This window comes from Pinus tabuliformis, chromosome 4_1 (assembly GCF_031772625.1).
Source record: "Pinus tabuliformis cultivar Carrire ecotype Pingquan chromosome 4_1, CPIR1, whole genome shotgun sequence".
In the NCBI taxonomy this organism is placed as follows: Eukaryota; Viridiplantae; Streptophyta; class Pinopsida; order Pinales; family Pinaceae; genus Pinus; species Pinus tabuliformis.
In genome coordinates, this window is record NC_142303.1 from 901,549,971 (window position 1) to 901,622,059 (window position 72,089).

Sequence of the window (72,089 nt, forward strand, 5' to 3'; positions counted from 1 at the left end):
TGCATTGAATATACAACTCTTAGCTGTTGAGGAAATATTGGCACCCAACCACTGGATGCAATTCCAACTTGACCTAAATTCTATTGTAAACTCTCATATGGTTGTTCTCCTGGAGGGAACAATGAAAAGGCATACTACCCCCCATATGGTGACAATCCAATGTTCAAAGGGAAAATTAGTCTTTGTAGACTGGACTGCCCAAATTGATACTATTGTGAAGGATCGATTTGCTGAGACTCAACATAAGAAATTCTAGATATTAATCTGGATGAACAAACGAGAACAACCCATACTGTCAAAACAATACCTGGGTGGACTTTATCTAGTGGTTGAGAGCTACTTGGGACAGATGGTATACCAGCAAACATTGTTGAAGTAGTGGCAGGAGGTTTTGTTGTTGTTGTATCGGATGACATAGTCCTAGATGTCGATGGTTGTTCAAAAATATTGAGTCTATCCAAAAGAATTCCTAGTGATTCTACAGGAACTTGTGATGAAGGGTGACTAACTTCTGAGGATATAGGTGGATACCAGTTCTAAAATGCTATGGGGTACTGGATGGAAGATCCTCCACAATCTCTTCTATCACAATCAGTCCAGGTGGAAGAGGCATACCGTTAGGTCTATAAAATATTTTTGGTACCAAAGAAGGTACACACTTTGCAGTGACATGTTGGAGGGTCGACACCTGCCAAATCAGTCCTAGATGGAGCTGGTTCAAGAATAGATGTGTTTATCGTTACACTAGGATCAGTTCTAGTGTCCGCTTGTAACTGTGGAACTTCTTCTGTGGACGCAGGGATACCATAAATAGTTTGAGTAATTGGGGTCTCTGAGGATGTTGAAACACAAGTTTCAAATAAACCAGGAGACTTTGACCCAGTTAAACGAGATCGCTTGGCTCGGAATGGCTTTGTTTCCAAAGTCAAAGACGGTTGACTCATTAGTCTCCGTGAACGATGGGGTTTTGACTGACTTTCTTCCACGATTGTGGATTACTTGATCAACTCAAAATAAAAATGGGAAAATGTTATTCCGAATTAAATGAATTTTATGACGCTTTGACACAACTTTCTTTTTCAATTTTTAAGAGTCAAGAAAAAGCTAAATATGACTCTAATCGCCTTCGATTTTTAGTGAGCCTCAAGTGACAAGTGCTCAGATGGACCTTTTCTTTTAAGCAATTTGAAAAGGAATGAACATGACTACTCTGGAAATCTAGACAAAGGGATTACCAAACCAATCACAAAACTGAAGAATACTTTTTACAGTACGGGAGTCAATCTTCCTGAATGGTGTGTTGAGTGCATTGCGATCGATAGGGCGGCAGACACAGCTTCCTAAGGATAAAGGATGTAGCCTATTATGGTCTCCCAATATATACTCAACGGTATGTGGGAGCACAAGTCCATACTGGCACTTTTCGTCTCAAAGAGGAGGAATCGCCCAACCTACAATGAAAGAAATAGTCACCAGGCTTTACGACGCCAGAATATGTCTCTAGCCTAGACTTCTAAATGTTGTGCATTAGGTTCCAAAACGTTTTTATGTTCATTGAGGTTTATTTTATAGTTGATCTTTCTTAAGAAGTTTTCCTTTAAGGTTCACTGCATGATGTAGATATACATTTCCTAAATATGCAATATAAGATGATAAACAATCGTTTACTTTCTTTTTGCAATGAAAATCCTAGCTACTAAGGAAAGAGAAATGAAATTCTTTCAACATAGAGCAGAGAGCACACACTAGATGCACTTTTCCTAAATCAATTTCAGCATGCAGTCTCAATGAAAATGCACATGCATGTATTGTTTTTTCAGTTTCCTTAATGTGAGAATGAAAAAAAGAAAACTAAGTACATATCTGAATTATCTTCTTTCAAAGCAACAGTACTAACAATTTTCTCTTCAAAAAACGGAAGGAAGGCTAAGATGACACTTTGCGATTTCGAATTCAAAAACTACTTTCGACACTTGAAATACTATTAATTCAAATCAAATACAATGGAAAAAGTGTAATTGCCTATCTAAAAGAGGAAGACTCTACGACACTCTTTTTCTTGACTGAAAACAACACTTGCGACACTTTCAAATCAAAAGACGATAGTTCGATTAAGCTACTATTTGCAAAGGAGAATTGTAAATGATGAAAAATACATAAAAAAACATTCACAATTCCTTATTAGTGGAGTCTGAAATAATGCAAAGGAAGATGGTTTCAACAGTGATGTACTAATCATAGATAGCAAAACTACTGAATAAAGCTGAAAACAACGAAGAAAAACCAAAATCTGGAAGCAGAAACAATCTTAGTCAATCATCGCACCTCTAACACAGGGAAACAGGGATGCATCTCACCTGTAACACACGGGAGGTGCAATGCATCCAAATTTCCAATCAGAGATAGTGCGATGGTCTATGGATGAGACTGAGCTTGGTTTTCACTCACAATTTGCAGCTAAGTTCAGGGATTTAGACTGAGCAAATGATTGTCAGTAAACACAAAGTATAGGGGTTGATCTAATGAGGTTATTTGTGATACCACCAGGGCACTTAGGATGTTTGCAAGTGTTCAGTTCATAAACCAACCTGGAGATTGACTGAAGTAGCGTTGATCTACTTTGCAATTTCATAGAAAAAGTAGTTGAAAGGCTAGATGGCTTACCTTCAGGCTCTGTCTGTGGTTTATAAAGCAAACGACAGTAACAAAAGAAACAAACTATTCGATCCCCAGTGGAGTCGCCATTTTGTTATCAGGAAAACTAGTGTCCATTCAGAGCTGCTAGTCCCACTAAGACGGGTATCTATCTTAGAAACAAAGAAACTAAAGTTACTTGTGTTTTCCTTTGTGAGAGATAGATGAGAGAGAAGCAGAGAGTACCAACCTCAGTCTTTCACTAGTATCCTTACTTGTTTCCTCTCTCCTTTGAAAGAGCTTTTGCCACTCCTTTCTCACTTGTCTCGCTTCAAAGAACACCTGTAAAGTCAAAGCAGCAAAATACCATCAAAGCATAGAGATGTATAACCATAAACAATTTAGGATTAGATGCACATTAACCATATAAATGCATACACAAATACAAGATTCAGAGATATACAAGCATATGGAGGAAAACTCAAATAGCTTTATTGATAGAAGTAGTAGAAGAGAGGATTACAACCAAGCTGTCTGATCTAGCATCATCTTCCCAGCATGAAAGCCCTCTTCACCTCATACAAAGCAAGATCACCCAACAATGTCTTCAAAGAGAAACCAACAGCACTTCCTTGCAAATTGCAAAATTCCAGCCTCTGGATCTCTAGGATGAGGGATCCATATATAGATTTTTGCAGGCTAGTGAGTTAGCTTATGGGATTTTGATTAGTGTCATTTCACTAATATTTCTTAGTTCCACTTGGAGATTTCATGATCTCTTACTCATCCCTGGGTGAATTCAAAGAGGCAGGTGTCATATGAGCAGTTTCTAGAAGATTCTTTGAGTTTCCACCTAGCAAACTGCTTCTGCCATTTGTCTGCTCTCACTCATCACACCCTACAGAAGGGATTTTCAGTATGCATCGCACCCCCCGTGTGTAATAGGTGAGATGCATCACACCCTTAGCATGGAGGAGTTTGTATGGTCCAATTTTGACCAATTCTAAGCCGTTTTTCAGGGAGAACTTCTGGGAAATGATGTAATCAGCTGACCTTGTTCCTTTAGGGCATGAAACAACACTTTTAGGGGTTTAGAAGCCCTTGGTTTATGGACATATGCGATTGGGGTTGTAGTGCCCAAATATATCTATAACAAGATGCCACTTATAATACCATGGGCGGATGAATACAAGGGGTGGGTTCTACTTACAATATGATGGGTAGATTCCATGGGTGTATGTCACTTACAATACCATGGGTAGATGCCACTTTCCATTGGGATCATATATGCTTGATATCTATGTTCGTTATATGTTGGTTATAAGTGCCATGTTTTATGACAGTGATGATGTATGGCTCTGTTGTGCCCTACAACAACCCCCCATTTCATATCATCTGTATTTACAAATAATCAACGTATGAAATGGGTCCCTTTTAGAAATTAATTGGTATTAATGAATTTGTTCGAAAAAGCCATGATAATCAAATAAGTATGTAAAATGAAGCCTTTTTCGAATAACAATGTTTCCAAAATAAAACAATCTTTTGTTATTGCGATAAAGCAATCGCAAGATCGCATATCGCAATGACAAGAGAGGCGCACTTAAACGGCACTTTGGCCTTTGCCGATGCGATATCGCTATCGGCAGTCGGCGTTTTATTTGCATACACAAAAAGAGCACATATCTCACACCCCGATGCGACGCTATATCGGCGATCGGCTATCGGCACTGCCTCTTATGAGAAAACGCGTCAAGTTATAAACCCCGACCCGATGCGATATCGCTATCGGCCGTCGGCGGTATCCCATGCATTTTTATAAGGCGCCCACCTCTCTCCCCGATGCGATGCGAATTCGCTATCGGAGTTCGGCAAATCACTTAAATTGCATCTGGCAATGGGTTCATATGCTAGTCCAATGCGATATCGCAATCGGCGTTCGCCAGGGCTACTTTCAAACGATAATGTAACACTCTCCCCCCATGCGATGCGACATTGTTCATCGGTAATCGGCATTTTCAAAAGGTGATTGTTTAAATCCGGTTGATAAGGCGCAGATTTCAAAATGCCGTTAAATGCAGGGATAAGGTAATGCATGCGTATTTAATAACCTTGCCCCTTCGATTAACGAATACTTGCGTCTAAGGCATATCATATCTGTTGCACGCGTTGGGTGGTCATTCAACTGAATAACAGCGTAAATGGTCATTTAATGGGTAGCAAGCCTTAAAATCACCATTAATGCATATGCAATCTCTTACCAGTGATTGGATCCGCAGCCACTTTTTGAAGATTAATAGCGCCACGCTTCAAGTGATATATACCTTTCCAATTATGCTTTGTCTTCATTATTCCTCGTGTTACGATTTCTCTCGCACTTGTGTAGAGTTCGTTTGTTGAAGAAAGCCTGAACATGATGGGGAAGAAAAATAAGAGGAGTTCTGGTTCTACTACAACATCTGTTGCAGGTCAAGCTGCTCCAATTTCAAAGAAACGCTTAATCTCGGACACTACGTGCGCTGGTCTTCATAGAACCACATGGCAAAGTACATATAATCTGTTGGAGGTCGAGCAACCAAAAGTAACAGTGAGAACGGCTAGTGTAGATGTATTAAGGAAGTCTGATGCATGCTCAAAGACTTGGCTGACTCCTTTTTACACAGAATAGCGGCCAGAGAGCAGGTTCTCCCTTACACAGACGTGGTGCACTGGGCAATCGAAGAAATCCCCATCACTGATAGAACTTTCCATACAAGGGACGGAAGGATTTTCGGGTCATTCAAGCCTGATGACCTGAGGCGAATGTATCATCTGCCTGAACCGGAGCTAGTCTACAACAGAACCTTCGTGGAGAAATTCGCAAAAGAAAATGAATCACCATCCGAACCCCTCCGAGATTGGAGGCAGAACCCAGCCAAGCACAAGCATGAAAGTTCGGGTAAGTACTCCAACGTTTCTTTGGCTTCTCCCTATTGCTATGCGGGGATTATGATGTGTAGATTGTGGGGATTACATGACTCTGTTAATATCAATATTGACATGGTTCCCCTAATGGAAGCGGCTCTCAATTCTATAATCATGGACTGGGCCACTATTCTTTCCGATAAATTGGTCGTAGCTGTTCGTGAATTCAGAAACAAAACTATAGTCTTCGAAAGGAAAATCCCTCCATTCTATTATTCTGCTTACATTATGGATACCCTGTGTCTTAATTCTGAGTTTCCTGTCCTCGGTTGGAGATGGACCACCCAGGATCCAACACCCATTCATTTATACCATCAGAAATTGTGGAAGTCCTCTTACAAGGACCACTTGTACCAAATTTGTAATGGTTTCATGGTGCCCATTTACTATTCTATTTTTGACAGACCCATTTCCAGAATTTCTTATGAAGCCTCCTTTGACTTACCTGCCGTAGCAAGTTGGTTTGGGGAAGAGTATTTCTCCTATATCAGAGTTTTTGGGAGTAAGGCTAGGCCACATGTCCTCCCTTTGTATATCCCAGACAAGCTGTTAGCCTGGGAAATCTGCTACCAGATTATGGCCGACAGTGTCACACAAACTCTCAAAGAAGAGAAGAAGAAAGGTTGGCCCTCTTTTCCTTTAAGAATTGGGGTTTTTACTCTGCTTAATTACAAGCACGCAGAAAAAGAAGCAACAAAAATCCAAGCTTTATCCCTGGCCACTCTCCCAAGCAGACTCTATGATCCAAAGAAAACTGCCTACATTGCCCTAGAACAAGAAAAATTAACAAAAGTTGATCATCAAGAAGATACATTTGATGACTTGTTCGTAGGTGCCGAGACAATAAGCCAAGTCAAACAGCTTGCCATAATGAAATACAACGATGAGGCGTTGACTGAGTTTAATAAACTTAGGGAGCAGAGGTTGCAAACTCTGCCCCTAGAGTTATTATCCACAACCCCAGCGTCTTCCTCAAGTGAGCCTGGTCGGCAACAGATACATTCACCTCCGGTTACAACTAAAGAACAGGATAAACAACAGGAGGAAAGACAGAAAAAGCTGCAGGCTGAGAAGCAGAAAAAAGAGCAAGCAGAGAGGCAGAAAAAGGAGCAGATAGAAAGGCAGCAAAAGACACAGAGGGAAGAAGAGCAGAGGAAGAAGAAGGAAGAAGAAAGATTAAAGAAAGAACTAGCAGATAGGCAGAAAAAGGAATTGGAGGAGCAGCAGCGGAAAACGCGAGAGGAGCAGCAGCGAAAATCACTTGAAGAACAGCAGAAGTTAGAACAAGAGAAAGAACGGAGCAAAGCCCATAAGCAATCTTCCATTGATCCTGAATTGATTAAACAATGGAATCAATTCGATTCCATTATCAGTGGTAAGGAAGGCTCAAAAGACACAGGCTCCTCTAAAACAAGCGATGCGCCCGATATCACTTCTTCTCAGGTTCTAGGAGGAACCAGCGGCCCACCTATTTCACAGGATGTCGAGGTAATCAATAAGGACCCTTCCGATCAAATTGTTCTCCAGGTGGAAGAAATTCCTCCCCTGGATATTTTCTATAGCCCAAAGCATAAAGCCGTTATCAAGCGCTCTAAGAAAAGACGAAGGCTTGATCAACCTTCTATCTTTCCTGAGCAAACAGTCACGGGCAATATGGTCTGGAAGGAGGATTTGGATCCCTCCGATGATCTAACAAAGCTGTCGCAATTCGCGAGAGCTTATTCTGCAGCAACCATCGACAAAGCATCGGAGGTAACTCTTCTGTTGAAGACTAAGGACCATGAAATATATGCATTACAGGCGGAGGTAATTGAGGCGAAAAACAAAGCAGCACAGGTGGAAGAGCAGTTGCTGGCTCAACAGCAAGAGAACAATTTGTTAACCCAGCAACTGCAAATTGAAAGACAAAGGATAGACCAAAGTGAAACTCAGAAGGCAAAAGAATTGTTGGAGGCATTGTCACAGTTGGAAGCATCAAATGAGCTGATGATGAAATCAAAAGATGAGCGAATAGCTCAACTATCAACACAGCTCGAAGGTATCAAGAGCACACAGAATGTGAAAGTCTTCAGAGCAGAGGCAACTCAAATAAATGGCGCATTACTGTCTCAGATCAGACTTTTATGTCAAAAACTTGCTAAGGCTGAGCAATTATGCGAAATATCTACAACAGTGTGTGAGCAAATAGAGAAGGCCAGGAATGAGCTAGATCAGGCCGAAGAAGCCATATCCGAATACGTTGAGTGGCAAGACACTCCAGAAGGGAAAGCGACGAATTTGTCCCGAATCTATGAAACGTATAAGGACATACTCTTCACTGAATGGAATACTCAGGTAATGAAGGCAGAAAGGGCGACTTCCAGGTGTAAAATAATTGCCAGCAATATGATCAACCTAGTCAATGATACACTTTATTTGGCGAACATGATCTCCAAGTGCACACCTGGAAGCATAACAACAGCAGGTATGCTTGAAGAAGCAAGTTATCCTGACTTGGAGGAACAGAGGAAATTAATTACCGGAGTAAATACTTTAACCTCTGATGCATATTGGCTCTTTCTAATCAAGCCACATACTCAAAGGTCTGCTCTCAAGTGTTTAACAGATGCCCTCGGATACCTGATCCTCAACATTCAAGATGCTACATATGATGCTCAGCTAACTTCGTGTCTCAACACTCCACCAGAAGTAGAGCCAATGCTGGCGATATGTCAGCTAAGGAGTAAAGGCAAAGAACCCGTCGAATGAAGCATTGCCGCCAACTGCCAGATTGCCAAAAAAGATGGAACAAATATTTATTGATGCCAATTTAATAGCTTTTCAGTTGTTTAGATATTTAGATTAGTATAGTATTTATAGACCCTTTCATTGTTTTGGAAAGGGTCGTAAAATTTTGTAATAAGACTTAAAGGCTGAAGTTTGCACTATTGTGCTTCAGTCTATATTCTTTTTGTGAAACTCGACCAATGGTTCTGAATTTTCATTAGAAGGCTGTTTTATACAATTGCGCACGACTGTCTGTTGTTTGGAAGGCTTTCCGATTGGAAGGAAGGACTGCGACATAGTGATTGATGTACTGGATTGATCGATCAGCTTACATGGTACTATTATCTGTATCTGTGTTCTTTCTGATTATATGATTTGTTGTGTTATTATCTTTGCTATTGTTGAATGCATGTATGCGATATAACAATGAATCGTCACTGAATGTTTGTGTTGATTTGTTATCTCTTTCACTCATGCATGTATCAATGATATGAATGATTAAGCGTAGTAATTCGCTCTAATCGCTCTGCATAACTAATTATGCAGAGCAATGTTTAAATGGTTCAAACATCTATGCTTAAAGTGTTAGAGTCATTTATATGCCTGCCTTAAAGCACAGATCATCAAACGCTACGCTTTGTCTAGTAATAAGTCCCGGGATCCGATTATAGTTATTACATTTTGTTTATAGTTTAGCTGTCCGCTCATTACCATCTTATCTCATAAGTCATTCATCCATCCCATTCACTTATACTTCTTGGGAAACTGGTCCCATTATCCCCAGTCGGAACCACTATTCCAAACGGAAAAGGAGCTGCATTAAGGTCCGGACCGGGTGGTATCCCCTTTGTTGTGGCAGCGATTTTCAAGGCCTCAACAAAATTGGCGCTAGAAGGAGGGCAACTGTGAATGGCAAGCCGACCCAAATCGGCAAGTCATTCTAAGAGTAATTCTCCCTCCAAACCTCCTCGTTCTTCTCAATTGCATGCTGGTTCTCCAGCCCATAACCAAGAAGAAGAGGAATCTATCACCACTGCTCAATCCCATCATATCCTAGAACAACTAAGTCTTGAATCTCCTGAAGTTCAGTCTCTAATCCATAAACTTCAGAGCTTCTCGATCTCACCACAGAAATCTGAGATATCAGAAAGCAGTGCGACTTCGCAGTTCAACCTCACTCATCCTCTTACCAGACTTCAGAGCGAAAAACTTGGTATTGAACCTACTTAGTTTCCTTTACCCAAAAGGAAAAAGCCAAAGAAAAACACTGAAGGATCCGACAGTGGGGATTTTTCTTCCATATCATCCATTTCATCTCCTCATCTGCAAAGTCAACCACCCACCCCTCCATTACAAGTTGTTGTTCATCAGGGAACAGGAGCCTCAATATCCCAACCTATTCACTCTTTAATACCTCACCAAACATCTGGAACCCCGACAGTAGTGACAACCACTGTCGCTAGCATAATGGCAGATCCATGGACTAGACCGGGTGCTGTCAACATGCCTGGACCATTACATGATCTACTAGATGCTCCCGAAAAATGGCTGCCTAAATTTAATCCAGATAATGGAACCCAAGCCGAAGAACGCATCAACAACTTCATGTTAGCGGTTAATCTAAAAGGAGTGACAGAGCAAGATGTCGTAGTAAGACTGTTCCCTTATACTTTACAAGGATCAACAGGATCCTGGTATTTTTCCTTACCCTTTGGTTCGATTACCAGTTGGGTTACATGCCAAGAGCAGTTTCTCACCAAGTATGGAGACGACCGGTCCCTAGCAACTTTAATAAATGACCTCTCCAATTTGAGAATAGAGCACAGGGAACCAATAAAAGAATTTAATGCCAGATTTAATAAACTACTGAATAAAATCCCTACCGCTTCTAAACCAAGTGAGCAAATCTGAAGCGAATGGTACATCACTTCCCTACCCGCCAACATAGCTATCTTTGTGGACAGGGCTGGCAAACCTACCCTAGCTGAAAATATGAAAGAAGCACTTGCAGTTGAAAAGCGCATCAATGCTCTTGAAAAGAAAGCTGCTCTAGAAGATAGAAAAGCTAAAAAAGTCTCGTTTAAAGAAGATTCCAAGAAGAAAACCCCCAAGGACCCATATGACATGGAAGGTTTACAGAAGGTCCTTAAAACATTGTCTAATGAAATGGTTGAGATTAAAAAGCAAGTGGCCGAAACTTCAAGCAAAAGACCATTTAGGACTTTTAAGAAATCCGAATCAAAGCCACCTAATGTTATATCTAACGCTGATTCAGACCAAGAAGAAGAGGAAGAGGAAACACCTCCACAGACCGATGATGATGAAGAAGTGGCTGAATGTCACGGAATGTGGGATTTTATACTCCCAAACTCTGATACTGAGAATGAAGAAGAAGCCTTCCCGGTTACTACTAGAAGTAAAATTGCTTCTGAACTCCCCCAGGCAACTTCAAAGAAGAGGAGCGCAGGCGCTACTACAGCAAAAGAAAAAGTTCCCCTAAAGAAGTCACCTGTGGTAGTTCCTTTAAATCAGCCTTCAACTTCTAGTTCTCCTTCAACATCCAAGACTCTAGTAGTATCTGATTCCATGGAATATAACATTGTCGATGATATGAAGAAAACCAAGGCAAATATAACCATGTTTGAACTCAGTAAACTAAAGCATCAGCAAAAGCTACTTCTTAAAGAGTTAAATGTTGTTCCCTCTATTCCCCTTCCCAGTGCAAGAGCTGCCAACGATTCAGGCCAGCCTGCTGCAGGCATGGTTGAAATTACTGATTCAGTCTTGATCGGAGATAAATCAAATTCTCACACTCCACCCTTCATGCTTACTTATGAGATTTATAATAGAAACCTACACAACTGTTTAATAGATTTAGGGGCCTCATCTAATATAATGCCAGCTTCAGTTTGTTCTAAGCTGAACATTGAACCCCAGAAATCTGCAATTCATATTGTACAGTTCGATAGAACTAAAGTGCAGGTGGTGGGAGAAATTAATTCTGTGACCATCAGGTTGTCAGCCGACCCCAGAATTGTCCAGAGAATTGACATTTTAATCGCAGACATACCTGAATTTTATGGTTTGATTTTAAGCAGAGATTGGTCCGAAAAACTACATGGGTATATCTCTACAGATTGGTCACACATGTGGCTTCCCTACAAGGGAAAGCCAAATCAGAGAAGGATCGATCGTGAGAAACATATGACCCACACAGTTACTGAATTCGAGCAAGAAAACCAACCTGTCGCATTCAATAATAACATTTTGGGGAATTATTCAGCAGAATCATTCTTTGGCAACTTTGTTGCCCAACCATCTCCTTTTTCAGTCAATCATTTTACATCTCAAATAGAAAATTTTTCAAGAACTGATAGGTCCAGATGTTATAATGATGCTGAGAAAAATGTAGATACTTTTGTTAATATTCCTTTATTTTGGTCTCTGTATTTTGATGGCTCTAAGTCCCCTGAAGGTTCAGGAGCTGGATGTATATTGGTTAGTCCGCAAGGAGAAAAGACAATGTTGTCTTGTAGGTTAGAGTTTGAGTGCACTAATAATACAGCCGAATATGAGGCTTTAATCCAAGGATTATATAAAGCAATCGGCTTGAAGGTACAATATCTAAAGGTATTCGGCAATTCGGAGATCATTGTCAAACAGGTTAGAAATGCAATTCATTGCCTTTCGACTCACCTTAAACATTACCAATCGCTCGTTCAGGAGCTTACCTCACACTTTCTTGCATTCAACATTTCTTCTATACCTCGATCTCAAAATGCAGCCGCAGATTTGAGAGCCAATGTAGCTTCAAAGCTTCTACCTTCTGAAGACTACAGCCTTGATAGATTTTCCGTAGAATTACTTTTCAGACCTTCAATTCCCGACAATGTCACTAATTGGAGAGTATTTCATCATGACGATGATATTTTGCAGTTTTTAACTTCTGAGAATTCTTATGATAAGCAAGTTATTGAGGAAGATGATCATGATTCCCAGATGAAAGGAGTGCCCAAAGAAAATTCGATCCCCAAACCAGTGGTAAAATTAGAAGATCTTTACGATATCAAAGACAGGTTTAAACACAAAGCTTCAAAGTTCTACCCTTAGGTTTGAATTAATAAATCTAGGAACCAACGAATCTCCTCAAAACATCAATTTAGGAACAGGACTATCTCAGAATGAAAAGGGAGCATTTATTAAATTGTTGAGAAAGAACAAACAGGTTTTTGCTTGGAAATATGATGACTTAAAGACATATGATACATCTATTATCCAGCATACCATTCCTATGCTTCCTGATAAAAAACCAATTCAGCAAAAATTAAGAAAAATACACCCAAATTTGGAGAGCCAGATTAAGTCGGAGCTTAATAAGCTTTTAAAAGCCAAAATTATTTTTCCAGTCCGACATTCAAACTGGGTCTCTAACATGGTGCCAGTCAGGAAGAAAAATGGCGACATTCGAATTTGTATTGATTTCAGGAATTTAAACAAAGCGAGCTTAAAAGACAACTTCCCATTGCCCACTATGGAGCAAATTCTCCAATCAGTGGCAGGTTCTGAATTGATGTCTTTTCTAGATGGTTTTTCAGGGTACAATCAAGTTCTGGTACACCCCGATGACCAGCTCAAAACTACATTCAGGACAAAATGGGGAACCTATGCATATCAGAAAATGCCTTTTGGTCTTATAAACGCCGGAGCGACATTTCAGAGAGCTATGGACATAGCCTTCAGAGGGTTAATTAATCGATCAGTAGTCGTCTACCTAGACGATATTACTGTGTATTCTAAAAAGAGAGATAATCATTTGCATGACTTAAATCAGATCTTTCAGAGATGCAAAAGATATGGTATTTCTCTAAACCCAAAAAAGTCCTTCTTTGCTCTAGATCAAGGAAAACTCTTAGGGTTTATAGTATCCAAAGATGGTATTTATATTGATCCTGATCGGATTAATGAAATTTCTGAAATCCCTTTCCCACATAACAAGAAATCAATGCAGTCATTTTTAGGTCAGATTAATTTTGTCAAACGATTTGTTCCAGATTTTTCACAGATTGTATTACCACTTCAGACAATGATCAAGAAGAATTCAGTCTTCAAATGGGGATCTGAAGAAAAGCAAGCTTTTGATGTTATCAAACAGTCAATAATCAATGCCCCGGCTTTGAATACCCCGAATTTTTCTAATCATTTTACACTATATACTATTGCATCCAACACTTCATATGCTGCAGTACTTACACAACTGAATGATAACAACCTAGAAGCACCCATATCATTTTTCAGTTCAAATCTTCAAGGTGCCGAATTAAATTATTCAGATGTGGAGAAACAAGCCTTTGCTGTGTTCAAAGCAGTCAAACATTATAGACCCTTCCTTTTGAAAACCCATACGAAAGTTATAGTTCCTTTCCCAGCGGTAAGACAACTATTAATTCAGAAAGAATTGGGTGAAAAGAGAGCCAATTGGGTTACAGCGCTTCAAGAATATGATTTAGAAATAAAGCCAGCAAAGATTGTTAGGGGCCAAGGTTTTTGCAGGATGTTGGCAGGAGCATCAAACATTCACGAATCAAGCGATGAAGATCAGATTGAATCCATCAATCAGATAAGTCTCACTGATTCTGAATCTCAGTATGCTGATTTGATATTTTATTTGAAGAACGGTTACGCTCCTCCAAATTTATCTTACAAAAATAAAAGGGCCATTAGGTTGAAAGCTAAGAACTTCACTCTCATTGATGATGTGTTGTTTAAACAAAATTATGATTCTATCCTGCTAAGATGTCTTGAGAAAACTGAAGCACTAAAGGTTCTGCAGGAGCTACATGATGGACCAGCTGGAGGACATTTTGGAGCCGACACAACAGCTCATAAGATTATTCATGCTGGATATTATTGGCCTACTCTATTTAGAGATTGCCATGAGCACGTAAGAAAATGCCTTAATTGCCAAACATCTGGTGGAAGACAACGAAAGCCCGCTTTCCCTCTGCAACCTGTCAACATTGAACAGCCATTCGAACAATGGGGATTAGATATCATCGGGGAAATTACTCCACCATCTTCCAAACAACATAGGTATATCCTTACCGCTACTGATTATTTTACTAAATGGGTAGAGGCTATTCCTTTGAAGGCAGCAAATGCAGAGGCAATCATCGAGTTCATCGACCAATTCATCATTACCAGGTTCGGTGTTCCAAATGCTCTTGTTTTCGATAATGCTTCTTATTTCTCAGGAAACGCTATATATGATTTTGCTATTAAAAGGGGGTTTAAACTGAAATATTCTTCCAATTACTATCCCCAGGGAAACGGTTTAGCCGAATCTACTAATAAAAACCTCATCAAAATCATTAAGCGAACTGTTGAACAGAATCATAGAAACTGGCATAAATCTTTGGTCTTTGCATTATGGGCTGATAGAATAACACAAAAGGCTTCAATAGGGACCTCTCCTTTCAATCTGGTATATGGAAAAGAAGCCGTGTTGCCTACAAATCTTGTTCTTCCATCTTTAGCCCTAGTGCAGTTTATTCAAGAGACTCCGTCTTCTTCTATCCAACTTAGACATGACCAAATTCTCAAATTAGAAGAAGAAAGGGAAAAGGCCAGAATCACTCATGCCAAGCATCAACAAATCATCAAAGCATCTTTTGACTCAGCATCATCCTCTTCCAAACAACTTCAAGTTGGTGACTTAGTTCTCAAATGGGACAAGGCCCATGAGGATAAAGGCAAGCATACCAAATTTTAGAAAATGTGGCTTGGACCATTTCAGATCTGTGAAAAGATAGGCCATTCAACTTTTATATTGCAAAGCTTATCAGGGTTGAGAGATTCTCTCCCCGTCAATGGCCTGGTCCTGAAGAAATTCTTTAACTGAGAAGGTAACCCCTTCTCCTTTTTAGATTTGCGTAGTTTGTAGGATTAGTAGGAAATAAAACTGTAGAGTACCTACATTGACCTTTTGTTGTGTTTAAGAAAGCTGTCTCACAGAAATAATATAAATACTTGTTTCTAGATAATAGAATCCTCACTCAAAAGAAATAGTTTCTAGGAAATTAGATATCCTTGTGTTCTGAAATTTTAATCTAAATTTTGAAGACTCCTCTCAGGAGGTAAAAGTTCTGAATCATTTTCTGTTTCCAAAATAGTCTCCAAAGGTTATCTGTTAAAAGAAATAGAGGCTAAACCATTTTTCAGTATCTTCAACTCTTCACTTGTCATCCATCGGCTCTTAAGGAGAAAATTGTTCACCCCATTCACTAAAGGATGTGATTATTCAGAGTGTAATTCTAAATATAAAAGATTAAAGATAAGAGGTCTTATCATAAGCCTGCTTACCATGTTCATAGGGAAATAGCTTAACTGACATTACCAATACTGCCTACCAAAACAGGGTAATGGCTTGAAATTTCAAGACAAGGGGTCTCATCACGAGCCGGCTTGATCAGTTAACTTATTACCAGTGAATGGCATTGTCATAAGCTGGCTACCAAACCAGGACAATGGCTTTTTATCTTATTTATTACAAAGAAAAACAGATGAAGAAGTGAAATATGAAAACATTTTATGGATTCGTTATTTTAATCACACTCTTATGTGAATGAATAAGTAGACAATATTATGGTTAAAAGGTATCCCTGTCGAGACTATAAATGTCTGCTGGCAACAGAGGCTCTACCTATGACAAAGGAGTTAATTATAAAAGCTGATATGGGAAAGTTTTCTATTTTTATCATTATGAACCAATAAAGACTTATTTTAGAAACTTTTTATGTATTTGGTTTCTTTAAACTTAATGGGACGAAGTTAACAAAATAGAATTCATTTTTGTCAGAACACATGAATATCTAGTTATATTAGAAATTTCTCCTTCTGATTGAGTTTCTATTTATAAAAGACTTGAATGTTTATGTTAATTTCAGAGATAACTGGTTCTACCAACGAATCGCCAATTGTTGTGCCCTACAACAACCCCCCATTTCATATCATCTGTATTTACAAATAATCAACGTATGAAATGGGTCCCTTTTAGAAATTAATTGGTATTAATGAATTTGTTCGAAAAAGCCATGATAATCAAATAAGTATGAAAAATGAAGCCTTTTTCGAATAACAATGTTTCCAAAATAAAACAATCTTTTGTTATTGCGATAAAGCAATCGCAAGATCGCATATCGTAATGACAAGAGAGGCGCACTTAAACGGCACTTTGGCCATTGCCGATGCGATATCGCTATCATCAGTCGGCGTTTTATTTGCATACACAAAAAGAGCACATATCTCACACCCCGATGCGACGCTATATTGGCGATCGGCTATCGGCACTGCCTCTTATGAGAAAACGTGTCAAGTTATAAACCCCGACCCGATGCGATATCGCTATCGGCCGTCGGCGGTATCCCATGCATTTTTATAAGGCGCCCACCTCTCTCCCCGATGCGATGCGAATTCGCTATCGGAGTTCGGCAAATCACTTAAATTGCATCTGGCAATGGGTTCATATGCTAGTCCAATGCGATATCGCAATCGGCGTTCGCCAGGGCTACTTTCAAACGATAATGTAACACTCTCCCCCCATGCGATGCGACATTGTTCATCGGTAATCAGCATTTTCAAAAGCTGATTGTTTAAATCCGGTTGATAAGGCACAGATTTCAAAATGTCGTTAAATGCAGGGATAAGGTAATGCATGCGTATTTAATAACCTTGCCCCTTCGATTAACGAATACTTGCGTCTAAGGCATATCATATCTGTTGCACGCGTTGGGTGGTCATTCAACTGAATAACAGCGTAAATGGTCATTTAATGGGTAGCAAGCCTTAAAATCACCATTAATGCATATGCAATCTCTTACCAGTGATTGGATCCGCAGCCACTTTTTGAAGATTAATAGCGCCACGCTTCAAGTGATATATACCTTTCCAATTATGCTTTGTCTTCATTATTCCTCGTGTTACGATTTCTCTCGCACTTGTGTAGAGTTCGTTTGTTGAAGAAAGCCTGAACATGATGGGGAAGAAAAATAAGAGGAGTTCTGGTTCTACTACAACATCTGTTGCAGGTCAAGCTGCTCCAATTTCAAAGAAAGGCTTAATCTCGGACACTACGTGCGCTGGTCTTCATAGAACCACATGGCAAAGTACATATAATCTGTTGGAGGCCGAGCAACCAAAAGTAACAGTGAGAACGGCTAGTGTAGATGTATTAAGGAAGTCTGATGCAACGCTCAAAGACTTGGCTGACTCCTTTTTACACAGAATAGCGGCCAGAGAGCAGGTTCTCCCTTACACAGACGTGGTGCGCTGGGCAATCGAAGAAATCCCCATCACTGATAGAACTTTCCATACAAGGGACGGAAGGATTTTCGGGTCATTCAAGCCTGATGACCTGAGGCGAATGTATCATCTGCCTGAACCGGAGCTAGTCTACAACAGAACCTTCGTGGAGAAATTCGCAAAAGAAAATGAATCACCATCCGAACCCCTCCGAGATTGGAGGCAGAACCCAGCCAAGCACAAGCATGAAAGTTCGGGTAAGTACTCCAACGTTTCTTTGGCTTCTCCCTATTGCTATGCGGGGATTATGATGTGTAGATTGTGGGGATTACATGACTCTGTTAATATCAATATTGACATGGTTCCCCTAATGGAAGCGGCTATCAATTCTATAATCATGGACTGGGCCACTATTCTTTCCGATAAATTGGTCGTAGCTGTTCGTGAATTCAGAAACAAAACTATAGTCTCCGAAAGGAAAATCCCTCCATTCTATTATTCTGCTTACATTATGGATACCCTGTGTCTTAATTCTGAGTTTCCTGTCCTCGGTTGGAGATGGACCACCCAGGATCCAACACCCATTCATTTATACCATCAGAAATTGTGGAAGTCCTCTTACAAGGACCACTTGTACCAAATTTGTAATGGTTTCATGGTGCCCATTTACTATTCTATTTTTGACAGACCCATTTCCAGAATTTCTTATGAAGCCTCCTTTGACTTACCTGCCGTAGCGAGTTGGTTTGGGGAAGAGTATTTCTCCTATATCAGAGTTTTTGGGAGTAAGGCTAGGCCACATGTCCTCCCTTTGTATATCCCAGACAAGCTGTTAGCCCGGGAAATCTGCTACCAGATTATGGCCGACAGTGTCACACAAACTCTCAAAGAAGAGAAGAAGAAAGGTTGGCCCTCTTTTCCTTTAAGAATTGGGATTTTTACTCTGCTTAATTACAAGCACGCAGAAAAAGAAGCAGCAAAAATCAAAGCTTTATCCCTGGCCACTCTCCCAAGCAGACTCTATGATCCAAAGAAAACTGCCTACATTGCCCTAGAACAAGCAAAATTAACAAAAGTTGATCATCAAGAGGATACATTTGATGACTTGTTCGTAGGTGCCGAGACAATAAGCCTAGTCAAACAGCTTGCCATAATGAAATACAATGATGAGGCGTTGACTGAGTTTAATAAACTTAGGGAGCAGAGGTTGCAAACTCTGCCCCTAGAGTTATTATCCACAACCCCAGCGTCTTCCTCAAGTGAGCCTGGTCGGCAACAGATACATTCACCTCTGGTTACAACTAAAGAACAGGATAAACAACAGGAGGAAAGACAGAAAAAGCTGCAGGCTGAGAAGCAGAAAAAAGAGCAAGCAGAGAGGCAGAAAAAGGAGCAGATAGAAAGGCAGCAAAAGACACAGAGGGAAGAAGAGCAGAGGAAGAAGAAGGAAGAAGAAAGATTAAAGAAAGAACTAGAAGATAGGCAGAAAAAGGAATTGGAGGAGCAGCAGCGGAAAACGCGAGAGGAGCAGCAGCGAAAATCACTTGAAGAACAGCATAAGTTAGAACAAGAGAAAGAATGGAGCAAAGCCCATAAGCAATCTTCCATTGATCCTGAATTGATTAAACAATGTAATCAATTCGATTCCATTATCAGTGGTAAGGAAGGCTCAAAAGACACAGGCTCCTCTAAAACAAGCGATGCGCCCGATATCACTTCTTCTCAGGTTCTAGGAGGAACCAGCGGCCCACCTATTTCACAGGATGTCGAGGTAATCAATAAGGACCCTTCCGATCAAATTGTTCTCCAGGTGGAAGAAATTCCTCCCCTGGATATTTTCTATAGCCCAAAGCATAAAGCCGTTATCAAGCGCTCTAAGAAAAGACGAAGGCTTGATCAACCTTCTATCTTTCCTGAGCAAACAGTCACGGGCAATATGGTCTGGAAGGAGGATTTGGATCCCTCCGATGATCTAACAAAGCTGTCGCAATTCACGGGAGCTTATTCTGCAGCAACCATCGACAAAGCATCGGAGGTAAGTCTTCTGCTGAAGACTAAGGACCATGAAATATATGCATTACAGGCAGAGGTAATTGAGGCGAAAAACAAAGCAGCACAGGTGGAAGAGCAGTTGTTGGCTCAACAGCAAGAGAACAATTTGTTAACCCAGCAACTGCAAATTGAAAGACAAAGGATAGACCAAAGTGAAACTCAGAAGGCAAAAGAATTGTTGGAGGCATTGTCACAGTTGGAAGCATCAAATGAGCTGATGATGAAATCAAAAGATGAGCGAATAGCTCAACTATCAACACAGCTCGAAGGTATCAAGAGCACACAGAATGTGAAAGTCTTCAGAGCAGAGGCAACTCAAATAAATGGCGCATTACTGTCTCAGATCAGTCTTTTATGTCGAAAACTTGCTAAGGCTGAGCAATTATGCGAAATATCTACAACAGTGTGTGAGCAAATAGAGAAGGCCAGGAATGAGCTAGATCAGGCCGAAGAAGCCATATCCGAATACGTTGAGTGGCAAGACACTCCAGAAGGGAAAGCGGCGAATTTGTCCCGAATCTATGAAACGTATAAGGACATACTCTTCACTGAATGGAATACTCAGGTAATGAAGGCAGAAAGGGCGGCTTCCAGGTGTAAAATAATTGCCAGCAATATGATCAACCTAGTCAATGATACACTTTATTTGGCGAACATGATCTCCAAGTGCACACCTGGAAGCATAACAACAGCAGGTATGCTTGAAGAAGCAAGTTATCCTGACTTGGAGGAACAGAGGAAATTAATTACCGGAGTAAATACTTTAACCTCTGATGCATATTGGCTCTTTCTAATCAAGCCACATACTCAAAGGTCTGCTCTCAAGTGTTTAACAGATGCCCTCGGATACCTGATCCTCAACATTCAAGATGCTACATATGATGCTCAGCTAACTTCGCGTCTCAACACTCCACCAGAAGTAGAGCCAATGCTGGCGATATGTCAGCTAAGGAGTAAAGGCAAAGAACCCGTCGAATGAAGCATTGCCGCCAACTGCCAGATTTCCAAAAAAGATGGAACAAATATTTATTGATGCCAATTTAATAGCTTTTCAGTTGTTTAGATATTTAGATTAGTATAGTATTTATAGACCCTTTCATTGTTTTGGAAAGGGTCGTAAAATTTTGTAATAAGACTTAAAGGCTGAAGTTTGCACTATTGTGCTTCAGTCTATATTCTTTTTGTGAAACTCGACCAATGGTTCTGAATTTTGATTAGAAGGCTGTTTTATACAATTGCGCACGACTGTCTGTTGTTTGGAAGGCTTTCCGATTGGAAGGAAGGACTGCGACATAGTGATTGATGTACTGGATTGATCGATCAGCTTACATGGTACTATTATCTGTATCTGTGTTCTTTCTGATTATATGAATTGCTGTGTTATTATCTTTGCTATTGTTGAATGCATGTATGCGATGTAACAGCGAATCGTCATTGAATGTTTGTGTTGATTTGTTATCTCTTTCACTCATGCATGTATCAATGATATGAATGATTAAGCGTAGTAATTCGCTCTAATCGCTCTGCATAACTAATTATGCAGAGCAATGTTTAAATGGTTCAAACGTCTATGCTTAAAGTGTTAGAGTCATTTATATGCCTGCCTTAAAGCACAGATCATCAAACGCTACGCTTTGTCTAGTAATAAGTCCCGGGATCCGATTATAGTTATTACATTTTGTTTATAGTTTAGCTGTCTGCTCATTACCATCTTATCTCATAAGTCATTCATCCATCCCATTCACTTATACTTCTTGGGAAACTGGTCCCATTATCCCCAGTCGGAACCACTATTCCAAACGGAAAAGGAGCTGCATTAAGGTCCGGACCGGGTGGTATCCCCTTTGTTGTGGCAGCGATTTTCGAGGCCTCAACAGGCTCTCATCATGTTTTTATTTTTAAAATGAATAAAAAATGACTATATGAACTAATTAATTATAATGCAGCTAATGTGATAAGGCATCAATGATTCTCAACAATTCTCAGATAAGTATGATATCCCTATGCTTAGATCTATTGTTATGACCTTTAGAATTTATATTTATCATATGTTTGACGAAATGCCTATCAGGGCTAGTAGGGGTACATTCAAGTATTTGCATTAGTATCATTGTTTCAATGTTAGGTTTCATTTATATAAGTTTCATAAAGTTCTAGGCAGTGGCCTGAGTCATGGCCCTAAAAAAGTGGCACAAAATCCAAGGCCATTGGCTCTGAACTAGCTAAAAAAGTCCCCAATCACTTGCATGCCTGTTATAGAAATTTTTGGGCACTACAACCCCAGGAATGAAATGCCCATAAACCAAGGGCTCCTAAGTCCCTAAAAGTGTTGTTCTAACCCCTAAAGGAACAAGGTCAACTGATTACAGCTTCTCCCAAAAGTTCTCCATGAAAAACTGCTCAGAACTGGTCAAAACAAGATCATTTCAGCTGCTCCATAGACAAAGTGCATTGCATCTCACCTAAATACACTGTGTGGGTGCGTTTCATTTCAAAAAGCCCTTCTATGGGGTGCGATGGGCAAGAAGTGACAAATGGAAGTGTCATTCCGCGAGGTGGAGAGGCATGGAATCTTCCAGAAACTTCTCCTGTGGCACTTGCCTCTCTGAATTCGACCAAGGATGAGTAAGATATCATCAATCTCCAAGTGGAAGCAAGAACTATCAGAGGGAAGACACTAATCAAATCACAAGCTGACTCATCTCCCTTACAGATATCTATATATGGATCCCTCATCCCAGAGATCTGGAGGCTGGAATTTTGCATATTGTAAGGAATTGTTGTTGGTTTCTTGAGACGACATCATAAGTGTTGGGTGATCTAAGCTTTGTATGAGGTGAAGAAGGGCTTACCTGCTGAGGGGATGATGCTGGGTTAGAACAACTGGTTGTAACTCCCTTGGCTCTTTCTTGTTTATCAATAAAATCTATTCAAGTTTTCCTCCATACTCTTGTGTAATTTATGTTTTATGCATTTGTATGGTCAATTTACATCTGATCCTAGATTGTTTATGATTATAGATCCATGTTCTTGTATAGTTCTATGCTATTGTGATCTTACAGGTACTCTGTGAAGTCGGGCGTACAAGGGAGCAAGTAGTGAAAGACTATCAAGAGAGAGAGGAATCGAACTAGGAGATTAGCGCAAGACAGAGGTTGGTCTTCTTTGTTCTTCTCTCATCTATATTTCATAAAGGAAAAACGAAAGTAGCTTTACTTTGTTTGTTTCTAAGGTAGCTACCACACCTTAGTGGGATAAGCAGTTCTGTGTAGACACTTTTCCCTGTAACAAAATGGCGACTCCGCTGGGGATGAATTAGTTAGTTTGTTTATCTTCCTTGTTGTTTATTTTATAAACTTATAGACGGAGCCTGAAGTCGAGCCAGGTAGCTTTCGAACTGCATTTGCTATGCAAATGCAAAGTAGATAAATGCCGCTTCATTCAATCTCCAATATTTTTTTATGACTTAAAGAACTGATTTAGAAACTCTCTGATTGCCCTCGTGGTAGCTCTTAGAACCTCCTTAGATCTACCCCTGATTGTTGCATTACTAATTACCATTTTCTTGGCCAAAACCCATGAACTGAACTGCAAACTGTGACCCGGAACCTAAGCAAAGTCTTGTCTCTAGCCCAGCGCAGGTACTATTCTGTGAATCTGAAATTCAGCGCACTTCCCGTGTGTAGTAGGTGCACTACATTTCAAATTCCCTGTGTTACAGGTGTGCTAATCCGACTAGGCATTGTTCAGTTTTGGTTTCTGTGATTCATTCTTTTCAGTTCTATTCATGAATTTTGCTGCCTGTAATCAGTATATCTCTGTTTGAAACCCCTTTTCCTTGCTGTTATTCCGCCTCCTTTGTGCAAAAGAACTGTAAATGTTTTTGTGTATTTGTTGAGTCATTTTTAGTTCTCCTTTGCAAAAAGTAACGTAATTTTACTGTCGTCCTTTGATTTGAAAGTGTCGCAAGTGTCGTTTTTAGTCATAGGAAAGAGTTTGGTTGCTATTAATAGTCGATTATCCTGTTACCATTGTATTTGGTATGAATTTGTAGTTTTTCTACTGTCAAAAACAAGTATTCATTTCCAAATCGTAAAATGTTGTGATTGTCTCCATTTTTTATTTTGAAAAGAAACTTGTTAATAATTGTCGCTTGAAAAGTAATTCAGTTTTGTACATTAGCTTTCTTTTTACCATTCACATACTAAGAAAGCCGAAAACAAATACATGCATGTCATTTTCATTTAGACTGTTTGATTGGTTTGATTTAGGACAATGCATCTAGTGTGTGCTCTTTGCTCTCTGTGAAAGAATACTGTCTCCCTTTACTTAGTAGCTAGGATTTTCATTGCACAAAGAAGATAAAAGATTGTTTATCATCTTAGATTGCATTTTAGGAATTATACATCTACATCTCGCGGTGAACCTGAAAGGCAAATTTCTTAAACAAGATCAACTATAAAATAAATTCAATGAATCTAACAACGCTTTGGAACCTAACGCAAAACATCTAGAAGTCTAGGCTAGAGACGTATTCCGGCGTCGTAAAGCCTGGTAACTGTTGTTCTCACTGATGGTTGGGTGATTCCTCCACTTTGAGACGATAAGTGCCAGTACGGACTTGTGCTCCCACGTACCGTCGAGTATATTTTGGGAGACCACAATAGGCCTAATCCTTTATCCATAGGAAGCCGTGTCTGCCACCCTTTCGATCGCAATGCACTGAACACAGCATTCGGGAAGATTGACTACCGTACCGTAAAAAGTATTCTGCAGTTTTGCGATTGGTTTGGTAATCCCTCGACCTAGATTTCCAGAGCAGTCCCTTTCGTTCCTTTTCAGACTCCTTAACGGAAAAGGTCCATCTGAGAACTTGTCACTTCAGGCTCATTAAAAATCGAAGGCGACTAGAGTCATCTTTTGTTTTTTCTTGACTCTTTAAAATTGAAAAAACAAGTTGTGTCAAAGCATCTAAAATTTATTTTAAACGGAATAATCATCACCCTTTCCTACGTTGATCTTAGGTTGAGAAAATGGAACCCACCAACCAAGGAATTCCCCTTGGGGGAAATCCTAGTCCCTTCTCCTCTTGGGGAGATGTTGGTGCACCCCATATGACCACATTGTCACTTCCAAGATTGACAATCGGCTTGCCTGTATGGCTCTTCTCAACCTCTGTCGTTCAGAACACCGCAATTCCTGAACAATCGAGTCAGCAACTAGACGAATCCAGAGTTACCCACCAACCTTCTACTTCATCCAATTCTTCCTCTCCTCCTTCTTCTTCACTTGATAAGGTTGGTAAAGCCAAAAATCAAGTACCTTAGAAGAATAAGGAAAAGAAGAAGAAAGAGAAGAAGAAGAAAGAGCCAAAAGCGAAAGGGGGCAACCAAGCATCGTCTAGCGAAAAGCCACACACTGCACCAACCAGGCCTAAATCTCCATGTGTCATTTGCAAAGGAGACCACTATCATAGAGATTTTCCTTGCATCCCTCGGATCTTAAGGGACTGGTCTCCTCGTTTGCACAACCCGGTGTCGTCAATCTCTGATGATCATGTTGAAAACAAACTGTCGACTAGTGAAAGTGAAGCCCCAGGACAAAAAGGAAGGTATAGATTTCCTTGTAAACTGTGCGAAGGCGATCATGCCGTCCACCGTTGTCCCTTATTAGACGAGGCTAAAAGAGTTTTGGACGATCGTCCGGTTTCACCGTTATGACTTCCTCCTGGATATAAAAAACTCTTGCCGAGTCCGTCACTAGTTGAAAATCCGATTGACCCGCCCAGGTGGTCGACTGAAGCATCTATCATTGAAGACAAACCATCTGAACCCATACCAGACGAAATTCAAAAGGTCGAGGTAGCAGTTGACCCGGTCTTGCCTTCAGAGGTTCCATCTTCACATGATACAGCCATAGAAGAGAATAAGGATGACACCGTCCAAATTCTTTTCGTAAGCACGGACTCCGATGAACATGGGGGCAATTTACCCATTCCTTTACCACAGGAAGGAAGTTCGTCAGATTCATACCCGGCCGTCTATTCAGTCCCACCTCCAAGCAACCTAGTTGTTTCCTTCGACTGGAATCAACTAGGCAGACCCCGCTTACCGGCTAGTGTACCATTTAGAATCATTGCTCAAGTATATAGAATGGTTATGGCTGGTATCATCATACATGAAGGGGCTTCTGTGAGTATCCTTTCCTCGACTGCTTGGAAAGCACTTGGTTCACCATCGCTTTTTCCTGAGATGAGAAATCTAATAGGCTTTGACAAAGGAACCAGTCGACCATTAGGGATCCTTCCCAATGTGCCCATAACATTGAGAGGGAAAACCATTCACATGAACGTAATGGTAGTTCAAGAACCCCTGCATTATAATCTACTCCTTGGATGAGACTATATTTATTACATGGGAGCCATTGTCTCATCACTCTTTAGAGTGATGTGTTTTCCACACGAAGGAAGAGTGGTCAAGCTCATAGACCAGCTTTCATTACCCAGACCACACAAAGCAAATAGTCATATGCCATCCCTGAATGGTCTTTTCACACAAAGAATGTCTCATCAATCTCTAGTCCATCCACCTGATGAGCGAAAGTGATTCGGGGCACATGACTGAAACCCAGGGGGCATGCACCCTGGTCTACTTCGGCAGGAAAACTTTGGGTATAGGGTAGGTTTCTGCGAGAGATATATGACTGGACTGTACTCCCGTCCGTGATTGGAAGAGGGGGTTAGATTGGAAGAAGATTCTCTTGTCAAAGTTATGTGAGTAGATTGTCTCACCTTGTCTATTTTGGTAGACATCGTCGAAGAAGTGTTTTGTTTGCGCTGTGAATAGAACAATCTTTGGTAACGTGAAAGAGGTAGACCTTTCCTAATAAAACAAATGTTTTGTTGGAGATTTGAAAGGTGACCTTGAAACTCTTTTTTATACCTGGGGGCATGCAAACCTTTTGGCATGCAAGCGAAGAGCGACTATTTATTTTTTAAATTTGTAGGTCCTCTAACCCTTTAAACTCGTAGGATTGGTCGTTTCCTAACTTGCATAAACAAAGGATGCGAGGCAAAACTCTAAAAATTTCCGTTTTAAAATGGGACATTCTTATTATACGACTAGATTAATCAAGCAGTTTTAGCGCATAGTTCAAGCTCGTTAAAAAATAAACATAAGCCATGAGAAAATGTTTCCCCCCGCGTTTAAGCTCATTAAAAAATGAACTATTTCCCTGTAAATAACCAGCGTGAATGTAGTACTTCAGCCTTTAAAGCCTTGGTCGTGTTCTCATCATCACCTCCACTCTGTATTGGCTGATCATTCACCTCCATTTGATTGTTTACCTCTTTTGAGGAACAGCTACGAAGAGTGATCCCACTAGCCATCCCTGTAAGACTGCGGTGATTGGAAAATTCCAAACCTTACCTGGAATCAGCTGCTACCCAAGTTTATCACTCGTTCCTCAAAATATGAGTCTCCTTTAAGCTCTTTTCAACTGACTCGTAAAATATGAAAAGATTGCCGAGCCATTGGCCTCTCCAACTCATTAAAGGGACCGGAAGTGATATCCCTCCTTTAGATTTTAATATTTTTGGACCTGAGGGATTATTACACAAAAAGATCGAGCGCTTGTTTTGTTCGGCTCGTTAAAAGTATCGAAAATTCATCCCTTCTGTATTGTTTTATACTTTTTCAGACTTAAGGGATTAGATGACGAAAAAGGAATTTTGGAGTTTCCTTTACGTTCTTTTTCAGACTCTCTAAAATTGAAAAGGACCGAGTTATCTTTGTCGTTAAACTCGTTAAAACGTAATAGCGACAAACTTGTCCATAGCAGATAAGAACGAGTTTCACTATCGCTAGGCTCGTTAAAACATAGCGATGGGTTTTCCCGAAGGGAAAATTATAGAACAAGCATATGTTATCCTCCTCAAGCTTGACAAAAATAAAGAGGTACTGGTCAGCAATGACTGGGGAAAAATTGGGAAGAAAACTTGAAGAAACTTTGTTGGTAGCAAGTCGCTCTTGAACATGACACTTTCACTCCGCATCCAAGTCGGGTTGGGTTGTTTCATTCACCGGTCACATCACCATGGTCCCATAACACCATCCACATTTGGGGTTAATGTTACCGATCCATCACGTCAGTGTCGCCGATATGTTCAAGAGAAGTCATTCAGAGAATTCACTTGTGTCTCACCCGCTACAATACATTTACACTCCATTCTTTCATGACCGCCACCCTAAACCTTATGTTTTCACCTCCATTAAAATCATTTACTCCGTTCCGTGTCATTGATGTGGGATTCATTAAGGCCCTCCTATGATGGATCGCTTCTTGTCGAAATCAGCTCACTATCCAAGAAGTCGATCTAGGAACACCCCATTCAGTACTTTGAAGCTTGCATGCCTCAATGGCAAGTTTCTCACTTCCGGCGACAGGTTTACATCAATGGCCTTCGACTGAAAGATTTTGCGTGGTGTTCGACGCCAAGTCCTTTATTCACACCACGTGAATTGTACTGCAGTACCATGATGGTCATTATCATTATCGGTGATTCCTCTCGCGCCTGTTAACAGCTTACATCATTGGCTGGTAATCAGGCGATGTCTTTCCATGTTCGACTCCAGAACATCTCTCACATGGATAGAATTGTACTTCGAGTGAATATTGAATGAGATTGAAGACCCTGGATCTAGTTTCATCCATCCGGGATGCGATATATATTCATGGAAATAAAGACATCAAATGTACATTATTGCTGCATAGATAATCATCCAATCAAAGGGATGATCACTCGACCAGAATCATCAGTCTACACTCGGATGATTGTCTGTCCTATGTACATGAAAATGAATTTATAAAGCTGAGCATGGGAATGCCCACCTCAGCTAGATCATGAAAATATTATGAAGATAATGTATTGTATTGTATCTTATTACAGGTCTCCTCCCAGCTTGAAAGAACTTCGGATCCTCATAATAAAGCATTTCACCCGACATCAAAAGATTAACGACCTCGCGCTTTAGGGGGCAACTGTTATAGACATTTTTGGGCACTACAACCCCAAGCATGAAATGTCCATAAACCAAGGGCTCCTAAGTCCCTAAAAGTGTTGTTCTAACCCCTAAAGGAACAAGGTCAACAGATTACAGCTTCTCCCAGAATTTCTCCATGAAAAACTGCTCAGAACTGGTCAAAACAGGAGCATTTCAGATGCTCCATAGACAAAGTGTGTTGCATCTCACCTAAATACACTGTTTGGGTGCGTTGCATTTCAAAAAGCCCTTCTATGGAGTGCGATGGGCGAGAAGTGACAAATGGCGGTGTCATTCCGCGAGGTGGAGAGGAATGGAATCTTCCAGAAACTTCTCCTATGACACTTGCCTCTCTGAATTTGACCAAGGATGAGTAAGAGATCATCAATCTCCAAGTGGAAGCAAGAACTATCAGAGTGAAGACACTAATCAAATCACAAGCTGACTCATCTCCCTTACAGATATCTATATATGGATCCCTCATCCTAGAGATCCGAAGGTTGGAATTTTGCATATTGTAAGGAATTGTTGTTGGTTTCTTGAGACAACATCATAAGTGTTGGGTGATCTAAGCTTTGTATGAGGTGAATAAGGGCTTACTTGCTGAGAGGATGATGCTGGGTCAGAACAACTGGTTGTAACTCCCTTGGCTCTTTCTTGTTTATCAATAAAATCTATTCAAGTTTTCCTCCATACTCTTGTGTCATTTATGTTTTATGCATTTGTATGGTAAATTTACATATGATCCTAGATTGTTTATGATTATAGATCCATGTTCTTTTATAGTGCTATGCTATTGTGATCTTACAGGTACTCTGTGAAGCTCGGCGTACAAGGGAGCAAGTAGCGAAAGACTATCAAGAGAGAGAGGAATCGAACTAGGAGATTAGCGCAAGACAGAGGTTGGTCTTCTTTGTTCTTCTCTCATCTATATTTCATAAAGGAAAAACGAAAGTAGCTTTACTTTGTTTGTTTCTAAGGTAGCTACCACACCTTAGTGGGATAAGCAGTTCTATGTAGACACTTTTCCCTGTAACAATGCCCTTGTTGTGAAATCGACTCAAGGGTCCCAGTCACATGCATGCCCATGTCATGGGAGCCACTTAGGCTCTAGGGCAGTGAAATGTCACGTTGTTGTAAGGGTTGATCACTTGGGAAGGTTGGTTGTCTCCCAGAGGTTCTATGACATGTGCAGAAGGTCAGATTGGTTGTGTTGTACCAGTTCCACTTCCTTAAATGTACATGGGGAGTTGAATCGGATCATAGCGGCCTCTCGTCACATGTTTACCATAGTGGAATGGTTAACTTGGGTAAATGTGGGAGGAGGGTGTTAGAGAGTGGTATCAGAGCACGGTCTATTTTCGTTTGGTGGTGTATGGTTTTCTTCTCTTTAGGTGTCATCTAATACCACAGATTGGTATCAGAGCATGGTTCACTCCTTCGACTGGATGGATTGTGTGGTTGTCATGCATGCATGTTTGTTGTATATGTGCTTGTTATGTATGCATGGTCGTAGTCACTGTCGAATTTGTGTTGACATGTAGAAGTTGACGATGTTGTTGTTGGGATGCTTTAGTCATGAATGCATGTCAGTTGTATATGCATTTGTTAAGCATGTTAATATCTATATGTGCTGGAAATAATACTGAGAGGGGGGGTGAATTAGTATCAAGAATTTTTTTTTTCATAATCAGATTTATATACGCTACTTCAGAGAGGGGAACTAGCATGTACATGCAGCTATCTTTAAGGCAACCCGTGTTTATTCAATAAACGTATGATTCAATTAATTCATCATACGCTGATCTTTAATCAGTGCATCAATACTTCATCAATCATTAACCAGTAACCATGTGCAATATAAACATAATAAACTATTACACATAAGAAACACACATGAACACCAATATTTATGGTGGAAACCCAATGTGGGTGAAAATCACCTGCTGCTGTCGTCTCTGCCTTATTTTAATAAAAAGAAATTTGTTTACAATCTTCTACTAGTGTAGACTCATACCGGTATGCAGGCTTCTACCTGTAAAAGGTTACAACCTTCTCTCATTCTCCAGCTTCTACTGGAGGGGAGCTACACCCCCTAGCTCTTGTACTAGTCAATATGCTTACTAGTATGTAGGTGCCAGCCTACAGAAAACACCACAATATGAAGGCCTCGTTTCATTAAATTTTCATATTGGAACCATTAGCAACACTGAAGCTCAAAATCAATCACCACTACAATACAACCAATCATTGAAAACCCATCATCACTGAAGCAAATCACAAACAATCAGTCTGAAGATTCATAACACTGTCACCAAAACACAGAGCAGAACCCAGAATTCTGCATCAACAACCATAACCAACTGCAACTTCAAATATCATATTTCATGATGTATACGCTAATTTTATGTGCGGAACCAGTGTGTATACATGCTTTTACGAAAGTGAATCAGTGTACAGATCTGCAAATGCTAACTTAAAACATCACAACTATTCTAGACTTCAGTCATACCCAAATCAAAACATTTACATTGTAAATCACACGTTAGCATTCAGATCTAGACTATCCATGATCAAAGCATATAATAATAATTCATTTTAGGTCTCTTGGTCCTGATCGATCATTAGATCTCATCCCCCATCAACCGCTAAGGTTCATCTTCAGTTTAGATCAAGAAAAGCATCTAAAACCCATAACATGCATATCTGCTTTTGACCTCACTCTTCATAAGATATTCATTACTTGCACACCTGACCTTATGATCCTCTCTTCTTTATATAGTTTTTGGCCTTTCTCAATAACATGGACCGAATCCACTTAGGACCAATACCTTGGATAAAATACCACGGATCGAACACCTCAGACTAAATACCTAGGGTCAATATCATGGTCCAAATATACCTTGGACCAAATACCTCAAGAGAAAATCATGGTTTTCAATATGTACGCGCTTTTGCTTCTGTGGGAGTGCATGTGTACGTTATACGTTATTTCTGTTCTAAGTACTTATGTCTATACGCTGCTTGGACTAAGTGAACCTACATGTATCTCTTAAACTTTTCTTATATCATCTTCTTCCTTCAACTTCTTTATTATGATCAAAAGACCTTAGTTCCATCTTCCTAATCCTATGTACCACTGCGCTATTGCCTCTAAATATTCATGTTAGCCTCTTATCAAAACTGAGTTGACCTGTAGAGTTACCATCAAGGACAATACTTGTATCATAATTCCAACAATCTCCCCCTTTGGACTTGATGGCAACCATGATGGTGTTGACTACTGCAAGTTGTAAAGACTGTTAGAGATACCATACGACACAAAAATTCCAAAATACTCTCCTCGTTTGACATCAAGGGCAAAGGGCGGACCACTCTACTCTCCTCCTTTACATGATGCTATCCATACTCCCCCTGAGTACATGATGAGTCTGCAATGAGATGATTCAATATAATAACATGACACTATAACTCAACAAAGTGAGTATGACTTCCCTATGACCACGAACTCATACATACATCAATCACCCAACCAAGTGGGGATACACCATATTTGACTCATCTACCCAACCAAGTGGGGATATAACAAATTTTATACATGATAGAAATACAACAATTATTATATCATCCATCCTAAGGATATTGGGGAAATAAATTACATCATATGACCAATAGAACTCATTGAAATATAGACCATGACAGAAGAAGTTATATCACACTAATGACTGATGCAACTAAGAAAAAGATGAGTTCAACAAACATAATGCCAACAATGTGGAATGTGAACGCTCGCCCTGAACCTGTGCTACCACTGTTTTTTTTGTTAGAAAAACATATACGTGCTTTCAGCCAAGGCAACCCATATGTACCCACACATATACTTCATGAAACTAGCGTGTAGTAATCTTCCTCTGAAAAACTGGATTTAACAGCAAGATGATGTAGCAACAACTCCCTGCTTTTGTCTGAGATATTCAAATGTTTCTTTAGGCAGTGGTTTAGTGAATATATCAACAACCTGTTCTTTGGTGGGGACATACTCCAATTTGACCTTTTTTTCAAGCACTTGTTCTTGTAGAAAATGGTACTTGATGGGTATGAGCTTGGTCTTGGAGTGCATGACTAGATTCTTTGAAATATTGATGGCACTTGTATTATCACATAGAATGGAGATGGGTGGAGGAGATGTGATTTGAATGTCTTGCAAAGTTTGCATCATCCAAATTAGTTGTGTGCAGTAAGATGAAGCAGCCACATATTCTGCTTCAGCTGTAGATAAAGCAATTGAACTTTGTTTCTTTCTGAACCAAGACACTAACCTGGAACCCTTATAGAATGCACCACCACTAGTGCTTTTTCTATCATCAACACTTCCTGCCCAATCTGCATCTGTATATGCATCAAGAATAAGATCTGCATCTCTAGGATACCATAGTCCAAAGTCATGAGTTCCTTGAAGATATTTGAAAATTCTTTTGACTGCCTGAAGGTTTGATTCCTTTGGATTTCCTTGGAATCTTCCAACTATTCCTAATGCATGCATGATGTTAGGTCGGCTACCTATTAGATAAAGTAGACTCCCAATCATGGATCTGTAAGTTGGTTGATGTATTACTACTGATTCATCATTTGAGCTGAGACTACATCCATCTTTAGTTTGCTGAACTTGTAGACCATGGAAATAGCTAAGTTCACCAAGCAAGGACATTTCAAATTCTTGCTGCATTACTGAATCAAAATTCTGACTCATGGATTCTTCACGCTACCAAAAATGATATCATCAACATAAACAATAATAATTAACAATTTATCATTTTCAATCTTTATATATAAGTTGTTATCTGTAGAACCTTTTTTAAAACCTTGTTGGTGTAGATATTTGTCAAGGTGGTAATACCAAGCCCTTGGAGCCTATTTCAGACCATAGAGAGCCTTTTGAGTCTGCATACAAATTTTGCATCATTTCCAAGAATGAATCCTTCTGGTTGTTCAATATAAACTTCTTCTTCTAAATCTCCATTAAGGAAGGTTGATTTTACATCCATTTGGTATACTTTGAATTTCCAAAAACTGGAAAGAGCAAGAAACATTCTTATGGATTCAAGTATGGCAACAGGTGCAAAAGTTTCTTCAAACTCTATACCTTCTTATTGAGCATACCCTTTACAAACAATTCTGGCCTTGTTTCTAATGACTTCTCCATTTTCATTCAGCTTGTTCTTAAATATCCATTTAGTTCCTTTAATATTTTTATCATGAGGTCTAGGAACTAATTCCCAAGTGTCATTCTTTTCAATTTACTCAAGTTCTTCATCCATGGCCTTGATCCACCATTCATCTTTGCATGCTTCATTTACATTTTGAGGTTCGGTGGAGGATAGTAATGTTAGATAGCTTGAGGTCCCTGTAATAGTTCTTCTTGTCTCTACACCAGCCTCCCTTTCTCCTCAAATTTGAGTTTCTGGATGATTTGTCTGAACATACCTGGACGAAGTCTTTTCTTCTACCATTATATCTTCTTTTGGTGCTTCATTGGTTTCTTCTTCAATATAATATTGATTTGATGTGGGAAAGTAATCCCCATCTTCCTCATTTTCATAATCTTCTATTGATTTTATCTGTTTTGGATTTCTGCATACTTCATCAACTACAACATCAATGTTTTCAACAATTTTCCCAAGTCTTTTATTATAAGATTTATATCCTTTACTTCTGCAAGAATAACCAAGAAGAATCCCTTCATCTACTCTGGGTTCACACTTGCCAAGTTTTTCATAAGTCCTTTTGATAAAACATTTGCTTCCAAAAACATTAATGTATTTTATAGTAGGAGTCTTACCATACCAAATTTCATGTGGAGTTTGAGTGCTATTTACCCGAACATTTTCTTTGTTGAGAATAGTCATGACAGTGAATGCAGCTTCACCCCAGAAGGTTGCAGCAGTTCCATATTTATCTAGCATGGCTCGAGCCATTGTTGAACTGTTCTGTTCATCCTTTATACTACACCCTTTTGCTGAAGTGTTCTTGCAGTGGAGAATTCCCTTTTTATTACATGTTGTTCACAAAAGTCAAAGAATTCATCCGATATAAAGTCCCCTCCTCGATCATATTTGAGGCATTTGATTTTTCGATCTGATTGATTTTCAATCAAAGCTTTTAAGGCTTGGAACTTCTCAAATGCTTCATCTTTATGCTTTAGAATACCTATCCAACACATTCTGGAAAAATCAACAATGAACAAAATAAAGTATTCTTCTCCACGAGGTGACGTTTTCCTTGTTGGTCCACATAAATCAATATGGATAAGTTCAAGAGGCTTACCAGCTAACCCTTATTTTTCCATGAAGTGAACTCCATTTTTCCTCCCGATTTGACATGGTTTGCATATTGTATTTTCTGGGATGTTGATATCTGGAAGATCACAAATAGCGTTGAGTCTGCTTGCTTTTCTTATCTTAGAAAAGCTTAGATGTCCCAATCTTCTATGCCACGGCTAGTTTTCATCATTTTTGCTTAGATAGCATTGTTATTGTCCTCCTTTGAGTATGTATAAGTTGTTTAGAGCTCTTGTACCTTTGATCATGGTCTCTCTTGTATCAAGCTCACAAACAATGCATATGTTTGATTGAAACACCACTTCATTTCCTTGATCACACATGTGATTGACACTCAACAGGTTATGCTTTAAACCATCTACATACATAACATTTCCATATTTAACCTTTTCTTTCAAGAAAATGAAATCTTTACCTTTTATGACAACTGGAGTGTCATTTCCAAATGAGACATTATTTTCCTTTCTAAGTCATTATATGAGTGAAGCTTCTCTTTTTCACCTGTCATATGTTTGGAGCATCCACTGTCGATGTACCACCAATTTTCTTATCCTTCTGCATACAGAGCTATACCACATCTTTCTATTTGAGATTCTTTCCTTCTCCATATCTTGGGATTTAATGTCATTTTCTCCTTTGGAGGTGTTTGCCGAAATTTGCTCCTGCATTTAGATTCTTCATGACCAAAGTTGTTACAAATTGAGCATTCTTTTTCATTTTGAAGAGGAGAAAAGTTATTATGGGAGCTTCTTTTGATCCCTGTTACATTCCTTTGATTTCATGCTTCTCTAGTCATGATGGTTTTTTAAGCAACGCATTGAATAGCTTTGTGCCCAAAATTATGACATCAAAAACATTTCCCATTAAAAAAGTTTTTGCGACTATCGAATCTATTTATCTGTTGATTGTAGTTTCTATTGAAATTCATCTTTGGAGCAAATTGGGTATGATTTTCCTAAGGTTGGTTGTGGCTTCTATTGATATTCATCCTTGGAGAAAATTGAGTATGATTTACCTGGTCATCAGCTTTATGCCTTTGCTGACGATTGTCATACTGTTCATTGGTCTTTGCTACATTAAGATAGCTTTTGGTGGAGGTTGACGGCTTCTGTGATTGAGATGCTTCTTCAGTATATCCAAGACCTGTCTTTATCATAGGAGAATGCTGAACTGTGATAATTTCATTTAAAGTTTATGATCCTTTAGCAAATCTAAGATTGAGATCTTTTGTTTTCTCAATATCCTTTCTTAGACCCACAATTTCACATTCTAGTTTTTCATTGTGCTTTTCTTTTTCAGCAAGTTGGTATGTCAAGGCATCTATGATCATATTCTTTTCTTCTAAACAAATTTTGAGTTTAAAGATTTCTTCATGAAATTTTTCCTCTTCTAAAGCATCCCAAAAATCATCATTGTCATAAGCGATGAGAAGTCTATAATCATCACTATTAGATAAACCATCACTATCCTCTTCTGAATTATCCTTAAAAAATCACTATAATAAGCCATGAGAAGTCTGTAATCTTGACCAGTTTCATCTTCATCACTATTATATAAACCATCGCTATCTTCATGACTATAGTAACTCCTTCTATTCACAACTTGTTTCCTATTCCCTTTTGCATATTCATTTCCTTTTTCATATTTATCTTTATGAGGACATCTGGCAGCATAATGACCGACTCTACCAAAAGAAAAGAATTTGAAAGGTAGCTTATCTCTAAACCTTCCAGAACCCCGTTGAAGCTTCTTGAAAAATTTTGCCTCATCTTCTTCTTCTTAAATGTGTCATGATTCATTGTGTTCTTCCTTTTCTTTTCCTTTCGCTAAATCTTTAAATGCAGCTTCTCTCATATCTAATGGATCTCCTTTTCTCATCTCAAAAGCAATTAGGATTCTGTGAAGCTATGTCATAGTGATATTTTACAGATCCTGTTTTTCTTCTATTGCAAACACTTTTTATTCAAATTTAGTAGAGAAGGATCTCACAATTTTCTCAACTAAGGTAACTTCCTTTATTTCTTCACCCAGATTCTTCATACAATTAAAAACCTCATCTATACTTAAGAAGTAACTAGCTATATTCTCATCACTATGCATCTTTAGAGTTTCATACTAAATTCTGAGAGTTTGAAGCTTAACATGTTTTACCTGAGAGTCTCGTTCATAGCTCTGAACGATTTTGTCCCATTTCTCTTTGGCTGATTTCAGCTGCATGAATGTGACAAACTCTTATTGTGACAAACTTCCCAATAAAGTATTGACAACTTTGGCATTGGTTTCATATTGCTTTTTACCTATCGTGTCTATAGGAATTGATGTTTGGAATTTATATCCTCCTTCCATAATTTCTCAAACATCTGTTCCAAGAGATTGTAGATAGGTTGTAGTTCTTATTTTCCAATAAACAAAGTTTCTCCCATCAAAGATTGGCATTCTAAAGGATCCCATGCTTTCGTGATTATTCATCTTGATGGATCTTCCTTCAAGTGATCAAACTTCTTCTAAAGGACATGCTCTGATACCAATTGTTGGAAATAATATTGAGAGTGGGGCGGGTGAATCAGTATCAAGAATTTTTCATTTTCATAATCATATTTATATACGCTACTTTAGAGAGGGGAACTAGTGTATACACGCAACTACCTTTAAGGCAACCTGCGCTTATGCAGTAAACTTATGATTCAACTAATTCATCACATGTTGATCTTTAATCAGTGCATGAGTACTTCATCAATCATTAAACAGTAACCATGTGCAGTGTAAACATAATAAACCATTAAACATAAGAAACACACATGAACACCAAGATTTAAGGTGGAAACCCAATGTGGGTGAAAACCACATGCTGATGTCGTCTGTGTCTTCTTTTAATAATAAGAAAATCTGTTTACAATCCTGTACTGGTGCAAACTCATACCAGTACGTAGGGTACTACCTACAGAAGGTTACAACCTTCTCTCCTTCTCCAGCTTCTACTGGAAGGGAGCTACAACCCCCTAGCTCTTGTACTAGCCAATATGTTTACTAGTACGTAGGTGCGAGCCTACAGAAAACTCCACTCTTCCACCAGGGACCACGTTTCATGAATTTTCAGTCTCGATATTCCTGGAATACAAAACCACAATCTGAAGGCCTTGTTTCATCAAATTTTCATATTGGACGCATCAGAAACACTAAATCTCAAAATCAATCACCACCACAATACAACCAATCACTGAAAACCCATCACCATTGAAGTAAATCACAAACAATAAATCTAAAGATTCATAACACTGTCACCAAAACATAGTCACCATAACACATAGGAGAACCTAGAATTCTGCATCAACAACCATAACCAACTGCAACTTCAAATATCATATTTCATAACGTGTATGCTACTTTGATGTGCTGAACCAGCGTGTATACACACTTTTACCAAAGCAAACCAGCATACAAATATGCAAATGCTAACTTAAAACATCACGACTGTTCCAGACTTCAATCATACCTAGATCAAAACATCTACAGTGTAAATCATGCTTTAGGATTCAGATCTAGACTATCCATGATCAAACCATATAATAATAATAATTCATTTTAGGTCTCTTGATCCTGATCCATCATTATATCTCATCCCCCATCAACCGCTAAGATTCATCCTTAGTTCAGATCAAGCAAGGCATCTAAAACCCATAACATGCACATTTTCTTTTGATCTCACTCTTCATAAGATTTCATTACTTGAACACCTGGCCTTATGATCTACTCTTCTTTATATAGGTTTTGGCCTTCCTCAATACCATGGACCAAATCCACTTAGGACCAATACCTTGGATCAAATACCATGGACCGAACACCTCAGAATAAATGCCTATGGTCAATATCATGGTCCAAAGGTACCTTAGACCAAATACCTCGGACCAAAACCATGGTTTTCAACATGTACGCACTTTGCCTTCTATGGGAATGCGTGTGTACATTATACGTTATTTCTGTTCTGAGTACTTGCGTGTATACGTTGCTTGGACTAATTGAACCTGCGTGTATCTCTTAAACTGCTCTTACATCATCTTGTTCCTTCAACTTCTTTATTCTGATCAAAAGACCTTAGTTCCATCTTCCTAATCCTCTGTACATTGCCCTATTGCCTCTGAATATTCCTATTAGCCTCTTATCAAAACTGAGTTGACTTGTAAAGTTTCCATCAAGGACAATACTTGTATCATAATGCCAACAATATGTTATTATGCATGCATTGTCATGGCTATAGTTATGCATGTATAGTAGGTAAAACATGCATTGTGAGGTCATTCTATGTAGTTTATGTCATTATGATGTTGTTGGTATGTTATCATGATGATGTGTTGGTTGACATAGAGTAGGAGATTCAAACTATTAGAGTGAGGTTGCAACATGGGACCTTGCGGTAAGAGCAAATCGTCATCCAGGTTCGTATGTTTGGCATGTATGCATGTGGTTAATGGATTTTATAAGCATTATGGTTACTTATATTCTTGTAATTCTATTGGATCATAGTTACATGTATGATATATGTTAGTTAATCAATGTGATCATATGCACATGTGTCACATAGTAATGAATGATAATAACTTGTTTTTATATGCTTCGTGGTCATATGCATCACGATTATGGTCATTGTACCTAAGATATTTATGTTATATGTATTATGCTAATTTGGATTGGATTATGTAGATTATTATGGTTATGAAATTCGGGTATGAGTTAATATATTGTGATATAATGTCATACTAATATAGACTGATTGTACACACGTGATTGTTATGCACGAATGCCAATTGTTTATGAGCTTATGATGTTAACATGTTAGCTAGCTACTGTCATGGATATCATGACATTATTTATGTTTGATTTGATGTGATGTCAAGTTATAATGTGTTAATCTAGATTAATTGTGCAGACAACATAGCCTCCCCTGAGGTACATTAAGGTATTAGTTTGATTATGTCATATACTTGGTGCTTGACTGTTTGATTATCTCGTCTATTTGGTGTTTGAGTGTTTGGTGTCTATTATGTTGTCTACGTGATTTATCTAACATAGTATGTTTATAGCTTGTTTAAATGTATGATTAATTACATGATAAGAGTATGTGTTTGTCAAATAGCATGAAGAAATGATCTTGTTTATGATGGTTGTACTGACACATATGTGCTGAGATAGTTGATATGTACTTGAGTGTAAGTGGGTACCAGTTATAGTATTATGATTAATGACTATGTATTGACTATTGATTATGACATGGTTATTAGTCTTGGTAAAGTTTGATTTCAAATTAATATATATGATGTTTTGATATTTGGAACATGCAATTGACATGTGTGAATAGTTGTAGGGAAACATCCTTGGTATTAGTATGACAAGGTAACATTTGATTTGTTTATATACTTAACATTTGGGTGATGTGATAGCATATAGTAAGACCCAATTGTACAAAGGTAAATATTAAAAGAAAGGAATTGGGAAATCATTTATTTGGCTATGTTTGAAAACCCTAATTACAAACGAATGAGTGCTTTGCATACACAAAGTCTTCTTAACCTGGATTTTGTTAGACATTATGGGGATATGTGCTATAGTCATAAACATGTATTTGACAAGTATATCAGCTAGTTTCTAGTTATAGATGTATCAATCAAGGAATTGGAGTCCCTTGAGATATGGCATGGATGTGTTCGGTTAGAAGGCAGTGTGCTTGGCACAACAAGGTAAGGTAATTGGTGTATTGTTATATTTATTTATGAACTGATAGTTATGTGTTTATGGAGGTATGATATAGGGAATTGCATGGCAAAGAGACTGCCATGAAATCGTGAAGAAGGCTTAGGTTGATTTTTCCCTGGGGAGCATTGGGAATCCATGGTGATTGAGTCATGGTGTCTGTTGATAGTTTGTGCTTTCAGTACATTTTGATTTTTTTGTGCTTGATTTTTTGTTTGTTTATGTTTGGTGCATGGCCATGCCACTTTGTTTATGGTGTCATATTGCTATTGGTCGTTCATAGTTTTCTTCTCGTTTGTTTCTTGTTCTTTCCTTTTATGCTTGAGGGCCTTGGGAATTGGTTTGTGGAAGAGGAAAGTTGATGGAGCTCGGGGAGAGGTGCATGAAGTCCAACAAGTAATGTAAGACCTAGATGAAGCTTGGCACATGTATAAGGGCATCTGAAGGAAAGAGTATGAAAACCAATTGGATTGGTTAGGTCCATCAGTGTAAATGGATAGTGGTAGGAAAGTCATGAGAAAGGTAAATTACATGGATTTGAGGCATTAGATGCCTTAGCTATGTTGGAAATTGTTGTTCTCAATATTGTGCATGTGGTGCATGGATAATTAAAGTTCTCTGAACCTTGAGCTTATAATATCTAGTAATTATGTTGTGATCATGAATATGTTCATGTATATATATGTACACATGTATGTATATATGTCATGTCAACAAGATCATGTTTTTTTATGCCAATGTTTACATGTATATATGAATGTATGTATATCGTTGCATGATAAGATCATGATTGCTTTATGCTAAAGTTTATATATATATGTATGTATGTATGTATGTATGTATGTATGATGTCATTATCTGACAGAATTTTCAGGAATCATTCTTGTGGAGGAATAATTTCTTATGCAAGTGAATGACATGAAAGAGATTCTTGGTCTTATGGGGAATCAAGTGGAAAGAGTTGCCTCGACAAACTTATGAGGTTACTATCATGTGGATATGAGTTAATGTTATGTGTTTATACTATGTCTATGTTTATGTTATGGACAAGTAATGTTGAGAGATACATCAGTGGAATGCAACAGCGTGAGCCACGACATTCTCAGATAAGCATGGATAGAAAAGAGACACTAGAAGCAAGGTCATTTGGTAAGGACAATGTGGTCTTAGGATGTGTGGTACTAGTGTTGTGTACACGTAGCATATTTAGTATTGTGTACACATGATGTTGTGTGCTTATTGTATATATGATGTTGTGTGTATATTGCATATTCAGTGCTGGGTATAGATGGAACTATGTACATGTTGGATATGCAGTGTTGTGTACATATCGTACTATATGCATGTTGGATATGTGGTGTTGTGTGCATATGGTGATATATGCATGTTGGATATGCATTGTTGTGTGCATATGGTGATATATGCATGTTGGATATGCAGTGTTGTGTACATATGTTGGATATATCTTTGCTTATTTGGGTCGTTTATTGACACATAGGTGCATTGTTTTCTCATGTAAAGACAAAATGGGGCTCCAAGTAAACAAAGATATATCCCAAATGGTAACAAATTTGGGAAACCTTCTCATGATGAACATAATTGGTTCCGTTCTAAAAAAAAACCTATGTTTTTGTTTTCTGAGATTCACTTTCATTTGCTCTGAAAAAACGTTTGAAGTTTAGTGGTTGACACTGCTATGATTTTCCCTTCATCTTTGCCTATAAGTCCACTTGTGTGAGCTGGGTGGAATTTCACCAACCACAATCCATATTGGACCTTTTAGAAACAATTTCTATGTGTCATATTTCATTCTAGAGTGGTGCTACTACCTCAACCATGGAGGTAGCTATGGAGACTTTACCAATTTGTAGCAAGTTGAACTTGTTAAACTGTCATTAGTTAAAATCATCCAAAATTCTCCTTAATTTACAAGAAATAAAGGAAAATTATGTTAATTCCCACTTAGACATGTCGATACACATCATGAAGAATTATGGTAAAAATGGTGGTAAGTGGGTGAAATGTTGCAATGGATGGTTGGGACTAATGGGTTAATGAATCTCAAATACAAGCGAAAATGATGACAAATTGTCATGCGGAAAGAGTCGATAGTGCGGACACAACCGACCTCCCTAGAAGCAAAAGCTTTCTAGTGACAAACAAAACAAATAAATCCTACCTTTCTCTAAACATGCATTGCAAATACAAGTAATCAGGGGATCTTTAACATACCTTTAGTCCAACGCTTTGTAGTAGTCCAGCCTCGCCGATCCGTATGAGCTCCTCCTTCTCTTCGAAACCTGCATTCACTAACAAGCCAAAAGATTAAATAGCACCTGATAAACTCATAAAATAATACATATCTATCATATAGACCAAGGAGTATATGAAACAAACCATGAATAACAATCTGTTGAGAAAAATAAGTTCATTTGCATTAAAAGGTAACAAAAGGAACCATTACAACCTGAGCCTTGGTGTTGTGCAAGTCCCTCCTAGGGTCCAGCAAGAGTTTTCCTTTACTTTGATCATCTCACCCACTCTCAAATAAGGCTAGGAAAGGATGGGAATATCTCCTCTCAAGCTTTACAAGGGAGTCCTAATTCCAGCAGCATCTACCCTTAGGAATTTTCAGCTTTCAACCTCCCCTCCCTCTGGCCCAATGCCTGTATTTATAGTGCTCTAGAGGAAGTTATTCAAGTCCAACATCAATGGGATAAGCCCCTCTTTGGATGGGATAGCTCCCCTCTTGATGGGATAAGTTCCTCTTTGATAGGGATACATGAACCATCTGGAGGCACTTCATACACGTCAAACAAGCTTCTAGAATGCTCTAGAAATGACCACAAGTAACTTTTTTGGAGTGAAACTTGCGCCTTTTGACCTTTACAGGAGTACGCACCTAGCCGTTTACATACAGAGCGTACAAGTACGCAGGTATTGTGAACTTGGGGTGCATACACGCAGGTAAGGCTAAGAGAAACTGCGTACCCAGAGATATATAGATTTTTAAAGACTTTCTCTCTTTCTTGGAGTTTGACATGGAGAGCAGAGGTATGAGGCTTGCCAAGGAAGATATTATGACAGTTGATGGAGCCATACTAACACTAAATAGTCATGGTGACAAATTTTAGTGTAACAGATTGCCCCCTAAAGTGCGAAGCCTGTAGTAGATAAGGGTTTCATATCATCTAGGAAGGGTGAAGTACTTTATCATTTCAAGGATTATCTTGTGGAGAGCCCAGTCAGAACCTACAAGTATTCAACAAAAAATACATATATATGATCATATCATTGCTGAGGTAGGCATTCCCATACTCAGATTGAAAACTTTAACTAATTGACTATCTACTGCTCTGATACAGGAATGATTCTGCAGTACATCATAATCATAGACTTTTGTAGACACAGTATGGACGTAGCCATCTGTTTATAGTTAGTCTACTGTATAATGTATACAAAACTCCTCGCAGCCTGGATGGTGGAAACTAGATCCAGGGTCTTCATTTCTACTTCCCGAACAGGTACGATTCTAACCATGCGAATAAATGAGTTGATGTCGAACATGGTAGAAACCACTTGATTACCAGTCAATGATGTAAACTGTTAACAAGCGTGAGAGAGACCACCAGTGATGTCAATGGTTCTCAAAGTACCCAGTACAATCCATGAGATGTGAATGAATGAGTTGATGTCGAACATTTCACGGAATCCTTCAATCGAAAGTCAATGATGTAAACTGTCGTCAAAGGTGAGAAACCTGCCATTGATGCATGCAGGGTTCAAGGTACTGACGATTCCTAGGTCATCTTTCTAGATAATGTGCTGATGTCGATAGAAAGCGACCCATTGCAGGCAAGCCCACAACACGAAATCATAGATCAAGTTAAAGAAATGTAGTTGTAAGGACTGACTCAGGGATGGTAAAAATGGATGACGAGTATTTTGCAGATGAATGTTTATTGCAGAGACCTCTTCAACACATAACGACAAGACGGATGGCTTGGTGACATTTGACCCAAAGTTAATACCCGGCTAAAGACTTTCAATGTGGTTTGATCAACTGTGAAGCAAAGGATTTCCCAACCCAGGTGAATGAAAAGTGTCGTGTTCAAGAGTGGTAATAAGGCTTCTTTTGAGACAAAGGATAACAAATGGGCTCATTTTTCTCTCTTTTCCCCCACCATTTCTGGCAAGTACTTCTTTATTTTTTACAAGCTTGAGGAGGATAACATATGCTTGATTATAAGCTCATCCTTCAGATGAGTCCAACTTAGTTTTGATTCGAACCCTAAGAAGGAGTGGTCCGTTCTTGTTTGTAATCGAACAGGTCCTTTACTGTGAAATTTTAACGAGTCCAGTATAGGAGAAACTCGGCATTTTTCATTTTTAGAGAGTCTGAAAAAACTTAAGAAGACTCCAGGTTGAACTTTTTCGTAAAGTTGTGTCTCCCAAGCCTGAAAAAGTATAAAATAATACCTGAGAGAACCGCTTAGTTTTGCGACCAAGGAGTACTTTCATGATTAGTGCCTTTGACCTGAAAAGTAAAAAGCGATCAAGGACACGTCGTTTTATTTCCAGTATCGAGTTTGAAACGACAAAAACCCGGCAATATTTTCCTGTTTTTACGGTTAGAAAAGAGCTATAAGGGGACCGTCTTTTAATTCCATTTTAACGAGTGTAAAAGAAATGCTCGGAAATCTTTTCATGTTTTAGGAGTCAGAAAAGGGCTTAAAAGATGACTCTGATGTTTTGGTTCGTGAAAAATGATAATTTTCCCTGGAAGTCCTTTTATCCTGCACAAAAACGACACATTACTCATACCTATTTAAGATAAGAAAAAATGCATTGAGAAATATCCTTCCATGGTGAAAAATAAACAAATTTAGCATTCGTTTATCGAAAAAACCTATAAAAAGACCTTTTACCATATCATTTTTACCATTTTACTGTTGAGGGAGAGAAAAGGGCTTTTGGCAAGAAACTTCCCATGGACTTTGCGGAGAATCCGACCGTCTGAATCGAGTGCCGTCTCTTTCAGGTATTTCACAACATCCTCCTCTTTGTTTTCATCCATTTAGAATTTCATTTTAAGCCCTAGCTTGATCTTTTGAGGGATTTGGGGTTTTAGGATCCGCCTTTCGGGGTACGCAGGTGCCCCATGGGCGACATGCGTACCCCGACATTTTCGTTAATGGAAAAATGGCCAGAGTACGCAGCCTACCTTCAGAACAGCTGCGTCCCCATGCTCTATTTTTTGAATGCGGGGTGCGTACTCCACGCAAAGTGAATTCAAAACCCTAAATCTCAAAACTAAACCATCAATTTTTGATTTAATGAATTCTAATGAATGTTTTCTGGTGTGTAGATTGCCCACCATGCTTGATTGGTGCGAAAGAGAACACGAAGATGTCGATTTGGCCGCAATAGATCATCAACCCTCCATTGATGCTTTGAAGGCATGTGGTCTCTATAAATACTGGGCCATACCTGGCATGAGGGCCCAGGTGTGATTCTTAGAATGGCTGGTTGAAAGGTGGAACGTTCAGGATCAATGCTTCTACATCGGAGGGCACCAGCTCGAGATAGAGCCCTCAGACATATATTTTCTCACTGGTTTGCCTAATAGGGGTGAGCAACTGACTCTGTCTGGGACTAGGCCGGGTGGCCAATCCCTTGCTAGCCTCCGGCTAGACTGGTGCAACAATCAGAACCCGGAGAAAGGGATAGAAATCAAATACATATCCCTGCCTGAACTTATGGTAATTGCCTTTACAGTTACTAGACTCTGCGGCGCAGCCACTTTGCATATTGCCACCGGGTCCCAAATGCGGATGGCGATAGATTGCTACTGAGGCACCATTTTCAATTGGTGTGACGCTGTGTTGGCCAATATGAAGGGCCAACTAACTAGGGCAAAGAACGGGCAATTAAAGACCTTTGGGTATGGGCCTATAGTTGTGAGCTTTGCCCTAGAGAGGGTTCCGATGCTGATCCCACAGCATCTCACTGTTGCAGCTGGGCCTCCTCGGGAGCCAAAGTTGATGCGATGGGTTGCGGTGATGGCCCGGCATCCTGATGAGGGAGCGGGAGTTGTTCGATTTCCTGCAGGTTATTTTCACTGGTTGGAGGACCAGTGATTTTCGCGGTGATCCGGACATGGTTCTTCCACAGGGAGAACAATGGGACGACAGAGGTACTTCATTTTTCACTAGTTTTTAAATTATTTACTTTTTTGTTTGCTTTTTATATCGTCTCAAAACTGACAGCGACAATTTCCAAAATGCAGATGTAGGTCCACAACGTCCGACCAATCTCCGGCCATTCGAGAGAAGAGTACCAGTTGCACCAGCACCAGCCCCACAGGATGCGGCCGCAGAGACCTTAGCCGAGCTGGAACAGGACCTAGAGCGTCTCACGGCAGACATACCAGAGACGACTATAGACGATATTCCTATCTGACTTTAGCGCTATGTGGTCGCAGTCCCAGGACCTTTCAGGAGGTTCCTATGTAGGGTAGCGCGGGCAGTGGTCTCGTATAGAGAGCACCACCAGTGATTGGCTAGTCACTTTTCGTAGACACATGTGACATTTTTGGTTTTTTGTACTTATCATTTTTGCCAATCATAAGGTGTTTTTTAACCTATGATCGAAGACGATGTATATTTTTTGACACACTCCTATCTATATATATCATTATTACCGGCTTATCTTGTTAAACATGTATGATGAAATGTTTTTGAATTTACATTTATGATTATCGCAAATGTCTGTCTAACATTCGAGAAGCAATTGCATCTGCTAATGTATTTAATGACCTTGGAATATGTTGATATTCAATGTAATCAAATTCACGTTCCAAGAGGCGCACTCTCAAAAATAATCTTAATAACACTGGATTTCTAATGGCATATACTCTATTAAGCTGTAATACAACGAGTTCAGAATCTAACCTCACTATCAAACTCTGAATCCCGAATGAAATAGATTCAGATAATAACTCAATCACTGCACTGTATTCTGCAATGTTGTTTGTTGTTTGACCGAGGCTCACCCCATGCATAGAAACTAACTCGTCAGAGGGCGAATAGATAACCCAAGCTGCGGAAGAGATATTCCGTGTACTACGACAAGCACCATCAGCAAATCCAATGTACGTTTGGAGAGCCGTCGACATCTGCAATATCAAGAGTAAAACCAAGATAAGCCAGAATAACGACGAAAAACACACTCTCTAAGCTAAGCACACTGTCTATACTAACAAACACACCAGCTAGAAAGAAAAACTAACCTAACTAAATCTCCATACCCATCATTTAAGCATAATACCTCTTTAGGTAAAGTCCATTTCTGGGCTTACCCAAAGAGTCCCCATCAAAATCTACCAGCTCATAGGCCCCTTTTTCTAGCTTTCGCTTAACAATGTAGGGCCCATGCCACATGGGAACGAATTTGCCAGCACCTAATTTATCGTTAGCTTGATCATATAATAGCACTAGGTCTCCTTCCGAAAAATTACGAGGGGTCACGTTGCGATCATACTGAGCTTTCATTCTTTTTGCGTCAGTCTCGATTGCCAATGCAGCGTCACGTCGAGTCTCATCTAATTTAGCTAAGTGTAATAGACGCTTCTCCTCTTCGGAAGTAGCTGGAAGTAATTCGATAGCCACTTGAAGTGATGGGATTTCGCATTCAATGGGCAACGCTGCTTCCAAACCATAAACTAGTTGGAAAGGAGTGAACCCTGTTGATGTTTTCACTAAGGTTCGGTACGCCCAAAGCGCTGAAAATAACATGTTGTGCCAATTCGACCGATGAATACCAATGATTCGTCGGATCATGATAACTAGAAATTTGTTGATGGACTCAACCAAACCGTTTGCTTGGGGATAATAAGGAGTAGAACTATCATGACGCAAACCAAGCTGGCTTGTAAGTTCTGTCATCATAATGTTTCGAAAATGGCGCCCATGGTTAGTGATTATCGCTTGTGGGACACCAAACCTAGCAATAATATGATTGAATACGAAAATCGCAGCTGTCTTACCGTCTACCTCGAATGTAGGCATCGCCTCGGCCCACTTAGTAAAATAATCAACCGCAAGGATGATATACGCATGCCCCCCGGTCGAGTGAGGGTTACATGTAATAAAATCGATAACCCATTTAGCAAAAGGACCAACGGTAATTTTAGGGTGGAGAGGAGCAGGTGGTGCGCGCATCTTGCGATCAAACACTTGACAGTTGTGGCATTTTCGGACTGCAATGATACAATCTTTAAACATGGACGGCCAGAAGCAGCCAGCACGCAACACCTTCTGAGCTGTGGCATACCCAGACATATGACCGCCACACGCTCCAGAATGACAGTCATTCATAACCCTTTCTGCCTCTTCATGAGTTAAGCAATGGCGAAAAACCAAATCTGCCCCACGACGATAAAGAGTATCTCCAATAATTTTGTACTATTAGGACTGGAATCGAATTTTTCGACGTTCCGACTTTGAAGCTTCGGGCCGAAAGGATTGGGTTTGGAGATAGACGATTATATCCCCATACCACGGATCTAAAGTGCTGATGAGAAACATAGATTCGTCCGAAATGGGTTCCTCTGCCACAGTTTCTGTGTCACACATCAATTCCGCAAAAACTAAAGATTTCTTAGACTTAGATTTTTCAAACTCCAAGTCGAACTCTTGCAAGATAACAATCCATTTAGAGTACTTGCCCCCTAGCAATTGTTTAGTCAAAATATAGATCATAGGGTTGCAATCCGAAATGACTGTAGTTTTACGGAGAAGAATGTAATGACGAAAACGTTGGACAGCTTGAACAACTGCCAGGGCCAATTTCTCCACATGCGAATATTTTAGCTCAGTGGGATTTAACATCCTACTAAGATAATATATCACATGTTCCGTTTCGAATTCATCTTCCTCTACTAAGACCATTCCAATGGTGGAATGAGCAGCGGCGAGGTACAAAAAGTAATCCTGGTTGTAGTTGGGAGGATGCAGCAACGGTGCATGGGTCAACGCGTGCTTTAGCGCATCAAAAGATTTCTGAGCTATCTCATCCCAAGAAAATTGAGCATTTTGTTTCAACAACCGGGTAAAACCCCTGGTAATCTCAGCGTAGTTAGGAATGAATCGGCGTAAAAAGTTTGCTTTCCCTTGCAAACTTTGGAGTTGGCGCAAACTCGAAGGAGGAGGCAATTTGATGATAGCTTCGACCTTCGAGGGATCGACGCGAATGCCGGCTTTTGAAACTACAAATCCCAGCAAACGTCCCACTTCTATGCAGAAGACACATTTGTGTGGGTTCAACCGTATACGATAATGCCTACACCTCATAAAAATTGCTTGTAAATGGACAAGGTGATCAGCTCGATGTAAGGAGTGAGCGGGCAAATCATCGAGATACGGTTGCACAATGTGCTTGATGTCATGAAATGCATAAGACATTGCCCTTTGGAAAGTGGCTCCAGCATTCTTAAGCCCAAAAGGTAATTTGCAATAAGCAAATGTCCCCCATGGACAAATGAAAGCCGTTTTTGGTTGATCGGCAGGTAGAATATTGATTTGGTTGTAACCGGAAAAACCGTCCATAAAGGAAAATATTTCACTCCAGCACAATCATCAATTATTTGATCGATATAGGGCGTTGGATAGTTGTCCTTAGGACAAGCATGATTGATATCCCTATAGTCGATACATATTCTTATTGTTCCCTGCTTTTTATTAACCGGAACAATATGTGATACCCAATCCGTTAACGAGATCGGATAAATGAAACCTGCTTTCAACAGCTTCTCAACTTCTGCTTTAATTGCAGCCGCTTTTCGAGGGTGTATCTGACGCAGATGTTTCCGAACGGGTTTAGCGTCCGGGTAAGTCTTGATCTCATGAACAACAATGGAGGGATCAATTCCTGGCATTTCCTCATAGGACCAGGCAAACACGTCGCGGAATTCCTGAAATAGGGCCTTGTATGTTTGAATTTCGTCAGCTGAACACGAGGCACCTATATGAATGTGTTCAACAATTCCGGGCTTCACTAAAATGTCAATGGGAATAGTGCGAGAAAAGTTTCCCAAATTCAGCTCTGAATCAGGATGTTTCATGGGACTCTGAGCGTCTTTGACATATTCAGCTGTAAATATTGATGAGAAATCGTTTTCGAAACGATCATCCTCAGGTAAAAACGAAGATCTGTGATGGAGATCTTCCCATGGTAAATCGTCTACACACAGGATTTCACAAAGTTGTTCGTCAGATGACACAACTTCGGGAAACGTTATTAACTCCGAGGTTGATGCGAAAAGGGATTCCTCACGGACCACATTCATTTGGTCGATTTGGGTTGAACTTGGGTCGGAAAAAGACTGCACGGCTTCATAGGCAATTTCATATGGACTCAAAGGCATTGCATCACCGAATGAGTCTATCTCAGATTCAGATGGGACAATCCAAGGATCATCGTAAATAATAGTATCTGACGTAATCATATGAATGAATGCGAATGAAGGGTCTGCGTTGATTGGAGGAAAAGGAAAAGTTCCCAGTAAACCGGAATCTTTAACTAATCCAACGCCAACATCCTTATAAGGGATAGTCGTTTTACCGACATGATGGATACTCTCTGAAGAGGCTGGGTCGGATGAAAAATAAGCCAGCTGGTCTATGGTTACGATCTTACCATTATGTGGAAACTTTATGACTCTGAAGACCGATGAAACGACCGCTGTCATAGCGTAAGACCAACTCCGACCCAGGAGAAGGTTGTAGTCTAGAGGGGCATCAACCACCTCCACATCCAGACTAACGGTTTTTACTTCAACCCCTGTAGGCAAATCCTGTAAAATGCCAAACGAATGAAACCCACGGCCATCAAAGGCCTTAAGAATTGTCGGGGATTGGTTCAGCGAAGGAGAACCAAGCGATCTCCAACACTGAATCGACATAATACACGTGGAATCTCCCTCATCAATTACAGTTCGATGAATAGGCCTGTTTTTGAGTATCACTGGAATCTGGAAAGCCATCTGATGAGGGAGACGCGGTGTACTATTTTCTAGATCAAAGATTATTAGGTTCGAGTCCTGAACATCAACAGCTCCTATAGCCGACAAAAGTAATTTTCGCTGTGCTGGGCATGATTGCAGCACTTCTAAAGCCGACATTGCTGAGGGTGAAACAGCTAAATCCTCAACAATGTTGTAATTCTGAGCTGCTCTTACATGTGGATTGAAAGCAGACCTTCGAAGTACACCCTTGGCAGGCGGTTTTATTACTAAGTCAGGGTTAGGTTTCTCGATCTGTAGTGGATCGGAACCGGGAGCTGAGGTTGATGGATTTGAATGAGAAGATTCTGCTTCTTTCGATCCATCAACAGGAATTTTACTACCATAATCGTGAGATCGAGTCGCAATCCTTACATGAGACATCATCAATATGGGTTCTTCAGTGGCACTCGAGGAAGAACCTATCATATTACTCTCCTGCTTTGGAAATGGATCTTTCAAAACAGCAGGAGTTGAGGAACCTTTGATGATTTTCACAACCTCGGCCCGATGGGGGAAATCTCTTGTAAAATGATCCTCTTCACAAATTAGACAAGGATATCGAGGTTTGTGCTTTTCGTCATTGGTTTCCGACTTTTCTGTTTTCTCCTTTGGAGTCTTGTCTGCTTTACCCTTCTTCTTACCCTTCTTCTTCCCACCGTTTTTTGATTTAGCCGTAGATGACTCCACAACGTGAATATCGGCGGAAATTTCAGGAGAAGACTCTCCTGTCGGGGAATCTGGTAAGGTTATAATGGGTGAATAATTCTTTGAAGATTTCTTCTTGCTTTTAGTATTTACCGAACCAATCATGTCATCAGCAGCATGAGATCCCGAAGGAGCAACAGCGATTTGATTTGACTTTGGAAGATCTGGGATCTTTTCATGTAACTGATGAGCCCCAATTTTGGTACAATTTGGGCTCATTTTGGCCTATTCTACTTGCTCAAACCATTCATTTTTTATTTCTTATGCATGCATTTCTTAGTTTATTCATGCTGTTTGTAGGAAGAAGGGTAGGCACTCTCTCTACGTGACTAATGCATTATGATTCCAGGTTTTGGCATTAAAAGGGAGCAAAAGACAACGAAAAAGGAGATAAAGAGACAACGAGGTGGCACTGCGGGTTTTAGGAGAGGATGTTCACGGTTCTAGGGACATCCCTTGTGATTCCCACCAAGAAATCTGAGCTCTAATCCATCTCCCCTCCGAGCTTAAAAGCAGCCAGCTGTTCTACAGGAACAGCAGTTATAAACTGCTCTACAGGAACAGCAATTATGACCATCCTACAGGATCAGCAGTTAAACTCTAGTTGGACAGCCGAGCTCCTAAAATCAAGGACACTTGTTGGATCATCGTTTTTGTATAAGTATGGAGGACTTAGCCTTAGATAGGTTGTTGAAACTCTCGTATTGCTATTGTAATTTTGGAGCACAGTTCAGTTTTCGTTCCTTTTTGTAAGCCAATTTGGCATGACATCAGATTATGAATAAAGAAGGCAGTTTGTGATCTAGTTCTGAGTTTCTTAAGGAGACTATAGCTCTCAGGTTAGGGCCCAACCTGAGAGCCATAGGTCCCCTCTGCTGTAGTGTTGTTTCCATTTCATTTCAGCACTTTGAGCTTTTCATTTGCACATGCAATTCGAATTACAGGTTGTTAAGTTGGTCTTTTTCATGAGTTAGATAGGAGTTGCTTATGGTGAATTTGTTTCCACTTGCGTAGTGTAGCAGAGGATAGATATAATCGATTGGAGCTCCAACAAAAAGGTTGTTAAGGCTCACTGCCGTCTCATCTGGGATTGGAGTGCAGTCCATGACTAGCCACCAAAAATATGCATTTCTTTATTCCATGATTGCTGCAAACACAGTCACGTTATGTTAGATGCTTCCTTGTCATTCACACCTGCACCACACACCTTCATCACAACTTCATACACCTTTCTCTTCACGTTTTGGATTGCTGTTCAGTGAATTCACGGCACAGGTAGTTTAGGTTAATGCAATTTCGGTTTGGTGACAGTCATAAACATTTGTTCCATTTACACTGCTTTCTCTCGTTCCATTACTTCATTCTCCATCTTGATCCCGCATGCACACACATCTTCGACCCCTGCTCCGCTCTGTCATCTCCCAAAGTCTTTCACTCCTCACGTACTTCCATTCTCTAGCCCTTTCATTGACCTAGCCCTCTATCTTCCAACCTACTCCTTACATTCACTCCCTATCCTATTCCTCCACTTCTACAGCCATCACTAGCCTCATTCCTACCTTACACATCTCCCCCTACCATTCCATTACTCCTCCATCACTCCAAACACTCATGGTAGGTCATCCTGTAGCCATTTGTAGACATCCTGTAGAAAACAGAGTATCCTGTAGGATCCTCCACATCCATCCTGTAGGAGGCCACTCTCTCGGTTGCTGAGCATCTGAATGCGAGGAACCTCTGTGGATGGATGCTAAGGATCCTTAGGGACCTCTCCTAGCCTCCCCAACCTGTCCCACGCTTTCCTTCCTCCTCCATCCCATCTGCACAACCAAACCCTAGTTAGCACAAGATCACAATCATTCCACACACTTAAAGGAAAAATACAAAAACATATCTTTCATGATGCAAGTAGTTTAGATCCATGCATTTGCACTTATTAGAGGTAACAGCAGCATTGGTAGAAGTTTCATTCACATTTCTTGCATCGTAGAGGTTAGACTAGTTAAATTAGGGTTTCCTAGGTTTACATGCTTTGATTTGCTTTCAGTCCATTTTGTCAAGTAGAGTAGTTTTCCTTTGAGAATAGCTTTCATCCATCAATTAGCAAGCTTCTTCTGAGAGCCTATAGAAGTTGGCTTGAGCCCTAGCGGACTTGTGCCAGCTGACCAAGTGACAGCGGCGCCAAGAGCTAGTACTTGTGCATATAGCACCGTCGCTTCCAAGTTTGTACGAACTACCGGGTTGATAAAATGAGAGACAGGAAGCCCCAGGAGTTGTAGCATTATTGCTACAATACTGGAGCTCACCATCTTTTTGGCGCCGTTGCCGGGGAAGCGTCATAGTATTAGTAATTGTTGCTTTTCTTCTACTTTCGTACTCTTACTTCTGCTCAGTAGTTTATTTCATTTCCATTCTGCAAAAGTAGCTTAGCATTTCCTGCTTTCCTAGATTAACATTTCCTGCTTTCATAGATTAGCATTTCTTGCTTTCCTAGATTAGCATTTCCTGCTTTCATAGCCTAATATTTCTTGCTTTCCTAGACTAATATTTCTTGCTTTCCTAGAGTAATTTTTCTTGCTTTCCTAGATTAGCTTTCCAACTCTGCAATTTCATTTGAGCAATATAGCTAGTTGTAGATCACTTTGTTTCAGTTTTGCAGGTACCAAAGAAAAAGCAAAAGCAATCAAAAAAGAAAAGTCTTTTCCATTTCATGCCTCGTAGGAACCGAGATAGATCAGGCAAATTCCTACCAAACACCCCCACCACATCACTGAGTCACCCTTCTCTCTTCTGTGGTGACAGTGACCCAGAGGAACCTATAGGTGAACATCCTGAGATATACCAAGACCCTATAGAAGAAGAAGAGTTAGAGACCACTCCATCCGAAGCTATGGCTGACAATAGAGAAGATGAGAGAATAGAAGGAGCTTTCCCCATCCGAGAGACCAATGGAGAGATGAAAATGAAAAACATTAGCCCCTCTGCTTTGCCTCACTTCCATGGACTGACCACTGAGGATCCTGATACCTTCCTATTTGAGTTTGCTGTCCTCTGTAGAACCTATGACTATACTGAAGATGAGCAAAAGCTGAAGCTTTTCCCTTCCACTCTTAAGGATGCAGCACTACGCTGGTTCATGGGATTACCTGGGAATAGCATCGCTACTTGGGCTCAGATGCAGCAAGCCTTCAATACCAAGTATAGGGATTATTGTAGGTCCAAGGAAACCAAGGGAGAGATCTTTCGAATGACCATGGGGAATGATGAGTCTTTAGAGGATTATGAGGAGAGGTTCCAACTTAGCTATAAACGGGCCAGGTGCACACTTGACCCTGAATCCCTCAAGTTGGTTCTACTCCGAGGAGTCCCTGAAGATCTCTTAGACACCCTTCACATGTTAGCTGGGGGGGACATTTACCAACTGCCTTATGAGGACATCAAGACTGTGTTTCGAAATCATTCCAGGGCAGCTAGAAAACGAGGTAGAGGAAATCTCCTCTCCACTGGTGTCCCTTTCTCCAAACATGAGTTTACAAACCAATTAGAAGATCTTAAGAGTGAGGTGAGACAGACCATCGCCATGCAGCTGGACACATTCAGGATCCAGCAGAAGAAAGAAGAAGCTGAGAGAGCCCTGGCTGTCTTCTGCCCTAGGTGCACAAGAAGACATCCTAAGAACGAATGCCCATTGCATTCGGTTGAAGTGTGTTTTGTGTGTGAGGAGGACCATCCTACCAATCAGTGTCCCACCTTACCTGGGTTTAAAGCCATGTACCAAGGGACTGAAGCCCCCACTGAACCTCTCTACTTCATCAACCAAAGGAGGCCTCAAGGATCTAGACCCTACCAGCAGGGAATGCAAGGGGCACCACAAGCCTATTACAACCCCAACCAATCGACTCCTATGCCTTCCTGGGGTCCCCCTGCTCATCCTTCTTGGTCCATGCCTCCTCCATGGTCTTATCCACCTCAGTATCCTACTCAACCCACTACTCACTCATATCACTCACATGCCCAGTCACAGCCTCAGTGGAGTGCACCTCAGTCGGGGTGGAGGCCCCAATACAACACTCCTCCTGCCATTTTGCCTCCACCACCAGTTCAACCTCAGCCTTTACCTCCTGCTCCTCCAAGGCAAACCCAGATGCCTGCTCAACCGAACCCGAACCCCAACAATAGATAGGCTCAGCAGGTATATACTGGGGAGACCTCATGCCCTACCTATGCTGTGGAGATCCAGGAGATCAATCTTAGATCTGGAAAGACTCTTCCAGATCGCCAACCTCCTCCCCCAGAGGATGAGGAAAACCATCAGGAGAGTGAACCAAAGCCTATTCCACCCTTTCCTGAGAGACTTACAGCCACCACACAACCCAACCCAGAAGAAGATGAGCTTCTGGGAGAGCTCAAGCAGTTGTGTGTGAAGATACCCCTTCTCCAGGCCATCAAGGATGTGCCAATCTATAACAAGCTGGTTAAGGAGAAGTGTTTCAAACATCCAGGCAGACGGAAGAAAGATGCTTCAACTATCAATGTCATAGGACAACTGTCTGACCTTATGCTAGGAAAAGTCATCTGCCCAAAGTACTTAGATCCTGGAAGTCCTGTAGTAGATGTCCACATCAATGGCACCATCATACCCCACACCTTGATTGATCTGGGGGCTGCCATTAATGTAATGACCAGGGATACCATGCTCAAGCTCAATCTTCAAGGTTCCTTGAGGAAGACCTCGACAGTACTGCAATTAGCAGATCGCTCCACTGTGACTCCCGAAGGGATTGTGGAGGATGTCTTGGTCTCTATTGACTCTTGGGAGTATCCTGCAGACTTCTTGGTTCTGCAACCAAAGGCAAAGCTTACTGGATATCCCCTCATTTTGGGAAGGCCTTGGTTAGCCACTGCAGATGCCTATATCAGTTGTCGTACCGGAAATATGACCATCAAAAATGGTCCTATGTCCAAACAACTTGTCCTATACCCTCCTGCCCAACCCTCTTTGGAGCATGACTTACCACTCGGGTTGGAAGAAGGAGAAGAAGACGAGGTGTATTCAACACCTCTGTGTACCATAGAAACCAATAGAAGAAATCCCCCAACCGAGGATGATTTGATCGAGAACTTGATCCAAAACCCACCTACCAGTGCCCTACCTTTAGAAAAATTGGTGGAGGATGCCCAAGCTAGCACCTTAGTGGATCTTTGTACAACCAACCCTGTCACTCCCAGAGTTAAGAATGTGGAGTTCGGCCCTGAGAGAGCATTGAAAATCAGCTCCTCCCTATCTCCTTCTCAGGAAAAGGAGCTGTGCAACTTGTTGGCCAGCCACCTAGATGCTTTTGCTTGGAGCTATAAGGAGATGAAAGGAGTCCATCCCTCGGTCTGTACTCATCATATATACATCAAAGAGGACTGTAAATCGGTTAGGCAACCTCAGAGGAGAATGAATCCAGCCCTTAAAGACATTGTCAAGGAAGAATTGCAAAAACTGTTGGATGCCGGATTCATCTACCCCATCTTAGATAGTGAATGGGTGTCCCCTCTAGTGTTGGTTCCCAAGAAGAATGGGAAGTGGAGGATCTGTGTAGATTACCGTGAGCTGAACAAAGCTACCAAGAAAGACCATTTCCCTCTACCTTTCATAGATCAAGTGTTGGATGGACTGGCAGGAAAGAAGTTCTTCTCTTTCCTGGATGGGTTTAGCGGGTACAATCAAATCCAAATCAGCCCCGAAGACCAAGATAAGACCACCTTCACTTGTCCTTGGGGTACCTTTGCCTACCGAGTCCTTCCCTTTGGGCTATGCAATGCTCCTGCTACTTTTCAGAGAGTTGTCTTGAGCATCTTCTCGGAGTTGGTCCATGATGCAGTGGAAATATACATGGATGACTTTACTCCTTATGGGGCCAACTTCCAGGAAGCATTATCCAACCTGGGGAAAGTCCTAACCAAATGCACTGAGATGAACTTGTCCCTCAGCCCTGAAAAATGTGAATTCCTAATGACTGAAGGGACCGTGCTAGGCCATACCATTTCTTCCCAAGGATTGCAGGTGGATCCTAACAAAATTGCTCTAATCAAGAAGGTTCCACCTCCACAAAAGGTAAGGGATGTTAGGAGTTTCTTGGGATTAGCAGGATACTACCGGAGATTCATTAAGGACTTCAGCAAGTTAGCCTCACCATTGTTTGGTCTGTTGGCAAAAGATGTGGAGTTTAAGTGGACTGACGATTGTCAGAGGAGTTTGAATGAGTTAAAGGACAAGTTCGTGTCAGCACCAATCTTGAGAGGTCCAAACTGGGCCCTACCTTTCCACATCCACACTGATGCCTTGAACAAAGCCATAGGTGCAGCCTTAGGACAAGTTGAGAAAAAACTTCCATATGCCATTTACTTTGTCAGCAAAAACTTGTCCAAAGCAGAGCTGAATTGCACTATAACCGAGAAAGAGTTCTTAGCTGTAGTCCATGCACTAAACAAGTTCCGTCATTACATTACCGGGTATCAAACATTTGTACATACTGACCATGCTGCTATTAGATATTTGATGAATAAACCAGATGTGAATGCTCGTATTATTAGATGGTTACTTTTATTGCAGCAGTTTGATCTAACCATTGTTGATAAACCAGGTAGAGAGAATGTTGTTGCTGACTTTTTATCTAGATTGGATTTGTCTGCAGGTGAAGATGGGACGGTGGATGACCAGATGCCTGATGAGCATCTGTTTGCTATCTCAGTACTCTCTCCATGGTTTGCTGATATAGCAAACTACCTTGTTTCAGCTCAGTTCCCTCCACACCTCTCTTCAAAAGAGAAGAGAAAAATCATCAGAAAGAGTGCCTCATTTACTTGGATCAGGGGCAACCTGTTCAAGATTGGCCCCGATCAGATCTTAAGGCGTTGTGTAAGGGAGGAGGAAGTCTTTGACATCCTCCTCAGCTGTCATGATGGGCCTTGTGGAGGACATTTTGCAGCAAAGAGAACTGCCTTCAAGATCCTGCAGGCAGGCTACTATTGGCCCACACTTCATCAAGATGTTAGAAGATATGTCAGCCAGTGTGACCAATGCCAAAGAATGGGGAAACCGACCCAAAGGGATGAGATGCCTCTCCAACCTCAAGTGACTCTTGAGCCATTTGAGAAGTGGGGCATGGACTTTGTGGGCCCAATCAATCCCTCTTCGAGGCAGAGATCCTACATCATTGTGTGTACTGACTACTTGACAAAGTGGGCAGAGACTAAAGCAATCAAAGCAGCAACAGAAGAGAAGGTGGTCGAGTTCTTAAGAGAGAACATCTTCTACAAGTTTGGCTACCCAAGAGAGCTGGTGACCGATCAGGGGAGCCAGTTCACATCCAACTTGATTGAAGATCTTATAGCTCATCACAAGATCAAGCACAGGACTTCCACCCCCTATCACCCTCAAGCAAATGGGCAGGTGGAAGTCACCAATAGAGCATTAGAAGGGATCTTGACCAAAGTGGTGAGCAGCAGCAAAAAGGACTGGGCAGATCGCCTGGTTGAGGCCACATGGGCTTACAACACCACTTGGAAGACCACCACCGGCTTCACACCTTATGAGCTGGTCTATGGGAAGAAAGCTTTGCTGTCCATTGAGTTTGAGTATAACACTTTGAGGATGGCAGCTCAGCTGGACCTAGATCTCAGCCATGCACAGCAAGAAAGGTTATTGCAACTGAATGGACTGGATGAGCACCGCATGCAGGCCCTCCTTCACTCAGAAGTGGTTCAACTTCAGAGAAAGGTGTGGCATGACCAACATCTCCATGACAAGCAATTCCAGCCGGGAGATTGGGCTTTGTTGTATGACTCCAGATTCAAAGATTTCAAGGGGAAGTTGAGAACCAGATGGCTAGGACCATATGTAGTGGAGCAGTGCCATGACAATGGATCTGTCCTCATTCGAACCATTGATGAGGAAGCCATTCCCATGCTTGTCAATGGGCACCGATTGAAGATCTACAGAAGACCTCTCTCAAGACAAGAGTTTATCAGCACTATGGAGAAATCTGTTTTGGTCATAGAGAAGGGTTCTGCCTCCACTTTGGGCATACCCTGAAGAGAAAAAAGAAAAAAAAAAAAAAAGAGAAAAAATAAAGATCCTTGGGTGAAAACCTCTCTGAGGCGCCCAAGGCAGGCAGTAGGGGTGAAAACCTCATTGAGGCGCTCCTATTGTCTTTCAAAAAAAAAAGAAGAAGAAAGTTTAAAAAAGATCCTTGAGTGAAAACCTCTTTGAGGCGCTCAGGGCAGGTAGCAAGGGTGAAAACCTCTTTGGGGCGCCCCTGCTATCTTTTCAAAAAAAAAAAAAAAAAAAAAAGAGAAAAAAGAAAAAACAATAAGCACAATAAAAGTTTTGCATGCAGATGTTCTATGGAGGAGAAGAAGCCTCTCCACTCCGAGCCAGGGGCCTTCATCATGCTATCAAAGGATGTCATCAACACCTCCTCCGAGAATAACAATGTTTTTCAAGGTATGTGCAATTTTTATCATGATTTGGATCTTCTACAGGAAGATACAGTTTTCTATAGGAACAGACAGTCTTCCTACAGGAAGACGTGGATCTTCTACAGGAAAGTGCAAAACTTCTACAAGAAGCTCTGTGTTCAACAGGAAACTTCCTGTAGAAGGTTGCGACGGCCAAAATGTGTTTCAAATGAAGATCTAGCGACTGAGGAGTGGATTGAATGCATGCATGCCACTGATGGCACCCCTGAACATTGCTATTATCTTGCTCCACCATCCTCGTCGCCATACAACCAAGATCCCTGCAGCAGCACAACAAAGCAATGAGTTCTCGTGAAAAAAACATCTGTCAAAGAAAAACCAAGCACCGAGAACCATACCACATCCACGTTATGCATCAGAAGCGCTGGTATCGTGATCGAGAAGCCAGAACCGCCAGCATGCAGCATGCACCCAAGGAGAAAGGACTGTGACAAGACCCCTCGCGGGGATCCTGTAACAGTTCAACCTGCTCGAGTGAATACTGTCCACAGCACCGCCATCCGAGATAAAACACGGGCGCATGAACGCAAAACCATCCACTCCAGCGTCAGCAACCGGTAGCCATGTGCCTCCGGGTCTGTGTAAGCCGCGTGCAGTAGGTAAATCCATCGTCCACAAACTGGAAATCATGTGCAGCCGCGCGCAAGTAAGTGTTCTAATCCTTCTCTCCATCAAATCGCATGGATATTACTTTGATTTGTTTTGCATGGCATAAAGGTGAATGGTTGAGCGGCCGTAAGGCCAGTTGACTGGCCACATCGGCTAGTGAAGGGATAGTCAGATGATGAGGTGGCAGCCACGACAAAAGACACACGTAGCACGCACGTGAAGATTAGTCCCATCAACCGTGAAACGAGTTTAACCGAAAAGGGCGGCGGCAGATCTGTGGGAATGAATGCGGCAGAAAGCGAATGTGCAAGTGGATGATGGGTGACATCACCCAACGGTCCGGCGGGGACAGCTCACCCCCCGCGCCACGAGCTGCGCCGATTCAAAATCTAATCGGCTCGATTAAGCGTGTATATCCATCAACCTCACTTTAAAACTCGAGTAGCTCCTCTGATTACCTCTGCATGTTGATACGCCAAGCTCTTGGCTACCTGAACGCTGGTAAGGCACCTCTCGACCGCTGTCCAACTATAGCTCCCCCCGAAGTCTGCGCACTGCTCCTACAGGAACAGTTTCTACAGGAACGTAGTCCTACAGGAAGCAGTATCTACAGGAAAGCAGTCTCTACAGGAAGGTGAAGTCTTCACGTAAAAAAGGTGGCAGAAAATAGGTAACCCTGAAACTCCTTCCGCAATTGGTTTTCAAAGGTGGCAAGGTCATTATTCACAGTCTGGTCATAAAAGATATTGGATTGTCGTGCCCATACTATCGCTTCTACAGGATAGAGGTATAATTAGACTGTGGTTTTGTGAATTCATTGCATGCTCTGTCTATAAGACCGAATTCCCTTTGTATTTACCACCTGTGGTCAAAACTGCCATGCTCATCATGCCTGGTGGGTTTATCAGACGAGAGCCCACTGATTCAACCACATTGAGGAGAAATCAGGCAGTGGTAGAGCTCTTTACACAAGCACAGTGGATGTCTTTTTGTGATAAGTTGCAGGGGTACGATGAGGAAGTGGCCGAGGAATTCTTGCAGGCCCTGAGGCCAAAATCCAAGGTGCTGGCCACAGTCAATTTCAGAGGCCTAAGCCTCAAGATAACCCCGCAGTCCATCAGTAGAATCACTGAGCTTCCTATGGGTCTCCCGTGGGATAAAGAGGAACGAAAACAGAGCCAGCAAGCAAAGAAGGAATTCTTTCCACCTGAGGAAGAATTCTCCGAGGATAAGAATGGAGTACGAAGGAACAGTTTGACACCACCTTGGAACGAGGTCAGCTTACAGATTATGAAATATATTACATGTGAGGGGCGCTATAGCATCGTCTACGGGTACCATTTCCGATTGCTGAATGAATTAAGGCACCGAAGTGAGCTTCCTGTAGAAAAGAAATTAAGCATTCCTTATTTCCTGTTGCAATCTTTAATGGAATGTGCTACGAAGCTGAAGGGTGGCGTCCCAGATCAGGTGGCACACCATGGGCTGATCAAGTTACTTGTAGAGGATGCACTGCACTCCTATAAAGTTCCCCTCTCCTGGGAGTCATTTAGAAATCTAACACGAGATGGGGACATCAAAATGCTGGTCGAAGATAGTGGCTCCTCCAACAGTGAAGACAAAGAGGCAGTGGCCAAAGAAAAGACAAAATCAGGTCCGAAGACCCCTGCCACGGTGCAGAGGAAGGAACAAAAGAGGGAGCAAGAAGAAAAGGAAGACGAAGAGGAGGGTGACACACCTGTTTTGACAGCAAGAGAACAGAGGATGAAGAGCAGAATGGACAAAGCGGAGGTGGTCCCTATCAGCCCAAGCACCTCGTCAGCTCCTGCAGTCAAAGCCAAAAGCAAAATCCATGCAGCCAAGCAAGAAAAGGTGGTGACAGTTGCATCTACAGGGAAACAAACGCAGGCTTCTACAGGAAGCCCAAGAACAACGCCTACAGGAAAGCAGACGAAGGCTTCTACAGGAGGCTCAAAAACAGAGAAGGGATCTTCTACAAAAGACCCACAGAGCGTAAAGAAAGGGTCTTCTACAGGAGGGCCGAAAGTGGAAAAAGTAGGGTCTTCTACAGGAAGCCCGAAAATCACTAAGGAACAGACTTCTACAGGAAGTCTGGGAACAAAGAGGCTTCTACAGGAAGCCCAAAACTGCTAAAGGAAAAAGCTTCTACAGAAAAAGGAAAAGCTCCTGCAGGAAGCCCAGACGTGCTAAAAGAAAAGGCTCCTACGGGAAGCCCAAGAGCTAAGGAAGGTGCTCCTGCAGGGAGCCCAAAACCGGTCAAGGAAGGGTCTTCTGCAGGAAGCCCGAAACCAAAGGAGGAGGGACCCTCTACAAGGAGCTCTGAGAGAGCAAAGCACAAGAAAGAGAAGTCTAGCATCCTCGAAAAGGAGGCGGCAGCGGCACTGGCTGCCCTCAACACACCGGCAAAACCCAAAGAAAAAAGAGAGAGGGAGATCCCTCTACCTTCCGAAGCAAGGAGGAGTCAGAGAATGAAAACAGACAAGTCGCAGCCTCCACCCAGCAGCCAACCCACTTCAGGAGACATCCCTACTTCACCCAGTACAAGAACTCCCTCTAAAACACAGGCCACCCCTGAGAAGGGAAGCCCAAAAGTCACTTCCTGGACGCGGAAAATAGGCCAGTCGCCTTCTGGGCCCCAGCTCTCGGCCAAGGACAAGGAGCCGGGGCAAAATTGCTCAAGGATGAGCAAATGGTTCAGCTGGGGGGTGATGATGAGCCCCAATTTTGGTACAATTTGGGCTCATTTTGGCCTATTCTACTTGCTCAAACCATTCATTTTTTATTTCTTATGCATGCATTTCTTAGTTTATTCATGTTGTTTGTAGGAAGAAGGGTAGGCACTCTCTCTACGTGACTAATGCATTATGATTCCAGGTTTTGGCATTAAAAGGGAGCAAAAGACAACGAAAAAGGAGATAAGGAGACAACGAGGTGGCACTGCGGGTTTTAGGAGAGGATGTTCACGGTTCTAGGGACATCCCTCGTGATTCCCACCAAGAACTCCGAGCTCTAATCCATCTCCCCTCCGAGCTTAAAAGCAGCCAGCTGTTCTACAGGAACAGCAGTTATAAACTGCTCTACAGGAACAACAATTATGACCATCCTACAGGATCAGCAGTTAAACTCTAGTTGGACAGCCGAGCTCCTAAAATCAAGGACACTTGTTGGATCATCGTTTTTGTATAAGTATGGAGGCCTTAGCCTTAGATAGGTTGTTGAAACTCTCGTATTGCTATTGTAATTTTGGAGCACAGTTCAGTTTTCGTTCCTTTTTGTAAGCCAATTTGGCATGACATCAGATTATGAATAAAGAAGGCAGTTTGTGATCTAGTTCTGAATTTCTTAAGGAGACTATAGCTCTCAGGTTAGGGCCGAACCTGAGAGCCATAGGTCCCCTCTGCTGTAGTGTTGTTTCCATTTCATTTCAGCACTTTGAGCTTTTCATTTGCACATGCAATTCGAATTACAGGTTGTTAAGTTGGTCTTTTTCATGAGTTAGATAGGAGTTGCTTATGGTGAATTTGTTTCCACTTGCGTAGTGTAGCAGAGGATAGATATAATCGATTGGAGCTCCAACAAAAAGGTTGTTAAGGCTCACTGCCGTCTCATCTGGGATTGGAGTGCAGTCCATGACTAGCCACAAAAAATACGCATTTCTTTATTCCATGATTGCTGCAAACACAGTCACGTTATGTTAGATGCTTCCTTGTCATTCACACCTACACCACACACCTTCATCACAACTTCATACACCTTTCTCTTCACGTTTTGGATTGCTGTTCAGTGAATTCGCGGCACAGGTAGTTTAGGTTAATGCAATTTCGGTTTGGTGACAGTCATAAACATTTGTTCCATTTATACTGCTTTCTCTCGTTCCATTACTTCATTCTCCATCTTGATCCCGCATGCACACACATCTTCGACCCCTGCTCCGCTCTGTCATCTCCCAAAGTCTTTCACTCCTCACGTACTTCCATTCTCTAGCCCTTTCATTGACCTAGCCCTCTATCTTCCAACCTACTCCTTACATTCACTCCCTATCCTATTCCTCCACTTCTACAGCCATCACCAACCTCATTCCTACCTTACACATCTCCCCCTACCATTCCATTACTCCTCCATCACTCCAAACACTCACGGTAGGTCATCCTGTAGCCATTTGTAGACATCCTGTAGAAAACAGAGTATCCTGTAGGATCCTCCACAGCCATCCTGTAGGAGGCCACTCTCTTGGTTGCTGAGCATCTGAATGCGAGGAACCTCTGTGGATGGATGCTAAGGATCCTTAGGGACCTCTCCTAGCCTCCCCAACCTGTCCCACGCTTTCCTTCCTTCTCCATCCCATCTGCACAACCAAACCCTAGTTAGCACAAGATCACAATCATTCCACACACTTAAAGGAAAAATACAAAAACATATCTTTCATGATGCAAGTAGTTTAGATCCATGCATTTGCACTTATTAGAGGTAACAGCAGCATTGGTAGAAGTTTCATTCACATTTCTTGCATCGTAGAGGTTAGACTAGTTAAATTAGGGTTTCCTAGGTTTACATGCTTTGATTTGCTTTCAGTCCATTTTTTCAAGTAGAGTAGTTTTCCTTTGAGAATAGCTTTCGTCCATCAATTAGCAAGCTTCTTTTGAGAGCCTATAGAAGTTGGCTTGAGCCCTAGCGGACTTGTGCCAGCTGACCAAGTGACAGCTGCGACAAGAGCTAGTACTTGTGCATATAGCACCGTCGCTTCCAAGTTTGTATGAACTACCGGGTTGATAAAATGAGAGACAGGAAGCCCCAGGAGTTGTAGCATTATTGCTACAATACTGGAGCTCACCAGTAACGTACCTGACTGAGTGTAAACTAAGTCAAGGTACTGCGCTTGAGCAATTACTTGCTCTTCAGTAACTACTCCGGCCTTAGCTACATCTTCAGTAATCTTCGGTAATAATGATTTAACAAACCATTTAGCTAAGATTTGGTTTGGAATAAAAACTTTCACTAATCGCCGTCGACATCTCCATTCATGGATATGATCGGAAATATAAGTGGACGTCGACTGTTTTAGTGAAGTTAGTAGTTCCGTGCCATTATCATATCTGACCGGCAACTGAAAATGAGTTAGGAACGAGGTAGCTAACTGACTAAAATTGTAAAAAGAGGCCCGTGGTAACTCAATGTACCACTTGGCCGCGAGACCAATGAGTGTATGCTGGAAAAGACGTAAGCGGATCGAATCATCCGAGGTGGAATTTGAAGCACACCAGAGGTGGTAAGTCATCACATGATTAGACGGATCGTCTCCAGACTTACCTTCGAAGTTGGGTATATCACTAGGCAACTTATTTGGCATTGGCGGCCAGAACGGAAGATATTGTATTGGATCGTTCGTTAGGCACGTCAAGTCTGGTAAATCCAAAGTTGCGATAAACGGTAATTGCCGATTAGGATCCCTAAAACTCTGGGTCACTAGACCAGTCCCAGGAGGACGATATCCAGGATAACTTGGAATAGGAATCGCATTCGGGATATTATATCCTCCTAGAAAACCAGGATTAACCGGACCGTACTGGGGTTGTTGAGGTTGTTGATAAGTGTACCCAGGATACGATTGATACTGGTAAACCGGCTGTTGGACAGCAGGCCCGTATTGGTACTGTCGCTGGTACGGTTGATAAGCGAATTGTCGTTGACTAGTTGTTATAGACATTTTTGTGCCCTACAGCATTGAGCATGAAATGTCCATAATCTAAGGGATCCAAAGTCCCTAAACATGTTGTTCCTACCCCTAGAGTAACAAGGCTAACTAACCACAACAATTCACAAAAGTTCTCCACCAGAAACTGCTCAAAAACAAGTCAATTCAGGATCATTTCAGTGGCTCCATTAGCTATCTGTGTTGAATGTCAAAGCCAACACTAGCTACCTATGTTGAATGTCAAAGGCAACACTGGCTACCTACGCTGAGCGAGAGTGGACATGTGGCAAGTTCATTCCAAGAGGTGTCAAGACCCAGGAAGCTTCCAAAATGACACTTGCCTCAGGGAATTCGACTGGTGATGAGTAAGAGGTTCCAAATCTCCAAGTGGAAGCAAGAACCTCCAAGTAGAATCAAGAACTGACAGAGGGAGAGGACACTAGTCAGATCTCAAGCTGACTCATCCTCTCTCCAAACATCTATATATGGATCTCTCCTCCATGAGATCTAGAGGCTGGAATTTTGTTATTGCAAAGAATTGTTGTTGGTTTGAGATTGGAATCATTGGGTGCTTAATGCTTTGAAGGGGGTGAAGATAGGAATTCCATTTGCTGGGAAGGAGATGCTGGATTGGAGCCCTCTGGGTTGTATCTCTTCCTAAACCTTGTTATTCATCAATAAAGCTATCTTGGTTTCTTCTATATACTGATGTATCTTTGATGTATGATTGCATTAGTATGTTTAGTTTATTTCTAATCCTGAAGTAGTTATGAATATGAATCCATGTCTTGTGTAGTGTTCTCTTCTTGTGATCTTGCAGAAACCTCTTGAAGCTGGGCAAGCGAGAAGGCAAGTAGCTGGGAACTCTCCAAGAGAAGAGAAGCCGGATCGAGGGATAAACGGAAGACACCGATTAGTCCATCCATATCTCTCTTCATTCTGAATTCATAAAGGAAGAATACTAGAATAGCTGTCTCTGTTTGTTGATAAGGCACTGTCACACCTTAGGTGGATAGGATCGTCCTGCATAGGCATTTTTCCCCACAACAAATTGGCAACTCCGCTGGGGAGATCTGTTTAGTCATTTTATTTGTGTTTCTATCATTGTTTGTTTCATAGACTCGACAGCAACAATCGAACTGCATCTGCTATTCTCAGATGCAAAGTAGACAGTTGCTGCTTTGATCCAATCACTGGACTTGTCTATGATCTGAACAATGGACTCACGAACGATTTGATGATCCTTAGTGATAGATCTTAGTACTCCCTCAAAGCATCCCTTTGATTTCACCTTGCTTGTTGCTTTTATTTGGCCTGAAACAGTAGATTAATCAGCAATCTGTGACCCAAAACTAGTGAGAAACGAGAGTTTCTCCTTCAGCGCAGACCCTGTGAAGGGATTCTGCATTTCAACGCAGGTCCCGTGAAGGCTACCTGCGCTGAATGTCAAAACCCCTATGTTGAGGTTGTGCTGAACCAGTTTGCCCTTGTGCAGTTGGGGTTCTCTGCTCTGTTTTGCCTTGTTTTGATCTCTGATTTTTGCAGCCTGTAACCAGCATAGGTACCAGTCTGATAACTCCTTTTCTCTGCTTAAATTTCGCCTCCTTTTGTACAAAAAGACTGTGAGTGTTTTTATGTGTTTGTGGTATCATTTGCAGTTTTCCTTTGCATGAGTGAAATAGTCATCCTGTAGCCCTTGATTCAGATCTGTTGATTGTGATCTTAGGAGAGAGTTCACTGGCTGTTTGCAGTTGATTATACATTTACTCTTGCTTATTGGTTTGAGTTTGTCTCTTTTAAGTGTCGAAACAAGTATTCATTTCGAAAATCGTTAAGTGTTGTAATCTCTTCTACCCTCTCTGATTTCGGAAAAGTAAACTTGTTTGTATTTGTCATTTAAAAGCGAATTCAAAGTTGTACAAAAAACTTTCTTCGTAGGCATCAATACTAAGAAAGCGGAAAACAAACACCTGCATTGTGCATTTGCATCTTGATAGTTTGTATGTTTGATTTAGGAAAAGTGCATTAGAGTGTGCTGATTGCTCTCTGAGAAAAGATGGTGTCTTTCTTTTCCCTTAGTAGCTAGGATTTTCATAAGTTGAAAAGATATAAAGCTTGCTTATCATCTTTAGACTGCATTTAGGAATTGTATCATACATCTCGTGGTGAACCTTGAAAGACAAACTTCTAAAAAGATCAACTTAAAATAAATTGAATGAACTTAACAACGCTTTGCAACATAACGTACAACATAGAGGTCTAGGCTAGAGACGTGTTCCGGCGTCGTAAAGCCTGGTGACTGTCGATCTCGTTGATGGTGGGTGATTCCTCCTGAGGGACGATAGCGCCAGTATGGATTGTGCTCCCATGTACCGTCACGTATATATTGGGAGACCCTTATAGGTATAAAACCTTTATCCTTAGGAAGCCGTGTCGGCCGCCCTACTGATCGCAATGCACTGAACACAGCATTCAGGAAGATCGACCGCCCGTACCCTAAAAAGTATTTTGCGGTTTTGCAAAACGTTTGGCACACCCTCTGCCTAGAACTCCAGAGCAGTTCCTTTTGGCCTTTTCAGACTCTATAACGGAAAAAGTCCATCCGAGCATTTGTCACTTCGGGCTCGTTAAAACATCGAAGGAGACTAGAGTCATCTTTAGCTTTTTCTCGACTCTTTAAAAGTGAAAAAGCAAGTTGTGTCTAAAGCGTCGTTAAAATTTATTTTAAACGGAACAATCACCCTTTATTCCTGCGTTGATCTTTAGGTTGAAAAAATGGAGCACACCAACCAAGGAATTCCCCTTGGTGGAAATCCTAGTCCCTTCTCCTCTTGGGGAGATGTTGATGCGCCCCATATGGCCACATTGTTGCTTCCAGGACTGACAATTGGCCTGCCGGTCTGGCTCTTTTCAACCAATGCTGTTCAGAACACCACTATTCCTGAACAGTCGAGTCAACAGTTAGACTAGACCAGAGTTGCCCACCAGCCTTCTACTTCATCTAATTCTTCCTCTCCTCCTTCCTCTTCGTTTAACGGAACTGGTAAAACAAAAAACCAAGTTCCTAAGGAGAAGAAGGAAAAGAAGAAGAAAGAGAAGAAGAAGAAGGAGCCAAAAACGACTGGGGGCAAACAAGTGTCGTCTGACAAGAATCCACACACAGCACTGACTAGGCCTAAATCGCCATGTGTCATATGCAAGGGAGACCACTTCCACAAAGATTGTCCCTGCATCCCTCGGATACTAAGGGACTGGTCTCCCCGTTTGCACAATTCAGTAGCGTCAACCTCTCATAGTCATGTTGACAGCTCACCGTCAACTAGTGAAAGTGAAGTCCCAGGACAGAGAGGGAAAGCTAGATTTCCCTGCAAACTGTGTGAAGGCGACCACGCCATCCACCGTTGTCCCTTCTTAGACGAGGCTAAAAGAGTTCTGGAAGATCGCCCGATTTTACGAGCGCAACTTCCTCCTGGATATCAAAAACTCCTGCCAAGTCCTTCACTAGTTGAGAACCCGGCTGGCCCACCCAGGTGGTCAGCCGAAGCACCTATCATTGAAGATGAACCGTCTGGATCCATGCCTGACGAAAGTCAAAAGGTTGAGGCGGCAGTTGACCCGGTTTTGCCTTCAGAGGCTCTATCTTCGAATGATACCATCACAGAGGAGAATAAAGACGACACCGTCCAAATTCTCTTCATCAACACAGACTCTGACGAACAAGGGGGCAATTTGCCCATTCCTTTATCGCAGGAAGGAACTTTGTCAGAGTCATACCCGGCCATCTATTCGGTCCCACCACCAAGCAACCTAGTTGTCTCGTTCGACTGGAACCAACTAGCCAGACCCCGGTTGCCAACAAGCATACCATTCATAATTATCGTTCAAATATACAGAATGGTAATGGCCGGCACTATCATTGATGAGGGGGCATCTGTGAGTATCCTTTCCTCTATTGCTTGGAAAGCGCTTGGTTCGCCAGCACTTTTGCCTAAAATGAGAAATCTATCAGGCTTTGATAAAGGAACCAATCGACCTTTAGGGATCCTCCCCAATGTGCCCATCACATTGAAAGGGAAGACCATTCAAATGAACGTGATGGTCATTCAAGGACCCTTGGATTATAACCTACTCCTTGGACGAGACTATATATATTGCATGGGGGCCCTCGTCTCCTCACTCTTTAGAGTAATGTGTTTTCCGCATGAAGGAAGAATGGTCAAGCTCGTGGACCAACTTTCATTTCCCGGATCACGCATCGCAAATAGTCATATACCATCCCTAAATGGTCTCTTCACGCAAGAAATGTCTCAAGCCACGGTCCGTCCCCCTGATGAGCGCGAGTAATCCGGGAGGATATGACTGGAACCCAGGGGGCATGCGTCCTGGTATGCTTCGGCAGGAAAACTTTGGGTATAGGGTAGGTTTCCGTGGGAGAATATGACTAGTCTGTACCCCGCCCATGCTGGAAGAGGGTTATTCTAGAATAAGATTCTTTTGTCAAAGTTATGTGAGTTGGCGGGCATCGTCGCTCACCTTTGTCTATTTCGGTAGACATTGCCGAGGAAGTGTTTTGTTTGAAAGATTAACGAGACAATCTTTGGGTAACCTGAAAGAGGTAGGCCTCTCTCGGT